General features: G+C 38.3%; 2 protein-coding genes across 8 annotated transcripts; both read left to right on the forward strand.

The window, feature by feature from the left end:
• Window positions 1-1286: 1286 nt before the first annotated feature.
• LOC111606221 (translation initiation factor IF-2-like) lies at window positions 1287-3390 on the forward strand. The gene is made up of 6 exons (XM_023326296.1): window positions 1287-1492; window positions 1598-1648; window positions 1728-1784; window positions 1865-1996; window positions 2087-2371; window positions 3146-3390. The coding sequence occupies exons 1-6, from the start codon at window positions 1429-1431 to the stop codon at window positions 3250-3252; spliced, it is 696 nt and encodes a 231-aa protein (XP_023182064.1). The 5' UTR covers window positions 1287-1428; the 3' UTR covers window positions 3253-3390.
• A 21214-nt stretch (window positions 3391-24604) lies between these two features.
• On the forward strand, window positions 24605-33419 carry zisupton (uncharacterized LOC102220758). 7 transcript variants are annotated; one of them, NM_001286305.1, is made up of 24 exons: window positions 24788-24814; window positions 25061-25214; window positions 26201-27496; window positions 27632-27771; window positions 27915-28119; window positions 28237-28341; window positions 28451-28641; window positions 28747-28888; window positions 29118-29765; window positions 29857-30011; window positions 30334-30453; window positions 30538-30585; window positions 30791-30874; window positions 30956-31021; window positions 31138-31226; window positions 31560-31620; window positions 31803-31853; window positions 31926-31970; window positions 32042-32103; window positions 32182-32245; window positions 32440-32493; window positions 32702-32728; window positions 32816-32969; window positions 33048-33241. In NM_001286305.1, exons 1-24 carry the CDS (start codon window positions 24788-24790, stop codon window positions 33239-33241), a joined length of 4182 nt encoding a protein of 1393 aa, NP_001273234.1. The 7 variants fall into 7 exon arrangements, 6 of the variants coding, with proteins under 6 accessions (XP_023181565.1, NP_001273234.1, XP_023181566.1 ...); XR_002751917.1 differs by lacking the exon at window positions 31138-31226 and having other exon boundaries at window positions 24605-24814; XM_023325797.1 differs by lacking the exons at window positions 31138-31226; window positions 32042-32103; window positions 32182-32245; ... (2 more) ...; window positions 32816-32969; window positions 33048-33241 and having other exon boundaries at window positions 24605-24814; window positions 31803-32031.
• Window positions 33420-62612: the final 29193 nt, after the last annotated feature.

Below are 62612 nucleotides of genomic sequence, written 5' to 3' on the forward strand. Positions count from 1 at the left end.
TTAATCCCCCCCTCCCCCACCCACCCATCCCCCACCCATCCCCCACTCCATCTGTTACGCCATCTGTTATTCCCGCTATGTGTTTTAAAAATAGTACAAGTATGAAAAAACATTGAGTTTTAAGAATAATACAATTAAAGTATGAAAAAACAATAAGTGTTAGATAATCTAGAATAATATAACATTATAGTATATTTAAATAGATTTGGGGTGTTGTAGTTACCTTTGGTTTTAAACAGAATATCTTCCTGATATGTGAAGCGGGAGATACGGTCCTACCATCTGTGTGAGGTGGGTTAAAAGCCCCTCAGGATGGTTCCCATGACCTCTGGTCACCACACGTGGCAAGCGTGATACTCTGTCTCCGGACAACTAATATCCAGTCAGGATATAGATCCGGTAGGTACAATTTAAAACATCACAGATTCGTTCTCTAGTTACCATGCTTATTGATTATCAGCTATCAGCGCCCAGATTCTACGCCCGAGAGGGGATCTTACCATCTGTGTGAGACGTTGTTGTAGTTACCTCTGGTTTTAAACAGAAGTGTGAGGTGGGTTAAAAGCCCCTCAGGATGATGACCTCCGATCACCATACTGGTTGACTATCAGCTATCAGCTCTCAGGATCTGCAGCACTCCATCTGTGTGCCAGTGGCACATGTGACCACTTGTGAGCAAATTAAAAAACACATCAGTGCTGACTATGAGTTTGTGATTTCCTTCATCGCTTAAATTTTAAACTCTTATAGATTTTCTTTTTCTGTAACACTTGCTAGTGTGAAACGTTTCAGTAAATGTTCCTCATTTGTACACGTACTTCTGAAGAATATGTGACAGACAGTAAACAGGCCTACTCAAATTTAACTTATATCTTTCCGCAGTTAAAGAATTTGTCCAGACTTTTCCAGAATTTGGTCCGGCATCATTGTGAATGATTTTGTTCAATCTTTTTCTTGCTGTTGAATCAGCGCTGATCTTCCTACTGCTTCATGTTTTCTCCAAAATAGTAAATCTTGGTTTAAATACATTTAAACTCATAGATTTTTTTTCTGTAACAGTTGCTAGTGTAATACATGTCAGGAAATGTTCCTCATCTGTAAATTTATTTATGAAGAATATCTGACAGGGGCTAAACAGGCCTAGGTGGCTCTAATGATGCAAGTCTCAGAATCTGATGATATGATATGAGCTGCGGGTCAGTAGTGACCCCTCCCACACAGAGGACCCCCCCCCCCCCCCCCCCTTGCTCTCTGCCTGCGTGTGTGACAAGACTTAAAGCTGGACATATACCTCACGCGTTCTTTTAAAAGCAGACGTCATCTCAGGGTAAGAATCACAGCTCTCCAGAATTTCGACTGACTTTTGTTACAAATCCAGCTGTATTTCCAAACTTGTTAATTTTCTTTAAAGAAGTATTATTTTGAATTATGTCTGACTTTACAGGAAGATCTGCAGCTATAAGTTCTCAGGTTCTATCCACGTTGTTCGATCGTAAGTAAATACAATTCTCAAATTGTCTTTCTCTAATCATATACTGAATATATATATGTATATACAGAAATGCATCATGCTTAATAATGATTTTCTTATTTTTAGGGGCAGTCTCAGAAGATCCAAACATTGTCTTAGAGTCGGAATTTATAAGCGGTAAGTTTGTTTTCAGCATACCTTTTTTTTCTTTTTTAGACAGAGTTGTAACATAATTTAAAATATTATTTGCTTACAGATCTTGCCAATACTCAGGAGACATACCAGAACCACACAGGATTAAACAATACAATTGGTAATTTAATATCTCTGTAACCAGAATTCTAAAAGCGAGAAAATAAAACATTTACTCTAATTTTACTGTAATATTTACAGATAACCGGGAGAATCCTAGGAAGAACCGCTTGTCATTGAATAAAAAAAGAACTGACTCTGAAGCTATCAGATCATCACAGCTGGTGAATACGGCTCTGACACCATCCGGTTCTGTTCAGATAGGAGTACACAGTAAGTTTTTTTTCTGTTTTTAAAACAACTATCTTAACCAATCAAGAAACTGTTTTTTTTTTTATTATTTATTTTTTCGTCATTTTACAGGCATAACCCGTGATGAAGACGTAATTCTCATCTCGTCTGAATCGGAAGACGAACCTGTGGCAGACCTGCCTTCAGGGCAGAGATTTGATTTCATCTCCGTCACGCCTCCTCCCACACCACGGCAGGCTGCCAGGGCAAGGCCAGACATCGAACAGAGAGCAGAACCTGAACCTGAACCAGAACCTGAAGCGGATCCGGAGCTAGAACCTGAAGCGGAACCGGAACCAGATCCTGAAGCGGAACCAGAAGCGCTACCTGAGAGGCCTACTAATTCTCTCCAGCCATGTAAGTTTAATTATTTGTTTTAGATAATAAAGATATATACCTTTAATGCTTCTCTTGTCTGATTCCAATGCAAGTCCCAATTTTCAAACTGTTATTTTAAGTTAAAAGAAAGATATATATCCGTAACGTAAACTCTAATAAAGTTTCTCTTTATAACACCTTAAAATACGAAACATGGGGAGGGGTGTGAATATTTTTCTACACTGGGAACATTTCACTGAAAACTTTACTCAACCCACCCCAACACACAGAGACAGCAGAGGGGAGGGGTGTGTGTGTGTGTGTGCATGCGCTTTTTTGTCTCCAGGACATAACAGCCGATGGCCAGGGGTGGGTGAGCGATCCCCCCACCCGCAGAAGATCCCTTGCTCTCTCTCTGCGTGCGTGTGTATGTCTTGTTGACATAAAGCCGGACATGAAAGCAGACGTAATAAAAAGGAGTTCGTGTGTATTTATTTCCACACATACCACTATAAAAATAAAAAAATAATAAAAATTTAAAAAAACCTTACAAGTCGCCAAGAGCTACGTTCTTGTCAAGTTGGAGACTCCAGTTTGTCTTATTGTAAAATTAAAGTGCAATGTTTGTTCACTACCCCCTCTAACATGCTACATGCTTTTTTTTTAAAAAAAATTATTTATTAATTTATTCTATGTTATTTTTTGTATTTACTTTATCCTAATCTACTTTATTTATTTTTTAAATACTTTTTCAGTAATGCTTTAATTCGGCCTTACCTAACTGATTGTAATCATATTAAATATATTCCACAGCTTCCGGACTCAGGGGCTGGGAGAGGAAGAGGAGAGCACATAATCTCCAATTCAGAACCGTTTTATTAGATGGAATGATTACAGGTATTTTATTTGAATTTATCTAGTAAAATCACATTTCATAGCTGCTAGAAGTTTATTCCTAATTATTTATTGCAGAATCTTTCATGCTGCTGGACAGACCTCCTACGGACAGAGGACGACGACGACGACAAGCTCTGGCTCGCAACCGAGAACAAGTTAAAATCCTGTTACAAGCCAGCAGAACAGTGTTGCATAATCTTTCCTCCGATGCAAAGGTGATTGTGAAATGAATCATGTATGATTTGTCTCTTATAACTCAGTAAAGAATGGAACATCAACAAGCTAGAGTTGAATCATCTCAATCAGATTATTCTCAACAAATAGCTGACAATATCCAAACTCTGCAAACACTTGCATTAGCATTGAATACAGGGGGAAATGACTTTTCACAGAGCCCTGCTCTTAGCCCTGCTAGATCATCAATCTCTGATATTTTAAACGCATCTGAAGTCTCAGACTATTTCAGACAAATTAATGATGCAGTCCGCGGTTTAAATGACTACATATCTCCGCAAAACTCACCCAATGGTTCACCGGCTACCTCATTTGCGTTGGATGAAACTTTTCAAAATACAGAATCTCAATCAGATTATTCCCAACAAATTATTAATTCCATCCAGATTCTACAAACAATCGCTTCAGCTTTGAATACCGGTGAAAATAACTTTTCACAGAGCCCTGCTCTTAGCCCTGCTAGATCACCAATCTCTGATATTTTAAACGCATCTGAAGTCTCAGACTATTTCAGACAAATTGACGATGCAGTCCGCGGTTTAAATAACTGTATATCTCCGCAAAACTCGCCCGTTGGTTCATCGGCTACTTCGTCTAGCATTTCATTAGATGAAGGTTTTCAAAATACTGAATCTATGTCACCATCTGAAACAGTTTCTGCAGCAGATGATCAAGCACAGCAGCAACAGCAGCGAGGAGGTAATCTAGATCAAAATCAGAGAATTGAACGTCAGCGTTTCAATAACATTGAAATAAGGAGATCGTTATCAATCGCGCCTCCAACCCAAACTGTACCTGACATCGCTGAATTCTACACCGCAGTTATGAATGTTTTAACTGATCTGGCTAATACTGCAAGATCAATAGCTGATCGTAATGACGTTGTACAGTTAGAATTAGTGTGGGGTAATATTTCTCATCACATAAATATCTCCGTTACTGATAACGACGCAATCCTGCCTGCATTTGAGGAATTTTTAGATGAGCTGGTTCAATCTAATGCAGAGCTGCCCTCAGAAAGTAATTTGGAGCTGATTCTCCAGATAGTCGGGAATCCTACAGGAGGTTCAAAACGTAAGGCTGAAAGAACATTGGAATGTGAATTGATTAATAAGAAGAGGCGTCACCTGTATATTGTAGAAAATACAGGAAATAAATTGTGTTTTGCTACCAGCCTTGCACATGTAGCTCACCCTGAATTTACAGATAAACAAGCTCTTGAACAGGGAAGAAAGTGGCAGCATCAGGCAGGTCTAACTGATCAGACAGCGGTTACATTCAGCGACGTCGCAAAGTTTGAAAACATTCTACAAAGAAAAATTGTAGTGTTTCATCGAACCTCAAAAGATAGGGCTTTATCTAAATTTGAAACAGATTTCCAAAATCGTTCAAATCCCTGCTTTCTCCTCCTCCATAATAATCACTTCTATGGCATTAGGAATCTTGCAGGTTTTACCGGGTCGAGATATATTTGCAAATTTTGTTACGGCGGTCATAATAATTCTAACACCCATCATTGCCAAGGTTACTGTGGTGTCTGCTGTGGCTACAGCTGCAGACAATTGCAGTACAACCCAGTACACTGCGATGACTGTAACAGAATATGTCGAAACTCTACATGCTTCGATAGGCACAAAGAACCTCGCAACAGACCTCATGCTGAAATGCGTGTAAGCGATTGCGAGACGATCAAATTTTGTTCTACGTGTAAAAGGTTGTATCGCGTTCCTATGAACAAAGAGAAAACTTTACACATTTGCGAATCAAAATGTGTCATTTGCGGTGAAAAAAATCTACCTCCTGGTACAGATGTAACTCTTAACGATCATCAATGCTACATTCAAACCAGTACTATTGATGACAAACTTCATGACAAACTAGTGTTTTACGATTTTGAAACATTTGTCGATCAGAGCGGCGTACATAAACCCTTTCTAGTCTGTTCAAAAACTGTTAAAGGTGTTGAATGGCACGCTTATGGCCTGGATTGTGCACAGCAATTCCTTCTTCATTTCCGAAGACCAATGTTTAAGGGACACACCTTCATCGCACATAATGCACGTGGGTTTGATAGTTATTTATTGCTTAACTCTATGGTGCAGTTAGGTATCAAGCCTTTTCTAATCATGCAAGGAGGAAAAGTTCTTTGTTTTACAGACCCCGATTACAAATTGAAATTTATTGATAGCCTGTCATTTCTGACTATGAAACTGAGTGCCATGCCGAAAGCACTGGGCTTCCATGACCGCTCGAAAGGATATTTTCCCCACGAATTTTCCGCTGAAGAGCATCTCAAGTATGTGGGTGTGTTTCCTCCTTTAGATTCGTACGGCGTCAAACTTATGAATCCTGATGAGAGGCAGAAAATTACTGACTGGTACGGTGAAGCATCCAAAGGCATTTTTGACTTTGAGAAAGAATCCCTGCATTATTGCAAAAATGATGTGGACATTCTTTTTCAAGGTTGTGTTAAATTCAGAGAGGAGTTTTTTAAGGAGACAAATGTGGATCCCTTTAAGAACATCACAATTGCTTCTGCATGCATGCAGGTTTTTGTGACCAATTTTCTTCCGGAGAAATCCTTGGCGATCCCATCCGCTGTAGATTACAGGCGTGGGTCCAAAACTTTCTCCAATGCTTCAATTCAGTGGCTAGAGTGGAAGATGGACAGTGAGAACTTACATATTGAGCACGCGCTAAACTCGGGCGAACGCAAAATCGGACCCTATTTTGTCGACGGATTCGCAGTAATCTCAGGTTTAGCCACCATATTCTCTTTCAACGGGTGTCTTTACCATGCCTGCCCTCGGTGTTTCAAGCAGACTGAAGTGTGTCCTTTGAGAAAAGTACCGTTTGAACAAATTTATGCAGCTACGGTTGAAAGATCTAAGATTCTGCAAGCCGTTTATGGTGTTCGAGTCGAGACTGTGTGGGAACATGAGTGGGATGAAATGAAAAAGTCTGATCCAGGGGTAATCAGATTCCTGGAAAAATTTGATGCGCCAGAACCTTTGGTCCCCCGGAACGCTCTGTACGGAGGTCGAACTTGTGCTCTAAAGCTCAGGTTCACAGCTGGACCGGGTGAGTCTGTGCATTATGTGGACTTCACATCTCTCTACCCTTATGTAAATGCTACGTGTGAATATCCGCTAGGTCACCCCACCCTCATTTACAAAGATTTCGATGATCCAGTCAACTATTTTGGTTTTATCAGAGCTACCGTTTATCCTCCACGAGGCCTGTTTTTTCCAGTTCTACCCTACAAGACATCTAGGGGTAAGCTAGTTTTCACTCTTTGCCGCACATGTGCAGATATTAACAATCAATCGGGGATCTGCACCCATGAGGACGAGGCTCGATCTCTGACAGGTGTTTGGGTGAGTGCGGAGTTTCAAAAAGCATTGCAATGCGGTTATCGTCTTGGAAAAATCACTGAGGTCTGGCATTTTGAGAGAAGCAGTAGCTCGATCTTTAAAGGCTACATTCACACCTTTTTGAAGGGGAAACAGGAAGCCAGCGGTTATCCCCCTGAAGCGATGGATCAGGAGAGCAGGTTGAAATATGTGAGAGATTATCAAATTAATCAAGGTATTCAACTAGATGCTGGGAAAATTGAGGTGAACCCTGCTAAAAGACAAGTAGCTAAACTGTGTCTCAATAGCTTCTGGGGAAAGTTTGCGCAAAGAAATGATCTCTCTCAGACCAGCTTTGTAAGTGATCCTGATGAATATTTCAATTTTTTTTTCTCAGGTAAATACGTGGTGAAGTACTTTCACTTTATCAACCCTGAAACCTGTCTGATCCAGTGGAATTACAGCAAACGTTGCATCATTCGTCCTAACAAATCAAATAATATTTTCATCGCAGCATTTACCACAGCTTATGCTCGTTTAAAACTTTTCAGCTGTCTGGAGCGAGTGCAGGATAAGATTCTCTACATAGACACAGACAGCCTGATCTATGTGGTAAAAGATGGTGAGAGTCCTCTAGAACTGGGAAATTATCTCGGTGATTTAACCGACGAATTAGGAGGTGACACCATTCAGGAATTTGTAGCAGCGGGGCCTAAAAGTTATGCTTACCAGACAAAAAATCAAAAGAAAGTGGTGATCCGGGTGAAAGGCATCACTCAAACTTATGAGTGCAGCGAGAGAGTCAATTTTGACAGCATCAGAGAGCTGGTGGGAGGGTACTTAGAGGGGTCCCGACACGGTGTTATCAAAACACCGCAACACACCATAAAACGCGATAAAAAAGGGTTCGTTTTAAGAAACGCGACATTTCTTAAAAGGTTTCAGGTTGTGTATGACAAACGCAGGCTTTTTCCTGATGGTTCAACTCTACCTTTTGGTTATTAGAGTTTAAGAGACAAGGAAAAAATAAAAATGTCTTATTCCAACGATGTTCAAGAGGTATACTTTGACCCTAGGTTCAATTCACCTTTCTCATGTATGATCGTGGGGGCAAGTGGCTGTGGAAAATCATACTTTGTAGGGAAAATGTTGCAAAATCTTGAGCATGTCATGAATGTTGTACCGGACAATATTGTTTGGATTTTTACTTCTTTTCAACCATTATATGCTGAATTGCAAAAACTGAATAAAAATATTAAATTTGTGGAAGGACTGCCTGATTCTTTTGACGACGAAGAATTATTCCCTGTGAATCAAAGTCACTTGGTCATTTTGGATGATGTCATTTTCCAGGCTTCTAACCACCCTGAAGTAGCCAAATTGTTCACCCAATATCGACATCATAGAAATATGTCTGTTCTATATCTCACCCAGAATGTATTTCAACAGGGAAAATACAGCCGCACCATTAGTCTCAACAGTAATTATATGGTGCTCTTTAAGAACCCTCGAGATAAATTACAGGTGGATATACTAGCGCGTCAAGTCTTCCCATCAGCTAAAGCAAGTTTCCTGGAGAGTTTTGAAGACGCAACCAAAGAAGCTCACGGATATTTAATCGTAGATCTTACTCCTAGCTGCCCAGAACGTTACAGGTTAAGGACGGGGATATTACCCGGCGAATCGCCAGTGGTGTATGTACCTAAATCAAAGTAAGTCAGAATGTCTGCACGCATAAAAAGGAATGCTCCGATGCTCAGGGCTCTTTACCAGGCCACCCCTCAGAAGCGTAAAGATATTTTAGCTCATTGCTCACCGGATTTTCTTAAAACTTTATGTGAGATTGCTCTGAACATTCTAAAAGGAAATATTAAACTAACACCTTCTCAACACCGGAAATTGAAAAAGCAGCGAAAAATTATCAGACTGTTGGCGGATAAAAGAACCGGATTAAAGCGTAAACAGCTGGCTCTTAAAAGTCAAGGAGGAGGATTTATTCTCCCCCTGCTAGCTGCTCTGACTCCGTTAATAGGAAACTTAGTGGGCGGAATCCTCAGCAGATAGAACAAAAGCAATGGCTCTTAAAACATCTCAAAAGATGTTTCTCATCTCACCTCATCAGTTTAAACATTTGAACTCCTCAAAGACTTCAATCAGAGATGCGGCGGAGGAGGATCTGGATTCTCAAATGAGAGCCATTTTGAATGAATCAGGGCTCACTGCATACGAGAAAATTAAGAAATATGATGCTTTGCTACAAAGATCTCTATCTTTAATCAAGCAAGGTCAACTAGAAGAGCCACAGTTTTCTGTGACTGTGCAGCGTACCAAGGATGATCTTGAACTTAGAAACCGTGAAGATGATTCTATTCAAAAAACTACCGAATTGGATGAAACTGCTAATGAAGTTGTGAAAGCTCTTCCTGAAAGAGATCGAAAAAATGCTGAATACATTTTGAAAAAGCTGTCCAAAAGTAACAGCGGTTGGACATCTAAAGCAGAATTTGTTTATAAAGGAAATGTCATGAAAGGTTCTCATTTGGTTGATTTACTCAAAAACCTTCTGCTCCCGTTTAAAAGAAAATCCCAAAGCCTCCTGCCTGCAGGGTGGACCGATTTCCTTTCCACACTGGATGAATTAAATTTCCCGGTATCGTCTGTTAATAATCCACAAGCTCGTGAACAATATTTGCGTGTCAAGACAGACGGTGTCAAAACCCCTTCCAGAAGAGAAAAAAAGAAGATTATCCTAACCCCTAAATTTGATTTTGGGGATGAGGTGACGGATGTAAAAAGTACTCGTAAAAAGAAATTTATCTTATCCCCTAAATTTGATCTACAGAATAAGATCAGAAACAGACAAAGTACGCGTAAAAGAACAAAACCATCACGTTGGATTGCTTTTACTCCATAAACTCTCTGACAACAATTCTTTTTTCCAATAAAATATTTTATTAAAGAATTTTTCAGGTGTACAGTCTCTTGTTTTAATACACTAATATTAGAAAATCATGTTAACAATTTGTGACAATCTTTAAACATTTGCATAGAACATGTTCCGTGGTGAAAAGAACAAAACTTTTGGTGTTTTACACAGCGCTGATATTTTTTCACAAAATCTGAAACCATGACATCGTTTTTTTTCACATCCCCGGGGTATGAATCAAGCACTTGTTGCATTGATAAACCACATGCTCTATTACATAAGTAATAAACACAATGATGACCGCAAACAACAGACAGAGTATCTTGAAGTTGATTATTATGATATATTATTTTTGAAGACCTGTCTTTCAGAAATTTTACGATGCTTGTTGGATAGAAATCAAAGTCTGGCCGAAAGCCGTAGGAGTCAAAAAACGTGGCAATACCGTTCCCTTCCAAAGTAAGAGCTAGCCAGTGTTCTCCGGGCATGTGAGCAGGATGCGTGTTCACAATAAAATATGCGGGTCCTGCGTACTCGTGTGAGAGCAAAGACAGTTCATCGCATGCCCAGACTCCACAAAATACTTTCCCCAACAGCTGGTGTAGCAGACTCTCAAGTTGATGATTATTCATGATTAATAATAATCCACCAAAACCTCTCTTTTAGAATTGATCTCCAGAATAGAATCGTAACACGTATAGACGATTAGCGTGGTCGTGTGTGGTAATGGGACTCTGAACCGGATCTCTAACCTCAAGTTTCCGTTAGAAACCGGTGATAATGCGTCTGCGTCCTCTCCAGGGTTGAGATTAAAGACAAACAGCGAGTATCCCTGGTTAAAATCAGTTCGGTCTATGCTCAGCGGAAGGTCTTTAAGATGACGGCCTGATGCAGAGAATATGTTGTAAAATTCTCTGACCGATATTCCTTGGTTGAATTGGGGCTGGAAAGCTTTGCCGGGGATCTGTTTGCCCTCCTGGCACAGAGCCGAGTACTCAACGTCCATATGTTTAAAATGAAAAGGTGACAAGTCCCTTCTTCCTGTGAAGGCCTCGTGATGAACCATTCCCAGAACTATATACTTTGGTATAGCCCCCAAAAATAGGTTCTCCTGAGTACATATTCTTGAGTTTTCAGGGATAGAATATGTTTTAACATTAACTCTGGAAAGTGGGTACAACGCATTTCCCCGCATTAAAGCAGAAGCGTGTCCTAAACGGACCGCGGGAGAAACCGATACTTTTTTCACAAAAAGAGAAGCCCCCAAAATTTTCAATCGAAAAGTTGAGTCACGGGCTCCCATCAGACAAAATGCATCGCTGGCTCTTGTTAATTTAATCCTTAAATCCACAGAATTAAGCAGCACCCTCTCACAGAAAAATATATCGGCATGCAGTGCCCCCAACAGGTGCACTTCTCTGGACTCAGCGGTGAAGGAGGCCCTTTTATTTAAACCCTGGTTTGGACCATTATTTACAACTATAGAGTCTATGGCTCCCGCCGTATCTTTGTAAAAAAGACCTGCGCTAAATTGGCTTCTCAGCGTATCTTGAGAGAAATTAAGTAAAGTTTCAATCACTGCCCTGTAAGGGTGGGTGGAACTCGACTGAGATATCAGACGGTCTCCCAACGTGACGTCGCATTGGGAAAATATTGTGTTAAGAGGATAATTAATTAATCCCACAGCAGCGTCATTAGCTAGGTTGCTACCATCGGCGTTGGTGATCTTGATGCGTAGATGAAGCAGGGTGTCGTTTAAGTCCAGATATTTCTCTCCTCCCGGGATCATAAATTCGATAGGACCGTTGTCCGTAAGAGCCGACAGCGGCAAAATTTCAGTGTAGACCTTATCTTCTATAGATAGCTGGTTCATAGGGGCTGAAAATAAGTCTAACTCGGCTAAAGTACATTCCGGTGATTTGTGATGCAAAAGAGCCATGTTTTATTGAAATATATCTTTGCTAGGAACAGAGTTCCTCGCTTTAGCCTTCCTTCTTCCGTTTGACTTCTTTCGCTTCAGTGCTCTACGTATTTGTAAGTTATGCGCACGCTCTCCCGGTGGGCGCGTCCTTGCTCTTCTTGACAGAACCATAATTCCTGACCCTTCTTGACCCTCTTTAGAACCAGATATTTTATTCATAGCTTTGCCTAGAACATCTGTGGCAATATTAGCGGCTGCTCTTTTTAAGTGAGGTTTAGCCAGGGCGAAACCTGATTTGACTAGGGGCGACACAAATCTGAATAATCTAGAGAATACCGCCCCTATACCTCTGCCGTACATCACCGGCGCCCCATAGAAACCAGGTAATGCGCCCCCTACCTGGTTATGGTAATAATGTACAAACCGGTGAGGATCATCTCTCAGATTTATTTGACTCATGTTACCCCTGATTTATACAGTTCTTCTCTTAAGGTAAATACTCTCTTTCACGCTGCGAGGGTGAGCCCGTATGAATGATCACCTTATCATCAGCCGTATTTTATACGAATGTTTCTCATCGAAGTTCATACAGTTATTATCTCAGGCTTCCTCGTGACCTCACAGGTCGAAAATGCAATTTCACGATTGCCTTTCCATAGGTAAAATCTATCGGAACGTTCTGGTCTGATTTCAGTTCTATTTGAATAGATTCGATATGTTTCCGCGCCACAGGAAGATAATCGGGGGGATTAAAGGTTTGAGTGATCATATCACCGAATTTACCGTCCACTTTAACCGTACGCAGCAAAGGAGCATAACTATCCCCCACTATTTGCTGTTCGACCACATCGCTGTAACAATAAATCATGTAAAATCCTGCTTGCATGTCCATTGGTTGAGAAGCTTTTCTATCAAAAGTTAACCATTTTCCAGGTTCCATGCCGAGCATGTAAGCAATCGGAGCATGAAAACGTATTTGATATTGTCCTCCTACTTGAAAGAATACTTTATTTACAAACGTATAAATCGGTTCAAAGTAAATGTCAGATTTTATTGCTCTAAGGACAGTTTCGATTTCTCCAACCAGATGTGTTGCGTTTTTGTAGTATCCGTGAGTAATACTTTCCCGAAACACCTTTTTCACTTTTCTATCCCTCCATTCAAAGTAAGCTAATTCTTCCGGGACATTATACCAGGTGTGGGGATAAGAAATCTCTGTCAAGGCAACTTGCCAGGAACCTTCTAAATTAATATGCTGTGCTAAATTCACACGAAAACTTGAAATGGTATTATCCTTAAAAACATTTAAACCCGCGTTTGAGGGTAAAGTAACGTAGAACCCTTCATCCTCTACCGAGCGCTCCATGATGTTGTGTCAGGTGTAAGATTTACTGCAGGTGTCTTTTATACATCTTGAAGGTCAGCCAGTCTGATCCAGCTGTTAAATTTCTGAGGCCAATTTTTCCACTGCACAAAAACCTGTTTAACCCCCCTTACGGTGCGTCGGTTTAATATCTTTTCCACTTGGTACATTTTATCTTTACACAGTTTCACTTTCTGAAGCTCCTCCTCATAAAAAGAACCTTGAATAGGTTCGTTATCAAGATCTTTCAGTTTATACACAGGAGGGGATCGGAGTATGGTATCAGCCACAGTAAACACTTCATCCGTAAAACTCTGCTCATATTTTTTATCAAAAACGCCGCGTAATTTAGATAATCGAACCAGATCCCCGGGTTTAAGCTTAGGTTTGGCATTCTTGCGACGTGTGCTCGAGGACGTACCATACAGGTTCTGAAAGATTTGAAAGGCATTTTTTGAATTCACTTCCATAGGGGTAGTTTTAATACTTGCATGGTAGCTGTGATTGTAGCTTTTCACCAAGTCTTGCACAACATCGACGTAACGACGGGTATTATTAGCGGTGAAATATCTCCACATTCTTGTTTTTAATGTACGATTAAACCTTTCAATCACCGAGGCTTTTGTTTCGCTTGCTGTGGCAAAATGCTCAATGCCGTGCTTTTTCATTAAAGCTTTAAATTTTTTGTTAAAAAATTCTTTACCCGCATCTGTTTGCAATTTTTTAGGAGTCTGACTATCTTTGAAAATGGATGCAAAGGCTTTTACCACTTCATCCGCAGTCTTCCTCTTTAAAATTCGTACGTATGCTCTTTTAGAAAATATGTCAATGACTGTTAATAAGTAATTATAACCATCATTTTCCTCAGCCAAAGCTTGCATGTCACAAAGGTCTGCTTGAAACTGTTTTAAAGGCCTCGTGACAAAAACTCTGTTTCTTGGGAAATTTATGCGTGCAGGTTTATGCAAAGTATAAGTGTCTTGTTCCGATAAAAAACCTTGTACTTTTTCCACCTTAACCTTCTTTCCCGTTTCATCCTCCAAACCTCTTCTCAATCTCTCTATTCCTCCTAAACTACCGGGATGTGACGGAGTGTAATATACCGTTTTCATTAACCTTTTCCCAGCCATCCTGGTGTCACCTGCTTTGATGGACGGATGATAAATAATGACAAAACCAGATCGTAGTACAAAGGATTTATTCTTGCTTTAATAGTAAGAAATCACAAACAGTACAATTATTTACTAGAAATTACAATTAAATGTTTTACCGATAATACGTGTATAAAGATATATTTAATGCTAGTCAATCAGTCATAAAACACAAGTAAAGGATAATGAGTAAAATACTTAAACATGCTAGATAAGATGAAGAAAAGGATAATACTTAAACTAAATCTATAGAACTAGAAAAATACAAGTCAGAACAGAAGAGAGATTACTTTTCATTCTGAGTGTAACACTCTGAAACAGAACGAAGCTGGTTGAGTTTTTCATCAGTGGACATGCTTTGATACATGTCGTTAATTGCAGTCTGGATTCCGAATGCCGATTTCAGTTCGTGTAAAACCGTTTCTGCAATCATCTTCACTTTTGCATCCTCAACCTGTATGTGGCGCTGCTTCAGCAATTTCTGGACAGCAGGAATGAATCGTGGAGTCAGGAGTCGCTGTGTGATGCGATGAAAGTGGAGTTGGTAATATTCTTCCTCCGGTATTTCCAGGCACTGATGCTGTCGCTGGCTTGGGTGATCTGTTTTGCAGCCGTAGCAGGTTTCCTTGACATACTTGGCACAGATTAAACTGAATAGATGCAGTAAGGCTGTTTTTACACCACCAATCAGCGTGCTCGGTATCCATCCATCAATTTCATCTTCTTGTTGAGTTGGAGAAGGTGGAGGTTCGGAGTAGCCGGTTGCAGGCTCTCCAGAATCCTCTGCTGCCAGTGCTGGAGGTTGGGTGTAGGTGGTAGAAGGTTCCTCAGAGTCCTCTGCTGCTGCTGCTGCTGCTGCTGTCGGAGGGATACCCTCTTCAGCTAGAGTACTCGGTATCAGAAATTTTGTAGGAGAGAGTGCTGGAGATGATGCTGATGAGGAAGAGTATAAAACAGGAGAAGGCGGGTAATATGGACCCATGTTGTAGCTTCCAGGAGACGGAGGAGTGAAGAGGCTCTCTGTAGAATAACTGGACTCGCCCCAGTTTGATCCCCATAGTCCATAGCTCCTTACTTCTCCCATTCTAAAGGTCTGCTGTCAGAAGTCCTCGCAGCGGTCTCGTTATATAAGGTAGAGGGGCGGGTCCTCAGAAGAGGGTCGGGCCAGAAGAGGATGGCAGGACAGGAAATGTCAGAGTTTTCTTCACTGCCAAAATATCGAGCCAGCAGCGAGATTTTCGGAACAGTTCTGAAATCCGATCCCCGACTTCCGTCATTTTCTCAGACCAGGCCTCAAATGGGAGAGCCAGCATGGTTCTGAATACACCACAGTCCACATTGAAAGCCTCCAACACAAACAGGTCTGGGGAATTCAGGCTCTCGCCCCTCCGTCTGCTCGCCCTTAAGGACCAGCGCCCAGATTCAGTAGTTTTCGATTCCCACACTGCGCTGAAAAGAATGTGTCCCTTTCCAATTTCAGTATCGGTTGGGAAACACTGTCTTCTGGTTTTCTTTGCAGATCGAGGGTCAGGTTCATCTTCTCTTGTATTTTGCTCTAAGGCCAATTCCATATCTTCATTGGCGCGAGGAATTGCGAGCCTTAGCACTGCCCAGTCATTATAGGTGAGGCTGCATGTATCCGATATCGGCGAAAGCTCCTCATCCTTGTCCAGCTGGTACAGGTAAAGCTCTCCGGTCTCATAACGGAAAACATAACCCCATGACCCCCATAGACCATGAGGTTTTAAAGACCAGTCTGCCTTGAGGGATCCAAGTACCGGGCTCTGCACGCGGCACAGATAAAATTTCGATTTCTTTGGGGCATCCGTTCTAGGCCTGGAGTTGTCATAGATGGATATCGGGGTCTCGCATAGAAGAGACGTTCCGCCTGTCACTATTTCTCTTTTATCCACAGTGTTTGAGGCAGATGCATCAGGCGATGAAGGTGAGCTTACAGGATTATCCAACACTGGGCCCAAATCCGGTTTCACTGCTATTGGGATCTCATATACAGCAGCACGCTCTTCTTCTTGTTCAGCAAGCAGGTATTTGTTTGTTAACGGTGTTGACTTCATCATCTTAGCGAATGTCTTAGGGCTAGGTAACTTCGAATCCGTATCAGCTGATGCAGAGGAGGTAGGTCCATTTTTCTCAGCAGCAGGACGAACTCGTTTAGTTCCATTCATTGTAAAGTTCTTGAACAACTCTTACAAGTAGAGTGCTTGATTTTTTCCGACATTACTTATAGCAGAAACACTAAAGGCCGAACCCCTTGTCTCTGTTTCTATTGGCTAATTCAAACCCCCTAGAGGTCAGAAGGTGAAGGAATATCAGGTGTCGTAACAGATGGAGTGGGGGAGGGGCGGATATTAATAGCAATTAATGATTAGGGTCATAAATCAAACTGAGTTCTTTAATTGTACTATTTTTAAAACACATAGCCGGAATAACAGATGGCGTAACAGATGGAGTGGGGGAGGGGCGGATATTAATAGCAATTAATGATTAGGGTCATAAATCAAACTCAGTTCTTTAATTGTACTATTTTTAAAACACATAGCGGGAATAACAGATGGCGTAACAGATGGAGTGGGGGATGGGTGGGAGGGGGGGGGGGGGGGGGGATTAATAGCAATCAATTAATTAGGGTCTTTAATTACTCATCCATCAAACTCCGATTAAATTTTGACAGAAGGGTGCCTATAGAGTCTCTCTGACCAGGTGAGTTCAGGTGGAGGGTAGATCCACTCTGAGCTGCAGGTGATCCTGTTTCCATCCTGATAGATTCTGATTGTAGAAACTGGAGCTGAAAACACAGAAAAATAATTTAAAAAGTTCTCAGAATAAAGGAAGAACTTTGGTTTCTCTGTTCGTACCGTTTACTGAAAGGCTCACGAAGGTTTCCCTGTTCTGATGGACGGTGCTGGTGTAGCACTTGTAGATTCCTTCATCCTGAACTTTGACCCCTGTCAGCAGCAGCGAGGCGTTTCCTCTGGAGATCTGATCCTGAAACAGAGAAGTCCTGCCTCTGAAGTTCTGGTCCTGGTGACCCAGCTGGTCCTGGTTGTCATAATAAGAGTGAACTCTGAGTTCTGCTCCGCTGCGGTGAAACCAGTGGATGACATCATCGCCGTGGCTCTGGAAGCTGCAGGGTAAGACGCAGCGCCGCAGGAAGACGCAGGAAACTTCTGGCAAGCAGAAACACATGTTGGTGTCAGTCCTGTTGGCCTCCTGCCCAGGGCGGCATGGCCTGGGGGCGCCACGATGCAAAATAAATCACTGAGAGAGTTTTCTATAGCTGTGGAAATCTTAAATCAGTTTTTTAGACACACAAAGAGAACATTTTAATATTTTACCGCCTTGTCTCTCCACATTAGAGTGAGACAAGAACAAATTATGAACTGGACCAATCGGGAAAAATGTTCTACAGAACTTCTTAATTCTTAATTTTTCTAATAAGTTGTGTCGTAATTTTTTGTAGAATGAGGTTTAAATTTTTTCTAAGAATATATGTAATATATATATATTTTTTTGCAGATTAAGGTCTGCAGGGGGGGTCCGCCCTGGGCCCCATTCATGCAGGAATCGGCCCTGTATACATCTTGATTTCCTTTATTTTTATGAAAATAATGAAAGAGGAATGTGAGCTGATATTAAATAATACATAAAAAAATAAGTTAAAATCCCCCAGAGTTTATTAAACTAAAGACTAAATAATAATCAGTGAAGGTAAAAGATGTTTGTTTTCCTTTATTCAAACACCTGAATGAGCTGCTGTCACCAGGGTTGCTAGGCAACAGGATTCACTTTATAGGAACGAACATGAAGCTCATCTGATGATGAGTTCAATGGAATCAGTTAATTCAGCATCTTTATTTCCTGTTTGGTACATTTTTATTATATCTATAAAAAATCTACAAATGTGTAACAAAATCTCTCGTTTTTCTTAATTCTTGTTGCTGTTCTCCAGCGCAGGGCCGCGCAGAGACCTATGGAGGGGCGGGGGCTCAAATTTAAAAAGGGGCACATTGAACAAAAACTCCGTACAACAACACAGCAACAACCCATAATAATCAATAATCTAACTGGATCCTACTGGATCATCGCCATCATGCAGGAAATGCAAACAAATCTAGTCTCTATTTTCCCCAACAGGTAAAAAGTTTCTGTTTCTGCTGCTGACAGTCCTGGAGGGCTGAGCTGATCTGAGACTGTAGCTGTTACACAGACCAGAGGAGAGAAGGTCAAAGGTCATGAAGTTATGAAATAAGCTAATTTGCTGCCAGTTTGATTGTTGTGTTACCATGGTTACAATATGGTGTAATCTTTGTGTTTGAATTGGGTTTGTTCACAAATACATCACAGCCAATAACCAATAATCAGTGATTGATTTTAAACCTGGTCTCCCTCTCACAGATTCACCTGATCGACATTTAAACATGTTAGTGATGCTGAGGTTCTTAGTAGGACGGGGGGTTCTGGCTAAGGCCCCATATTACCTTGGGCCGGCCCTGGAGGAACAGCTGCTGCGATGAGCATCTCTGGAATCTACCTGGAATCCACTTGGAATCCACCTGGAATCTACCTGGAATCTACCTTTAATCCCCCAGTGGCCCCTGTCAGTCCCCCCGATGCTTTGGAGACATTTTGGTTCATTTCATTGTGGCATGTTTGGCTTTTTGCTGCGGTTCTGATTATTGCTACAATATTTTCTCTGATGTTTATGTTCTGAACTCTAATTGGGCCGAATCTTCCTTTAACACTTGAGGTTCTGCAGTAACTTCTGTTTACAGCCCAGAACCTCCAGCAGCGGCTTTAACCCGCCTGGTAGAAACGTGAAGGAGAAGCAGAGCAGAAACAGTCAGCAGGTGGTACCGGGTGGTACCGGGTGGTACCAGGTGGTACCGGGGCTTTGATCTGCGTTGCGACTCGCGGTGACAGTCGGTACCGTGTCTTATATCAGGATGTCTGATATAAAGACAGACATTCTTTATCTGTCAGTGGTTCCGACTAGGGGTTGAACGACTACATATTTTTTAAGGTCGACTACATCATGATAATAGTCGAGTCGATGTCGACTAGTCGCCGTGACGTCATAGTGACGTAAGCGCAAAAACCCTTCACAACTACTTGGAGGCTTTATTAGCTATTTTCACGGCAAATATTGACCCCCCCCACACACACACACACACACACACTCTCCCCTTCTCCTGCTTTTACTAAGTCTATTATGGAGATTCTTCGTGAGCAGCGGGGAAAAGTTTGTTGCACAAAGTCGGGTCTGACTTTTTTTTTCTAAACACCGGCTGATGCTGATGATCTCTGGATAGTTACTATAGGAGTCAAATTATCACACTGACTACATGGAGCTTTTGGAACATCACAAGCCGAACTTGTTATGAACGGATCCCGTTTGGTTACAGCTGAATTCAACGAAACCACCTGCTTCTCCTCCGCCCGATGCGCGGCAGGAAGCTCTGCTGACTCAGCAGATTGAACGATTTAAGATATTTTCTAGTCAACGTCAACATGATAAAAGTCGAGTCGAAGTCGAGTTGACTAGTCGTTGTGACGTCATAGCAACGCAAGACGCAAAGCTTTGGAGTAACGTAGAGGCTTTATTACCCGTTTTCACGGAAAAATACGGCATTTACACAGAACAGCAACAAGTGAAACAACAAAACATCGGGATAGTTTATGATAAATAACAAGTTGCTGGGAAACCAACATTCAAAAGGAAACGCACATCTTTTAGATGGCATGTAAAAACAATAAAAAGAGGTGGCAGGGGGGCCGGGGGGTAAATAAAGTTCACTCGCTGTCAATATTCTCTTCGCTAAGAGTTCGCTAAGAGCACATTGTCATACAAGGACCCAGTAATTTCTACCTGTTTGACAAGATGCGGGTTTTGTCCTCGATCTGTTTTGAAGACGCCATTTTGTAGCCAGTGTTCTGTCAGATCAGCTGTCAGAGTGTCATACACTCTGACAGCTGATCCGATGACACTTCTAAGCACGAAGTGTCATTCTTAGCCCGAACTCACGGCTATATATATGTCAGACAAGTATACACTGTCATTACCAACTAGGCTTTTATTTAATCAGCAGCTATCATTACCACAGATCTTTATTTAATCAGCAACATAACATCATAATGTATTAGTTAGATCGTCGTGACAAAGACACTCGCGAGCCGGCTAAGTGACATCCTTAGCGGGAAGGGGGCGAGTTTTAGACGGCTCGTGTTTTGTAGTGGACTGCAGCTGCAACTCCATCTCCTTTTAAAAACACTGTAAAACCACAAATATGCATCCATCTACATATCATTTAAACTAATGTATTAACTTATTTTTCTTGTGTCTTGTGACGTATACTGTGCTGTCAGATCAGCACAGGCTGTCACCACCGGCAATCACATGACTGCGACTAGTCGACATGAAATGTAAAAACTCGCGAGACGTCCTAGAGTCGACTAGTCGACTAGTCGACTAATTGGTTCAACCCCTAGTTCCGACCCAGACTGCCTGTAGTGAACCGGGCCTTTAGCAGAATGATGAAGTTAAAGTCAGAAGTTTCTCTGCAGCATTTCTGAGTTTAGTGGTGAGGCGGGTTTTGTCCCACTATTGCAGGACGATTATAAAAATATAAATAGAAACAGTTTTTCTAACGTCAACATCAGACCTACGTTTTTATTCACAAACCAGTTAATGAAAATATTCTGGCCCATAATTAGATAGATAGAGGAACAGATCCTCCTCCTCCTCCTCCTCACCATGGAGTCTGAACAACATGGAGGCTCCGAGAGATCTGTGTTTTATTTCAGCTGATATTCTGGATTTTGGATCATTTTAATGTTTTTATCGTGGTTTGTTTCTGTTCTGGTCCAAACAGATCCACTGGATGTGAACTCACCCTGAACATCTGCAGCCACGGATCTCAGGAAAACCAGCAGAAAAGTCCAGAAGATTCTCATCTCCGGTTCCGGTTAATCCACCATCCTGGTTTCGGTTGTATTCCCGTTTCATCAGCCCGGTTCGGTCCAAGTACTCTCCAAGTACACCTCGCTGCAGCAAACAGAATGGGGCGGGGACGGACCACTGTCAGTCTCATATCTTATATGGAAATGGGACTATTTCATTCCGGAAATGAAGAGGGCGCTAGTGACACTATTTCCTGTACCGATCGTGTTATAATAATTATACTAATAATAACGTATTTTATTTGTCAACGCCTTTTAAAACACCCAAGAACACTTTCAACATTAAAAATACAAATTAAATAGTAAAGAAATGGCTACAAAACGTGATATGTCACGTGGTATGTCTGTCACGTGGTAAGTCACTTTTTTATTTCCAAATCTTTATTAAACCTTTATTTAAAATTATATTAGTAACAAACAATCTAGAATAAGCAACAATAAGGAAACATTATGGAGATGTATTTATCTATCCTTACACCCAATCTATCGCAAACAAAAGTAATAAAACATAAATCAAATCAATATTTTGGAGACAAATGTACATTACATTAAGAGCACATTTATCCATCCATTAATTATCATGATTGATCCCTATAGTCGGGTCATGAGGGCTGCTGACCCTGGACAGATCGCCAGTCCGTCGCAGATTAAGAAAACAGATATAAACAAATGAAGTTCAAATATATTTTGATGTTGTGAATGGTACTCTTAAAATAAATAAGTTACAATCTAAAATATAATAGCCTCTGGCTTATTAAATAAGAACTAGATGGAAAAGAGGTTTGGTCTGTAAAACATTTAGTCAACAATTTTGGCCAACTTAGTACGTCCATTCACAGAGCACTTTTGTTGTTTATTTGCCAAATATTTTTCTTATTATTCACATTGTGAATATAATTTACAAACAAACCAAAGGACTTCTGAACTTCTAACAATTGCCGTTCAGAAAACTAGAATATTTTTGGTTGCAGGTGACCTGGCTCAGCTGTTATCATTGTTTACCATAATGTCTCATTGGAAACTTTTGCTATAAGGACTCCAGTTCAACCGGTAAACTGACTGGTGTCCCACTATTCCATTTAGAAATTCCATATCAATTCTATCAATTGCAATCGATTCATAAAATAAAGACCTTAAATATCCAATTGTTGCAAAACCCAAAGAGATTAAATTAAAACTTTAAATGTAGCTTCAACCTGGAAAGACTCACAGAAAGAAAGTTTTAGAAAGTTTATTTGACAAGAAATAATCTTTGGGGCTCGGACCCCGGCAGTAGACACTGCGCTGGTAACTGCCAGAGAGAAAAATCTTTGTTCTATATGAAAACCTTTTTGAATAAAGTCACTGGTTACATAAATTAAACCAGTGTGTAATTTCTAACTATAACTGTCTTCATCTCACCTGCTCAGCCAATCACCTGATCAGGTGTCTCCATCCCAGCCTAACGGCGCCGGGCTCATCTCCTCCACCCTTCATAAAGTCCGGCTTGATGTGTGCAACTGCTCCTCATTTGAGCTTCCATCACCTCCACCCCGACTACACCTTCGCTCTGCTCGTTTAATCTTGTTTGTATCTGAACAATATGTTTCTGTATGTGCTTACTTTATTACAAAAAAAACCCAACAGTTGATTCTGTTAAAACATAAACTTAGCTGTATGTCAGGTTTGTAAAAAAAATTTGTATTGATTCCAGTCATTGTTCAAAAAGTATAGAAAACATTGTATTTACACATATAAAATATTGCAAGTTATTAGCTTTGCTTGCATTTAAAATTTTAAAACAAGGTTATCCTATTGTTAAACAACGCTGTTAAAATATATTTACAACTACTTTATTGGTTCTACTCTCTCCAACAAATTACAGCCACAATGTAACTTTGTGTGGAAACGGCACCATTTCTATGAAAACTAAATAATGTAAATCAACTGAGCTACAACAAAAGGAACATTCAAAAATGTAAATAATATTGAAAGAACACATTATTAAAAAGGATGACTGCACAAGTCAAAAGGCAAATATTCTTTAGCAGAAATGATTTAAAATGGCATGTCACAAAAAAAACGAACAATGTGTGACAACTGAAATGTGTGAAAGACTGAGGAAAGCAACTAATATTCTCCTTGCATTCAGTATTGACAGTCAGTGCAGTGTCCAGGTCGGCCATCACAGTAGTAACCAGGGTACTCTCCTAGTCTTCCATTGCCGGTGAAGCCCACAGTCTTTATATTACCGGTTGCAGGAGGAACATGTTACAACCGCAAAAGGAATCCGGTTTTCTGCCTTGAATGACTCTGAAAGTTTGCCCCAGTTGATCTCACCTGTTAATGAAAAATCGATTTCATGTAGTTAAAATCTAATTTCACATGTTTTAGATGAAAAAAGTCAAAGGTCCTTACCATCCAGCCAAGCAAAGTGAGTCTTCTTCCTGAAAACTGGCTCAGACACAACGGCTTCAAAGCACTTGCAGGTCAATGCCAAGGTGAGGTAAGCTGAGTCTCCCTGTGCTAGCGCCACCTCCTGGAGAACAGCTTCAGCAACATTCAGAGGCATCTGAAAAAAACAAAATAAAAAATCACATTGCACATTATGATCAGTAAAACAGTAGTTAATAATAGCCATTTCACCAAATACTTTGTTACTCTTACTAGTGTAGTTTATTGCAGTTACTTACTAAAACTATATTGAAGTTGTGCTACTCGTCATTAGAGTATCACATCTGGGTACTACACCCAACTATAATGGCTGCTGTTAGTTTATGAAATATATTAGACTTTCCAGAAATTTAACATTGGTGTACAAAACATATTTAAAAAAGATTAACCTTTACAAATAAAAGAGAAACACTAGAAAACTGGTATGTAAAAAATATTTTATATTTTTCAAGTGTAGTTATACAGTAGCTTGTATTAGCAAAGGGAACAGCAATATTTATGTTCATGTTGCAAATAGATACGTGGATCTGTATAATGAAAATAAAAAATAAAGTTTGAGAATAAAATACATTTCTCAATTATACATGTTATCTACTTTTCTATTTTTATTTAATGGTGCCCTGCGGGATAATAATTAGCTATGCTACATGCTAAAATTAGCCTTCCCCTGCATGAATTACGAATTTCACTAGTTTACAGCTGTTTATTGTATTTTCAACCTAATCTAGAAAAGCGTATTGATTTACTATGTGAAAAAATTTAAGAAGGTAAAAATACCTTTTGTTGACTTTGTGAGTTTTGCATTGTTGATCGTGCGCCGAACACCAGTGGAAGAACCTCAAACGTCTTTCTTTCTTCTTCCTTTCCTCTTAACTCCGCGTCTTAAGGTAGTTATACTAGTGATTATGAAAATAGCGCCCCCTTCATTTCCGGAATGCAATAGTCCCATTTCCAAATAAGGTATGGGACTGACGGAAAGGTCCGTCCCCGCCCCTTTCTGTTGAGAGGGTCTTCGCTGCAGCCTGCGGAAAGGGGCGGTGACGGACCACTGTCAGTCTCATACCTTATATGGAAATTGGACTATTACATTCCGGAAATGAAGGGGGCGCTATTTTCACAGTCACTAGTATAAATACCTTAAAGAAGCGGGGTAAGAAGTTTGAGAGGTTTCACCACTGACATTTGCCACGCGATCCACAATGCAAAAACCAGGAAGTCAGCAAAAGGTACTTTCTACCGTATTAAATCCTTTTTTTACAGAGTAAATCAATACGCTTTTCTAGATTAGTTAGAAAATATAATTGACAGCTGTAAACGAGTGAAATTCGTAGTTCGGGAAGGCTAATTTTAGCATGTAGCATAGCTAATTATTTCGTGCAGGCCACCGTTAGATAAAAATCTAAAAGTAGAAAATGTATAATTGAAAAATGTATTTTATGCTCAAAATTTGTTTTTTTATTTAAATTTCACAGATGCACGTATCAATTTGTAACACTGGGATCGGAGCTAAAATTGTTCCGTACTGCATGAACAACAAGTACTACTGTCCCCTTTGCTCATACAGTGCGGATGAGTCTTACAAGGTTAAGAACCACATTGCAAGAACTGCTGTGGTTCAACATAACGGTATGGAAAAATACACTAATGAATGTTTTTTTTTACACACTTATCAGTTCTCTCGTGTTTTTATTTTATTTTATTTTTTAAGGTTAATATTTTTTAAAATATGTTTTTGTACACCAATGTTCAATTTCTGGAAAGTCTAATATTTTTTATAAACTAACAGCTTTCTTTATAAGCTATCAGCTGCCATCATAGTACCCAGAGATGAGTACATCTCTGGGTATTTTCAATGTATTTCAATGTATTTTTAGTAACTGTGCAGCAAACTACACATTTAAAAGTAACAAAGTATTTTGTGAAATGGCTATTATTAAGTACTGTTTTACTGATTATAACGTGCAATGTAATATTACCCATTTATTTAAGCAGACATTAATAAAAATGAAGTTATGTGCACTGTTAGGTATTTTAAAACCAAAAAGGAAACATTTTAATACAAGACAACAAATTAAGGTTAGAGGAAACCTAACATAAACAACTTTTATCTGTGTATCGTGTTTAAATTTTTTGTGTATTAAAATGTGTTCTTCATTCAGTGAAGTTACTCACATTATGTTGCATGTAAGAGTATAACATTTTGAAAAATGGTCCTAATTATTTATTTTTTTGTCAAAATTACAGAGTAATTGAGTTAATCTGATTAGTTAATCTCTGCCCATGGCTGTTTGAGCAATATCACTTCTAAAATTTAAATTCATTTTTTGCAGAATATATATTTGTTATCTGGAAGCCATTAATTGTTAAATCCTACAAAACAGTAACAATGTTAAGGAATGTACAGTGATTAATTCAAACATGGCTTTTTTTCTACCAATCAATTGTGTATTTAATAGCTACTACTTTTATTGTAGTAGCTATGAGGCTACTAAGAAAAACAGGGATTCATTCTCCCTGTTCTGAGGGATAATGAATCACATCTTGTTTAAACATATCTGCAATGTATATAAATGCTTTTTTAAAATTTTACTCATTTCTTTTTGTTACTGCAGAATTCCATATCTTCAGATGTGGCCTACCATGTAGAGACACCACTCACTTCCATTGTCCTTACTGTTTTTCCACCATTGACAGAAGGGACAGGTTTGTTAATCATTTGGTTAATCACAGAATGACTTTTCACATGGTGTCCAGCTGTGCAGCAGCCCAGCCACCTGTCCACCTACCAGCTACAGACATCCAGGCTACACAGGCGCCTGTCCGTCCAGCAGCTACAGACATCCAGGCTACACAGGCGCCTGTCCGTCCAGCAGCTACAGACATCCAGGCTACACAGGCGCCTGTCCGCTCAGAAGATATGATTACATGTGAAATGTGCAATCTGCGCCTGAGAAAAAAGAATCTTCGTATTCATTTGAAAAGAAAACACCATGAAAAAGTGGAGCTGATTTCACAAAATCATCATTTAAGGAGTCAGTGTGTGGATGCAAAAAAAGGTGTTTTTGCTGTTCAGAAATCCTTTTGTGGTCCATCAAAACCTATACATGTAATCAAAAACACCTGGTCACAATTTCACAGATCAGAGTGTGAGCTTGACAGGTGTAATGTGAATGCACAATTTGCCAAGCGAAGTGGGATTTTGCCTTTTGAGTGTGAACACATTCAATCATTACGCTTTTGTCCACGCGCCACAGACTCAGAAGGACCTCTGTCTGAAACTACCCTCAACATCCTGGTTGACAACTTATGGTTCAGTGTTAAAAGAAAAGAAGAACTTTTAAAAAATCAGCAAGAGGCGCTATCAAGTAATACGCCGTTTTCAGTTCTTCTTTTTGGCAGTGGGACAGACACAACTTTTCACGTGTCTATCTTTGAACCAAAAATGGCATTTTTCAGCAGACTTGGAAGGGTGATTGTCACTTACGACAAAGGAAAAAATACCTGGCATTGTGCATGTACAGAGGGCAAAAGGTCCTGTACGCACAAGGCTACGGCAAAGTGGCATCTTTTTGAAAAAATGCCAGACATGTTCAAAGCAGCAGTACATTCAGAGGAGGATGTTATGTGTGGGACAACAGTATCAGAATGTCAGGAGGAAAGTGGTTCCATTACTGATGATGCAGCAGAGAGGATAATCAAGTATTTGATTTACCACAAGAAAATACCTGCTGATCTTCCTGACAGTCTTATCACCAGAAGTAGAGACGCCAAGTCTCTCAATGGGTTCCCCAAACATCTGATCCCATCAGAGACTGAATGCACAGAATGTGGACAGCACGCCAGTCTTGGTGACCCTCAGTTGTTGTCTTCCACTGCTAAAATAGTGACTCTGACAGGAGTAGTTAAAGGTTAGTAATTTAATGTACTCCGCTGTAAGTACAAGTGCACAGATTTATTTTTATTTCCATAAGAATAATATTAATATTTTAATTCTATCATGTCAGCATAAGATCTTAATAGTAACCTTTTTAATATTCTCGTAGGTATATCAACATACAGGAAGACTTGCCCCAACTGTTCGATGGTTTACCGATATCAAGACTGGGAAGATGGTATTCACAACTTCAACGATCACTTGCTGCTGTCCATACATTTTTGTCTGGTACTGAGGAATGCATTGCAGGTTAGTTGCATTTTTTAATTATTTGTGTAGAATGTGGATATTATTTTTAACACAATACAATAAATGGTTAAACATGCATTAATGAGCTTTTCATCTAAAGGCATCACTGTGACTTTGTAAATGTGCCTTACTTATTTCTGTAGACTCACACTGCTGTAAGTCGCATAATCGAAACTATCGAATACACAGAAGGAGAGAACTTTCCTTTCAAGGATCGAATCCTGCAGGCATATCTGTCGTTTGAAGGTCTAAGTGACCATGATTACCAATACTCATGTGATTCATGTGGGTATCATCCTGCAATTGTTGTCATGGATCTACATAAGAAAGGTGTTTTCAGCATGCCAGGTAGGTCTTTATGTTTGAAACCTGCATGGATCAAAATACTGTTATTTGAAATTTTTGACTCATCTGAAATTAACATTAAAAAAATAAAATCCTGTGTTTTTTGTTTTATTTTAATAGTTAGTGAAATACCAAACCCACCTCAGCAATATAATGGCGAAGTTAATGCGCGCTCATTTTGGGAAGCGGTTACTATGGAAGTGATTAGCCGTGGACTTTATCCACGTAAGTCTGGTGTCTACTCAACAGATAAATGGGAAACATTTTGTGTACCAAGTAATTCATGTATTAATGTGACTCAAATGTTTTTCCTTGTCTCCATTGTATTTCTCAGCTGGCTGCAAGAATCCTTTTGTTGTAAAGCCTACTTATCACAACTGGTCCCCCTGGATTGGACCACAGACAAGACGATCTGACATTTTGATCAACACAGAGAGTGAAAAAGTCCACTTGCCTGATTCCGACAGTGATGTAGACCAGTTTCTCACAGAAGAGCGGCTTGCAGATGAGGTTCTCAATCTCAAGGTAGTCTCTTTTTTTTTATTTATTTTCAGAATTTTCCGATTGTGTTTGTCTTTCAGGACAGTTAAATAATATTAAAAATAACTAACTTTTGGTTTTATTTTAAAGCTACCTGAGATCAGGAGACTCTGCAGTCAATGTGGAATTGACAGCAGAGGTTCTAAGATGGATCTTGTGCTCCATCTGCGGGACAAAATGGCTTCTAGAGCCACATATAACAAGGTTTTTGAGAAAGTGTGGGGTGCCTCTGGTAAGTGTGTGACAACTCCTAACAGAAAATGTGTTAACCCATAAGAAAGTATGACCTTGAGAAAAATAGAAATTACCAAAAAAACATGCCTTGTGTATCTGCTATTTTGAACATATAACACGTTGTCATAGTAATGTCAATGCTATTGTTAAGCTTAATTTAGTACACAACAACAAGGACCTAGATAAGTTGTATGCTGTACTAATAAGAATATGATTTGTTGTTTCAGGTGGATGGGCTGTAATCACTTGTCCCTGTGGCATTATTTATTCTGTAAAGTTTAACCTGAGAGCGGAGAGCCCTAGAGACTTTGCAGACCTTCTTTTATCCTGGAAGTTTTTTCCCAATATTACAGTGTATGACTACCCCAGGGGATTGGTAAGTCATCTAAAGAAGAGGTGTGCTAAGGATACCCCATTTACCATCCACGATGGTAGATTGGTTGAGGCCACCCCTGAAAACATAAGACAAGCTACTGAAAAAAAACTTGCTGTAAACTTACCCTGGTTGAAGCACAGGAAAGAACCAGAAGACAAGGGAGGGCATCCTGTCACTGGCTCATTAGAGCATTATTGTCTGAGTGACGTTTTCCACCAAGGCAATAGTAAGGATGAGAAGGATGTCTTGCGGAAGATTGAGATGGTTCCGGAACTGGCAGGAAGATTAAACAGCCAGTGTGCAGAGCAACTATTTGCAGGCATGAGGAAAAATAACTACTTCCTGAATATGCTCAACCCATCCACGCACATCTTTCTGCAAAGAAACATCCTCCACCATTTCAATCTTAGGAAGAACACAAAAACCAAACAAAACATTCTAAAAGTTGCGGGGCCGCATGCAAATTTGGTCCTAGACAAAAATGGATGCATCATAATGGGTAATGCTCAACTTTTGTGTTATCGTTGTGGTAGTCTCTGAAATTAAAGCACAACACATATATTAATGTAGGACTGTTTCTGTTGATAAAGGCTGTGAGAAAAACCAGCAACATGCTTGCAGTTTGGAAGCCAGCGTTATTCAAACTCACCAATGTTCTCTTGATGACTCTTTGACAAGCTTACAAACAACTGGAGCAAATAAATTCACCTGGACTCAAAAGCCTAATAACACAGAAATTACTTTGGTAAATATTTATATCAATTTTGCTTGGTGTTTGTTTTTTTAATATTTCTTTCTGTGTTTTTTTTTTTTTCAAATAATTTTTAGTACTTATAGTTGTGACATGATCAGGTGTTTGAATTTTAGTTTAAAACAAAAGACACTGCACAACAGTGTTCCCAATATTTTTCTGTTAGAGACATCTGTTATGATGTGAAATTTCTAACAAACAAGCAGTATAAGCACATTGTAAGTTGTGGATATCAGTAAACATACTTGAGGAATGCATGATATTGTGCAAAATTAAGTTAATAAAATGTATTTGTCTTCCATTTTTCTTTCCTAAGCTTGCTCAAGTATTGGACCAAACCAGAGATCCAGCTGAATATGTTGCTTGTGTTGATGGGCAGGTCCTCACCAGAGGAGACATGTTCACTCTTGGTTTATCGCAAGACATGAATGGGCAGGTGAGTTTAAATATTTTTCAAGCCATATCAGTGTTAAAGTTGTTTTTTATGTTGTTAAAATATGACTGCTACAATTCTTCAAAGATTCTGAACTCCTGTCTGAAAGTTGTTGAAAGAATGTGCATCAACAAGGTATGTCAATTTATGTAACCTACATTTGTTTCATGATATTTGAGAGGTTGGAATCGTATAAAAACTAAAAGAGTAAATCTCATAAACGTGGAAATGAAAAACAATGTCAGGCATGGTTTCGGATGTGAATTTAACATAGATGACAAAAAAGTGTCTCTTTACTTTGAACTTCTTGATTGTCCCTTTTTTATTATTATTTCTCTAGGGCATCAAAGTTTTTGCAGGAAACAGTCATGTAGTCCACACCTGGTTTCCACCTCTTTCCCTTGACCCAGCACAACACCTACCAGTACATCCTGTTGATAAATTTATGTTCACCTTTGGAGGTCAGATTCACCACAATATATTAATTATTTGATTTAATTGGAAGCCGCAGGCACAAGATCTGGACTGGGTTCTGATTCCTGTGTGGCATCCTGGACATTGGACACTATGCGTTAGTACAATACTTATTTGATATTCACCTTCATATTTACTGCCTTTCTTGAAAGTAGTCAAATTCATTCATTAATGTGCAGTAGTGTTCACCATCAGTGCGACATATTATTTCAGATTCTGAAGCCTAAACATAGGGAGATTTTCTTCCTTGATTCTATCAATGGCACTGGCTTCACTGATGAAAACCGCATCAGAACATTAAGGTTTTATAGGAATAAGTTTGAGTGTGGCATGTGTTCAATATGTTGTTCCGTTGTTCCACGGAGGCAAAGGTTCAGCATTAATCTTCATTTTTATGTAACAGTAAATATACAAATTGAATTTGTGAATAACATTTTAATGTCTGAAATTTGATAAGACACACATTTTGTAAGCAGTTTCTTGTTTCTTTTTAACAAAGACATGGGTTAAAGCTGGACCATCAAGAGACCGTTCTGTCTCACATCTGTCTTGCATTTTCATACATCTTTATAATTTTTATGTTGTGAAATATACCCTTGCTAATTTTTAACTTCTCTTATGATTTGCATCATCAGAGAAGTCTGTCTTCAGATGTCATCTGGTCCATGGACAGAATTTGTTGGCAACGATGTTGAGGTGAGATGTTATGATGGGACACTTGTGGTTCTTAAGAGCTGCTTATTTCAAACCGTTCCTGCTTTAAATGTTTATAAGCAATACTGTGGGTAAGGCTGTTGTCCTTTACCTCAATTTTATAGTTAAAGTAATGACGCATTACTTTTCTCTACCCTGTTTGAATTTTCTCTTAAACACCACAGGGATTGCCGAAACAAGGACTGTCCAACAACTGTGGAATGTTTGTAGTGATGGTAACATCCGCTTTCACCCACCATATTGTTGTATGGTTTGTGTAGATGTAATAATCAAAATTTTCTCAACAGTATGCACTGTACTTTGTGATGGGAGCATCATTTGATTTCAGCGAGGTAAAGAAAAAGATGAGAGTCTATTATTTCTGTTTGATATTTCATTAAATTTCAACCTGTGATGTACACAGAATGATATGATGACAATACGAAGATGGTGGTCTCTCACTCTCTTGACAAACTTCCCTGTGAAGTAAGAACAATAATGTACCACATCATGTTACAAATATGACAGTTTTTTTAAGAAAACATCCCTTTGTCCTTTTTAAAGGTCCAGAGAAGAACTGCAAAAGGAGAGAAAGCGGAAAAAAGTTGAGGAAAGGGAAAAATGTGAGGTGAGTTGTAGCTAAAATTCATGACTTTGTATTTTCAAATCATGTAATTTCTATTCACAGTACACTTTTGGTGTATGCTTATTTTTTTAAGTCTGAAATAAAATCAGGATAGAACAATTAAAAGGGTTGAATGACTTTTTATGTTATTTGGGCTTGCATTAATCTTCCACTTAAAAAAATCTATATTTTTACAGACTCTGTTTGCTGATGACCACAACTATGCCAAAGCAACCGAGGCACAAATTGAGGTTAGTTTTTAAAAATATGCATAACTAGTAATTTTGATTTGTGTATCTTTATGTGCAAATGAAACTACAACTCTAAATGATTTAGGCAAAAAAAAAAAAAGTAAAATGTATTATTTGGACAGCGTTTTTTATACCATTACAGATGGATAGGATAAGGTACTGACAGATACTAAGTCTTAATTATTGTTTCATGCTCGTCACCATTCAGGTACAAAGTATACCGCCAATCTTACAGGTAAGATTCATTCATAATCATGTCATAGCCATTCTTCCAGGATAAGTCTTGCAATGCACCTGTTTTTTTTACTATCATTATTTTCAGATGCCTTTGATTGTCCTGGAAGCTATTCTCCAGGAGGTAATACTGGCACAGGGAGACACAGCTTACCTCACGTTGGCATTGACATGCAAGTCCTTTGAAGCCATTGTGTCTGACCCAGTGTTCAGGAAGAAGACTCACTTTGCTTGGTTGGATGGTAAGGACCTTTCACTTTTTTCACCTAAAACATGTGAAATTAGATTTCCACTACATAAAATAAGTTTTTCATTAACAGGTGAGATCAACTGGGAAAATTTTTCTGAATCATTCAAGGCAGAAAACAGGATTCCTTTTGCGGTTATCCAATGTTCTTCCTGTAACCGGCAGTATAAAGACTCTGTGGGCTTCACCGGGCATGGAAGACGAGGAGAGTTCCCTCGTTACTATTGTGATGGCATACCTGGACACTGCCCTGAATGCCAGTACTAAATGCAAGGAAGATATTAGTTTTTTTTCTTTTTTTTTTATGATGAAGCACATTTGCCTTTTTTCTTGTTCAGTCATTTGTTTTTGAAATATGTTAATAAAATATTATGTACATTTTTGAATGTTACTTTTGTTGTAACTCATTTGATTGACATTATTTAGTTTTTATAGAAATGGTGTCATTTCCACACAGTTACATTGTGGCTGTATTTTGTTGTAGAGTAGAGCCAATAAAATGGTTGTAAATATATTGTAACAGTGTTGTTTAGTATTTGGATAACCTTGATTTAACAATTTAAAATACATGCTAAGTTCATAATTTTCAATATTTTATATGTGTAAATACAATGTTTCCTATACTTTTTCAACAATGACTGGAATCAATACAAATTTCATTTACAAACCTGACATACGGCACAAACAGAAACACAAATGTTTCTGCTTGTTTTAACAGTCAGAATGAACTGTTTTATAATAAAGCAAGCACATACAGAAACATTGTTTAGTTACAAAGTTATAATCCAAACATAAGATTAAAGGTAAGCTGAGCAAAAGTAGAGATCAGGTGGAAGTGATGGAAGCTCAGGTGAGGAGCAGTTGCACATCAAGCCGGAGTTTCTGAAGGGTGGAGGAGATAAGACCGGCGCCGTGATCAGGTGAGATGAAGACAGTTATAGTTACAATTTACACAGGTTTAATTTATGTATCCAGTGAATTTATTAAAAAAAGGTTTTCATATAGAAAAAAATAACTCCTGAACAGCAGATCATTCTCTCTGGCGGTGACCAGCGCAGCGTCTACGGCCGGGTCCGAAGATTATTTCTTATCAAATAAAATTTCTAAAACCTACTTTCTGTGTGAGTCTTTCCAGGTTGAAGCTGAATTTAAAGTTTTAAATGAATCACTGGGTTCTGCAACAATTGCATATTTAAGGTCTTTGGAGCGCAGTTTATAAATTGATTGCAATTAGAATAGATTTGTAATTTCTAAATGGAATAGTAGGACACCAACCAGTTTACTGGTTAAGACATTATGGTAAACAATAACAGTTGAGCTTGTTAGAAGTTCAAAAGTCATTTAATTTGTTAGTGAATTATATTCAAGATATGAATAATAAGAAAAATATTTGGCAAATAAACAGAATTGTGAATGAACGGACCAGGTTGGCCAAAATTGTTGACCAAACCTCTTTTCCATCTAGTCCTTATGAAATAATGAAAAGGACATTGTATATTAGATTTTAACTTATTTATTTAAGAATACCATTCACAACATCTAAAACTATTATTTGAATTTCAACACCAGCAAGTATTTGTTTATGGATGGACTGGCGATGTGTCCAGGGTCCATCAGCAGCTCTCACCACCCCGCTATATGTGTATAATAATTAATGGAATGGATAGATGTGTTCTTAATGTAATGTACATTTGTCTCTAAAATATTAATTTAATTTGTTTTATGACTTTTGTTTGGGATAGTTAGGGTGTAAAGATAGATAAATACATCTCCATGATTCCTTCTTTTAGATTGTTTGTTAATATAATTTTAACATCCGAAAAGAAAGATTTAATAAACGTAATATATAACGTATCTCATTTCCTTAACGTTTAATTTGTAATTAATTTTAAATGTTAAAAGTGTTATTGGGTGTTTTGAAAAGTTTTGAAAGTGTAAGTTTTGAAAGGGGTAGTCAAATAAAATGCGTTATTATTATAATTATGAAAACACGGCGCACCCTTCATTTCCTTATTATTGTTTATTGTAGATTGTTTGTTACTAATGTAATTTTAACATCCGAAAAAAAGATTTAATAAAGATAAAAAAGCGGACATACCACGTGACTGACATACCACGTGACTGACATACCACGTCACTAACATAACGTAACACGTGGTATGTCATTTCCTAATTAGTAATTAATTTTAAATGTTAAAAGTGTTTTTGGGTGTTTTGAAAGGCGTTGTGAAATAAAATGCGTTATTATTATTATAATTATTAAAACACGGCTGGTACAGGAAATGGTGTCACTGGCGCCCCCTTCATTTCCGGAATGTAATAGTCCAATTTCCATATAAGGTATGAGACTGACAGTGGTCCGTCACCGCCCCTTTCCGCAGGCTGCAGCGAAGTGTACTTGTTTCTGTTTGCTGCAGCGAGGTCCTTCTCGTTCGGTCCATGCAAAACCGAACCGGAAGTAAAGAGAAAAGGGGTGTGTGTGGGTCATAACGGAACGGAACCGACTGGATCTTTTTGTTTTAAATGTTGAAATGACGCAGCGGTGAGAAAAAAATCCCATTTATTTCACCCAACATGAACGATATAGTTATTAAAATTACCTTCAGAAAGAAATTCAGTTTTAGGTTTTTAATATTTTTCCATATGAAAAGAAAAGATTCATGGATTGTACAGTGAAATCCGTCCACTAGAGGGCAGCAGCCTCCATCTATTATTGTTTAGAAATCAGTAATACAGATACAGACAAAACAAATAAAATGGTGAAAAGTAAAAGTTTTTTGTCTCTCATTTCAGAAAGTGAAACTCACATTTTATGGTAGCAGATTCAGTATCTTTGTAATTCTTGAAGGACTCTCAGAAAAGTGAAAAACGATTTAAAAACCGAGAATTTAACTAAGAAATCAGAAAAAACGCAAATACAGAAAAATAAAGATCCAAAATCTCTCATTGCGATCTCTTGTCCTTCTTTTCAGCAAAACAAAACGGCTCAGAGAAACACAGAAACCCTGCAGAGGGTTTTTCTACGATGCTAATTTATTATTTGCTAATAAGAAAATGTCCTAAATGACCCCCTAGTGCCTCAGGGCTCAGTCCTGGGCCCCAGGTTGTTCCTCTCATACATCAGCCCCTGGCTGAGGTTATCAATATGTTTAATAAAAGGTTCTTATTATTTGTCAACTATTCAGAAGAACAGAAGTTATCTGATCTAGTAAACTCTGTAGAAACATAGAGAACAGTAAAGTCTGGGCAACTGATGCAGAAAATGAACAATGTTGAAAAAATAGAAAAAGATCAAACCAAAGTTGTTACAATTTTTTTATTGGAACAGGATAGAGCAAAAAAAAACAAACAAACAAAAAAACAAAAAAAAGCTTTAACCATTTGGATTATCATGGCCAATATTTATTTAATATTTATTTAGGTAAAAATTAAATATAATGTCACTGTTATATTTTGTGGTTCAGTAAATATGCAGATAATAAAGTGTTAATTCAAAAAGTGGGAAAAACAAATTAAATACAGTTAAACTGTATTATTTCATCATCATCATCATCATCATCATCATCATCATCATCATCATCATCATCATCATCATCATCATCATCATCATCATCATCTTCTTCTCTTTATTCCAAACACATAAGAAGATCAAAAGTACAATAATTAAATATACAAGATAATATTGCTTATTGAATCACATATAAATGTTGAGGTAAAGATGGTTGTACTCAGTGCAGAATTTACTAAAACTGCAACTATATTAATGCATGACACAGATAATCTATAGGCAAGGCAAGGCAAGTTTATTTATATAGCACTTTAAAACAGTACCACTGACCAAAGTGCTGTACAATCACAAGATTAAACAAATAAAAATCAAAATTAAAACACATAAAAACCAACAATGCAGTGACGTAAAACACTCTATATAACACATAAACATACCCAGATAAATACAGAAAAGCAGCATCTCAGACTGAATCAAAGGCCAACCGAAAAAGGTAAGTCTTCAGAGCAGATTTAAAAATTGCTAAGGAGGGGGCCTGTTTTACCAACATAGGTAAAGAATTCCAAAGTTTGGGAGCTGCAACAGCAAACGCCCTGTCTCCTCTCTGCCTCCTGGAAGTCCTCGGCACCCAGTGTTGTATAGTAACGAAGTAAAAATACTTCACTACTTTACTTAAGTATATTTTGGAGTACTTCATACTTTCCTGGGGTATGAAAATTTTTGATGACTTTCACTTTTACTTCACTATATTTCCGAACTTAATCGCGTACTTTTACTCCGATACATTTTCAATGTGTGGTTTAGTTACTCCTTACAAAAAAGCGAGAGAGAGAAACAAAGTGTTTTGACCCCACCTACTGATTAGCAAGTAGCAAGTAGGCTACCGAACAAAGTCCGTAGCCTACTTGCCTGGGCTGGTTCATCACCACCAATAGGATACACCTGTTTCGCATCTTTTCTATTATGGCGGATCACAAGCAACTTTAAGGTGCATACCGCCACCTGCTGTACATGAGTGTGTAGAAGCATTACTTCACATCTATTAAATTCTATTTTTTAATTTTGTATTCTTAAGATAAATAAACAATGCTTTCCTTAATTTGTGAATATCTGTTATGTTTCCTTCATTTCCTAATATACCTTTAAGATTCCATTCATGCCCTATATTTCTAACTATTCTCTTTAATTCTTCCCTTTCGAGTTCATTTGACTTACAGTTCATCAATATGTGTTCTACATTTTCTTTCTCTCCACATCTCTCACATTTATCATTATTTTTCCTCCCTATTTTATAAAGCATGTCATTTAAGTAGGTATGACCTACTCTTAATCTACTAATTATTATTTCTTCTCTTCTGTTTCTTTCATTAATGCTTCGAATTCAAACTGACTTTTGTACTTCATATAATCTTCTTCCTTTCTTATCTTCATTCCACATTTTTTGCCATTTCTTGATTTCTTTACTTTTAATTAGGATACACCTGTTTCGCTTCTCCCATTAAACACAAAGCAAGTCTCGCAATCAGTAGCAGTCACATGGAAATTCTATCTTACAAAAACTCCCCGTCCAACTTGAAGAAACACATCGAGGTAACTTCTTATGAAATGGTTATAATCCTCCTGTTTCAGTAACTATAGCTTGGTCACTAGACACTACTGTATTGTGAAACGTTGACCATAAATGAACTTTGTTTGGCATTGTTTCAGTTCCATACGTGGCGTATTTAGCTTAGGCCTAATGTTGACTGTAGCAGGCTACCTAGACTCCTCTGTTCAAGGGGGGACAGAAGCCATAGCGATAGCAATTTAGACTAAATTTAACGAATATAGGAAAGGCATGCAAGTTCAAAACCAGGTTTACAGATGCCAATAAGCTGCATTTCCCTCCCAATTCTTTTTTTGTTTTGCATAATGACCAGTTGTGTGCACCACCTACTGACTGATTCACTGATTTGTGAAGTAGAGTAATCGTAACAGATCTTTTTCTTCAGGTTGGCCGCATTTTCTGTACTATTTATTTTTCTCATTTTCAGCACTGACCTTACTTGAAGGGAAAACTTAAGGCTTACAAAAACTTTGTATTTTCTGTCCTGGAGGGTTTACTAAGAAGCTGGTTCAGTTGTAAAGCAGGTTAAGTTAACCTTGTGCTATAGGTAAAGCACCTAACTTTCTTAACTAAATGATGCCTGCAGGTTTATCTATTAGCAGGTTTAATTTTGCCTGCACTTGGTTGTGTACATTATTTTAAGTGTATTTGACAAGTTTACCAAAATATAAAAAATGTCATTCAAACTGCATTTGCTTTGTTTTACTTTTTACTTGTACTTTTCATTACATTACTTGAGTACATCCATTTTTACAGTAATTTCCATACTTAAGTACAAGAAGTTTCAGATACTTTAAGACTTTAACTCAAGTAACATTTCAGTCAGTGACTTCGACTTTTACCAAAGTCATATTTTGGAGAGGTACTTATACTTTTACTTGACTCTGAGATTTCAGTACTTTATACAACACTGCTCAGGAACACATTTCTCTGGAGCTCCTAATGTGGCAAAAACTCACCACCAGGTGGCGCCCTTACTCTCCTCAAGTGCAAACAGCACCATGCAGCATCATGACATGTTGATGCGCAGCAGCAAACCTGAGCCTTTATAACTGAGTCAGATACTTTCATCCTGTTTGTACTGAACAAACAATTCATTCATTTCATGACTATTAAAACTTTGGACATAAATTTTGGTTTCTGGGTCACTTTGGGAGGCAGCTGTGTTGATCTGGTCTCATACCTGTTGTTGATGTTTGGAGGTGAAGTTTCCATTTTAGGCTGGTCTAAGATTTAAAGTTAATGATAATTATAACATTATGATTCCCTTAACAGTGATGAAGAAAACTGTTAAGAAATATTTTCCATTTTATTCCCAGTGGACTAAAGTGATGCAGTTAACCCTCAACAGCTGAAACCAAATTTATATTTGAAATCATCAATGATCCAACCCTAAATACTCATTTATAGTGAATGTTTGGAGTTTGCAATCATTGATGATTTCAAACTCATCAATTGATGATTGATGATTTAGCATATGTGTATACACATACACATAGTATGCATATGGCTGGCATGGAACTATGCCAGCCATAGTTCTGTTAGGATTGTTTTCTTAAAGTTAAAATAAAACTGTAGATCTAAATCAAACAGATTTGACTGGATCTGGAAGATAATCTCTGTTTGGTTTTATGGTTTTATACCAAACTGAGCTGCACTGAAGAAAGTCAGGAAAATTAAATTATTTCATTTTGTGAACCAAATATTAATTTCAGTCAAATTAATATTTGGCAGGTTGAGAATCATTTCACAGCTAAACTCAATCTGACAAAAAAATTAATTTAGTAGTTAAAAATAGTTAAAATTTTTTAACTATTCCATATTTATGATGTGATCTGTTATTGTTCCATCACTTTTAAATTAAATGTTTCTCCTCTGAGTTTGCTGATGTTGTTGAATCTAAAGTTTCCCTCATTTATTCATAACAGGAGAAAGATTTATATTTTTGTTTCAATAAAAATATATAAAATAATTTTTGAAGCAAAATAATGAACAATGTCACGTTTTATAATTTTATTCTAAGAAACAAAAGTCAACCTCATGTCTTTTTATGATTGATGTTACATTGTTAGAAAAATGAGACATTTTAATATTTAGTTGGTTTATTGAAGAACAAAGTTTATGTAACAAAAGAAATAATAATAAAAAATCTTCAGAGATAAACATTTTATTGATACATTTATGAGAAACTGGTAGAATATAAAGAATATATTTAGCTGCGCCCCCTGCTGGGCAGGAGATGAAACTATAAAATCATCACATTTAGGAAAAAAACAACAAATATTTACAAATGTGAGAAACAACAAAAGAACATGAAGAACTAATTGTTTTGTTAAACTACATCAAAGCTCATATATCAGCTATTTTTGTAATAAAATTAATTTTCTACAGAAATAAACATTTTATTGATAAAGTTCTGAGAAAGTTTAGCTGGTAGAATATAAAGAATATATTTAGCTGCGCCCCCTGCTGGGCAGGAGATGAAATCATCATAAAAATAAAAACAGAAATGTCTCCAAACATGAGAATCACCTGAAGAACATGAAGAGCTGATCATTTTGTGAAACTACATCAAAGCTCATGAATCATCTTGACGGGTAAAATGTGAGAATGGCATTAAAACAAAACCACTCTCTGAATGTGAATGAAAGGGTTAAAGCTGCAGAGCTTCACTTTCCTCCATTTTCTTCTTGTAGAACATTATGAATCCAGCTGCTGCTGCTGCAATCACAACACAAACCACCGTCCGTCTGATGAGTTCAGGAACCACCAGATTCTCTGGAACCAAACAAGTTCAGGAGTTTAGCTTAAAGACTCATTTGTAGTTTAGAATATGAGATTTTTACCATCTAATGAACCGTAACTATTATACATGTGGATTTATTGAAACATCAACTCTTTACTCAAATCTTCAGTTAAGTTCATGTAAGTTTCTCTTAAACCAGTGCAACCTCATCATTATGTAAGGTAGGTTAGCTCAGTTGGTAGCGGTGTGCTAATAAAGCAGAGGTCATGGGTTCAATCCCCACACCGGCCAATTGAGAACAAACGTCTTTCAGACAATCAACACTTCAAAACAGGAAAAGACTGCAAAGTATACCTTTATGCACGTTGAGTTTGAATATTAGCACTTTTGTCAAGATTATCTAAGTTTTTCTTAAATCTATGAAAGCTTAACAATGTCTATGGCTGGATAACTCAGCTGGTCAGCGTGTTCTGCTAATAAAGCAGAGGTCATGGGTTCAATCCCCATACAGGCCAGTAGAAATCTAAAGTTGTAAGAAAATTAACACTTCATAATTGTTCATTTTATTAGTTTGATTATATATAGTTTTTAATAGCAGTAGTTTTAGTTTAACACAAAAACAAAGAATCTATAATCTTTATATGTTGTACTGTTGTATCGGCAGAAGGCACAGATCTGGGAAGTGTGGGAGGCCCTTCTGTATCAAATAGAGAAAGAAATAATAGAAAGTTGGCCACTCTGAGGTAAAAACCAGAAAAGCTACCAGTCCAGGGTGGGTGTGCCGACGTCTGAGTTTGCAACAAAATGGATTTAAGCTGAATCCAACTTATTGGATTCAGTCATTCTGGGCTTTATTTTATAAAACATTTGTAGAGTAATAAACATGTTTTTTTCCTGGAAATCCAGGATAAAACACAATAAAACAAGTTTTGTTTTTTTGTGAAAACAAAACATATTTTACTGTCAACATGCAAAACCAAGTCAGTGAGAGATTCAGGAAATCTGACTCCTGAGTGGTACGTGAACCACAGACTGTTTTCATTCCTTTCAGGTCTCAACATGTTTCATTAAAGGAAGAACAGAAACTAGAACAGATGATGAAGTTTTAGAAATCGTCTGCTTCACACGAAATGCAGCGGAAACATTCTGGAGTGAAAATCTTTGTGATTCTTGTGATCACAAAGTTTTTTTGCTCGACTTTCTCCTCAGCAGGTGAGTGTTTTCAGTTCTGCTTCCAGTTTTAGATGAGTTTGATCCTCAGTGAAGGATTAAGGTGTTTCAGCTGCACGGCGCCATGTGGCTGCAGTGGTAAACAGAACGTATCTGGACCTTCCCTACATGTGTTCGTTACATTTAATTTAAATGCAAACATCGTTCGTTCATGCTGAGATATTCTATATATTTGGTGAAGTTATTTTAGCTGAGATTCTTTCTTTGTTTTTAGAGATTTAAGAGGGCAAATAAACTCACACATTTAGCACCAACAGCAGTTTTTATTCATGATCTGATTCACTTCAGTCAAACTGAATAAATCATGATTTCATTCTGATGTTGATCTTTACTGTCTTACAGATACAGACGTGTCCTGTCTCTACATGCAGAGCTGCATCCTCCCCTGTACTTTAACGAATGGAGATGAATTAGTTCTCCACTGGTTTTATACAGGAGGAAACCTAAATGTTCACTCCTTCTACCAAAACCAAGACCAGCTGGGGGACCAGAACCTGCTCTATAGAAACAGAACCTTCCTATTCAAAGACCAGTTTCCCAGAAATAATTTCTCACTTCTAATAACGGGAGTGAAGCCTCAGGATGAAGGTATTTATAAATGTTTCAAGAGCTCCACCGAAGGATTCAAGGAGACAAATATTAACCTCAACATTGATGGTAGGTTAAACTGAATTTCACTAGCATTAAATTCTGCTTCTCTGTTTCTAATGAATTGAATGTTATTTTCCTTTTTGACCTGAATGACTGAAATAAATGAACCTTTTGGTCAGATTCAGATTTACTGAGATGAAATGCTGATGCTAAGATGGAGATCCAAATGTTAAACACTGCAAAAATACTAAATTGTACCAAGTGTTTTTGTCTAATCTTAGTAGAGCTGAAATAAAACTAAACAAAATGACAAGTAACTTTCCATCAAGATGGGAGCTTTTTTAAGTCAATAAAAGCTTCATAATAAAATCAAACCAAAAAAACTTGGATAGATTTTGTGTTTTTGCAGTGCAGCTGCATTATTTACTGAAAGTATCTTCATCCATTGAGATGCAAAGAAAAAGGCTGATGAGGTTGAATCAAATGTTTCTCCTGCAGCTCCAGGCTCTGACATCAGAATCCATCAGGATGGAAACAGGATCACCTGCAGCTCAGAGGGGATCTACCCTCCACCTGAACTCACCTGGTCCACTGAGCCTCCATCCAACACGACTCTGCAGACCAGAACCACAGTCCATCAGACTGAGGAGAAGCTTTATGACATCAGCAGCTCTCTGACGGGTCCAGATGAAGATCCAGTTTTGTCCTACAGCTGCACCATCAGAACCAGGAGCAACAGGAAGAAATTTACTGTGAAGCAACTATGTGAGTATTTACTTTCTTTGGTCATGAAGCTTCTTGTTAACTTTAATTTTAGATGAAGATTACTTTATAAAACTTTACCAGAATCCTTCCATGGTATCAAAACATGCAGCGATGAGCTGGATTAAAACCTTTCACTCTAAACTTTCTTCTACAACCTGTTTGCTTCCCAGCAGTGACCAGCGCCCCCTACAGGACAACAACCATCCACTGCTCTGACTCCAACTGGTCTGCAGCCAGCCTGGTCTGGAGGTTCAACAATCAGAGCATCCTGAGTCAGACGGAGCCCAGCGTCTCCCCCAGAGTCTCAGAGGCCTGGAGGAAACATGTGAAGGACGTGTCAAGGTCAGGAAGCCTCACCTTACAGGATATGACATCACAGCAGGAGGGGGTCTACACCTGCCAACTCAGCAACCAAGACGAGACGATTATTACAAAGACCTCTGTGAGGATAAACCAAGGTGAGGTCAAAGGTCATGATGTTCTGAATGACAGAAAACTACAAACATTAACTTTTTAATAAAAAATATTAATTCAGTAAAACTTTCTTTTGCATTTCAGTTGATCGAGTTGTTCATAACGGCATCATCATCATCATCATCGCTGTGGTTGTTGTTTTGATCATTTTGATTATTTTGATTGTTGCAGTAATATTCTTACGGATGAAATACTGGAAAAACGGTAAAATAACAAATGGCCTGAAGATTGATTTCCTGTATTTCAATAATCTTATTATTAACATCATTTTTTCATCTCCACAGCAGGAGGAGCTCAAGCCAACCAGTGAGTAAAGATTTTACACATTTATGACGAGATTCTCATCCTAAAATGTTTTAATGCAATGATAATCTGTACAATTATAAACATAATTAAAGCTGCGAGCAGCCTCGTACGGCCCTCGCAGCTCAGTGCCACTCCTCCCTAATGGCCACCGCGGGGGTTCCAGCACGGCCGCCCGCTCGCCACCTCAGAAGCTGTCACGCATTTTCCCCGCCCGTCCACCAGGCGATACATATGAATGCGTTCGGCAACGCTCCCCAACGACTCACAAAAAATCTGGTGCATATCGGTCGATGTAGTGAGGAGATATAGCTGATGTATTAACCTAGGCGGCGCAGTGGAGTCAAATTACATTTCAATACTGTTGGGCTCTTTAGAGGTGAACAAAGGTCTTACATATCGAGTTTATTGCCAATCGGATGATCTATGTGTGATTTAAAGACAATCGTATAAATATGGCGAGGGACTGGTAGTCGCCATTTGGCCACGCCCACACAGTTCAGAAAGCATTGACGGAGTTCATCATTTTATCATTTTAAGTGAGTTTGCACAGGATTAAATCCACTTAAATAATACAGTAATAGTAAGACATATAGCAGAAAATACAGGTGACTTCCTGTTGGAAGTGGGCGGGGCTAAGGTGATGTCATCATTTGAACATAACATTGTGATCAGGACTTGTTTGTAGTGAGACATATGAAGTCTTATGCAGCTGTGACCTTCAATGTGGAAGTTATTGAGCCTTGATGTTTCATAGTGAAAAGTCAAAGTTTGACACTTAGCCACGCCCACATGCTTTGATGTAGGAGAAATCCTTTGATAACTTTTGACCTTTGCTCCCTCAAGACTCTGGTAAGTGATTGTGAAGTCTGTATGTGAAAAACTGTAGGAGGAGTTCGATCAGATATGACATCTATAAAAAAGAGAAAATGACGGCTTTGATCCAAAATGGCCGACTTCCTGTTGGGTTTAGACCATGGCTCCCAGAGACTTTTTTGAACATCCTGACACAATACATATGTGTACCAAGTTTCGTAATTCTAGGTTAAAGCTTGGCTCTGGGCTGATCATTTAAAATATTCTAGGGGGCGCAAAATGGCCGACTTCCTGTGATACTTGCACTATGACACTAATTGTAAATTCTGAGCGGCTTGGTGAGTTCTACAAGCGTACAAAATTTCATGTCTCTAGGATGAAGTAAGGGAATAGCAGAGGCTCTTTTGAGAGTTGCTAGGTGGCGCCGTTGAGCCGTTTCTTTTGCAATTATTGCAACGACCTTAAAATACATAAATTTTAGACAGGCTGTATGCGTCCGCCAAGTTTGGTGAGTTTTTGAATATGATAAAGCCCCCAAAAAGCCCCTGCTTTCGGAGGGAGAATTGTAATAATAAGAAACAGTATGAAAACAATAAATATAATAAATAATTGAGAGGAATAAATATATTCCTCTCAATTAACATGAACAAACGTCAGCTCTAAAATAAGAAAAGCTGATATTGATCAGATAATAATCTTTATATTTTATTGTTAAATTTACAGAGGACTTGAACTTCAGACTCCTGAAAGGTCCAATGAAGCTGCAGCTGAATGAAAACTCTGCAGTCCTGGATTTCAATAAGTGACGTTTTAAAACCACGATTTATTTTAAATCATATCAGTATTAAACCACTTTGGTTAAAAAAGAAAAGAAAAAACTTACAAAAGTGGAAATCAAATGTTTTTTTTGTTTTGATACCAGTTTGCTATGAAGTGAACTCAAACATCAGAAACATTTTCTACATACATAATGCACTTTACATTAGACTTTGTACTAATCTGTCTAAATCTGGGACATTAATTTTTCTGCTTTGCTGAGATAATTTATATCTCCTCACAGGTTGTGGGACAAAAAGATGCTGATTTGAAGGAATTATTGATACACATCTCTGCTTTAGGTTGGTTGTTGTAAAAAGTGAAGACGGTGTGTTTAAAAGATGGTGGAGCTGCTAAAAATCTATAAAGATTAGAATAAAACTACAATATTTACTGGAGTAAAAGTCAAAAATAGTTCTTGAATCTAAAGATATTTGGTGAAAAGTCTGGAATGATGAGAAACTGATCACAACATTTGCTTTTAATTTGAGAATAAATATGAATAAATTCTGGTATTTTAAAAGATATAGTGAAAAAAATAAATTCACAGTAAAGAAAAATACATTTTAAAATATAACTGTGTTATATAAGGCATAAGGCTTTTGATGATGCTTTCAGTAGATAATAGGAAATGATAGCAGAACTCGTTTCCAGATAATTTAACTTAAACTTTTAGTGATTTTATGATTTTGTTGAACCTGTAAAAAACCAGCAGGCAGGACAGAGAAAATCAGCACCACTGAGTCCATTTGGTCTTCATCAGGTTTGGTTTTAGTTGAACTCTTTCTTCACACGTTACACTAAAAGCTCTGAGCCATTAAACTTTATATTTACTGCCTAGTTACTGACCATCTCTTTAAAAACAGCAGCCAGTTGAAATGATGTAAATATGATTGAAATGATGATGCAGCTCGTTGTCCAGAGTGGATTCCGCACTAAAATCCCTTAAATCAACTAAATGTGTGGAGGACACACAAGGAAAAACACACTTAAATAACTGAATGTTTTATATTTTGTAACCCACATTATAAACTCTCATATAGATTTATTATGGCACAGAAAAGTCACAGTTTTTCCTTCATGTGTTCAGTTTCAGCTGAGTCAGCAGCAGGATGCAGTCTGCAGGTTTCATCATGTTCAGATTATTTCAAGCTCATTCATGTTCTCATATTCAGAGGATCAGGAAGAATAATCAGAACATTTTTGGCCTTAAATGGCTTCATGTTTAACAGATTCTGCTGCTGCAAACATAACAGGAAATTATTAAACTTTTATTCACTGATTTCTGTTTTTCTTTTTATGATCATGTTTTTATACCTTAATCTCTAATAGACACTAATTACATGTTTTATATGTATAATTTACAACAATGAGTTTGTTTTTTTCTCATGTAAATGAAGCTGCTCACTGATCAACATTTTTGATTTGATCAAACTTTGATTTTTTTTAATCTATTTGTTGGTTCATCCAGGGTGTTAAAGGAAAAACAGCGGATCAGTTTAACTGTCTGAGTTTTCAGACTAATAATGTTTAAGTATAAATATTTAATATGTTTTGTTTTCCTGCATGTGAAATCTGATCTGTATCTGATTTTCTCATCTGATTTGTGTTTTCTTGTCTGATTAAGGAACAAAAATATCTTTTGTTGTCCTGAAGGTGATGCTCATGTGTCAAAGCAGCAAAGGAACAAGAAAATGAAGCAGGTAGCTTCACAAAAAAAATAAAGTGTTAAAATATAAAAATAAAGCATGAAGAATAACATGCTGTACAGCAAGGGCAAAATTGTAACAAAATACAGATTTTCATGTAATTTCCATACTGGACTCTTTTTGTCTTTTTGCTTTCATTAAACCTTTAGATAATTTGCATTTATGATTCAGTTCTGGACTTTAAGAGAAGAACTGAAGCTCAGAACCAAAGTGTCTGAATCACAGGATGCAATTCTGCGTTTTAAACTACAGTTTCTAATGTAAATGATGAAAATGTTTGTTTTATTATGTAGATTTAAATAAAGTTTCTCTTCCATCATCTCTCCTGTTTTATTACAATGATCTATAAAAATTGCCCTTATTTAAATACAGAGTAACATTTGATTTTTTTTACAAAGTAAAGCCTTAATGCCTTCTGGTTTTTATTGGGTTGGACTTGATCCTAACAGGTTTGAATCCATTCAAGTCTCAACATGCTGAAGGAAGAGCAGAGATTTCAGGAAGAGCTGCACATTTCTTCTCTACCAGTTCACGAAATGCAGCGGAAACATTCTGGAGTGAAAATCTTTGTGATTCTTGTGATCACAAAGTTTTTTTGCTCGACTTTCTCCTCAGCAGGTGAGTGTTTTTAGTTCTGCTTCCAGTTTTAGATGAGTTTGATCCTCAGTGAAGGATTAAGGTGTTTCAGCTGCACGGCGCCATGTGGCTGCAGTGGTAAACAGAACGTATCTGGACCTTCCCTACATGTGTTCGTTACATTTAATTTAAATGCAAACATCGTTCGTTCATGCTGAGATATTCTATTTACTTGGTGAAGTTATTTTAGCTGAGATTCTTTCTTTGTTTTTAGAGATTTAAGAGGGCAAATAAACTCACACATTTAGCACCAACAGCAGTTTTTATTCATGATCTGATTCACTTCAGTCAAACTGAATAAATCATGATTTCATTCTGATGTTGATCTTTACTGTCTTACAGATACAGACGTGTCCTGTCTCTACATGCAGAGCTGCATCCTCCCCTGTACTTTAACGAATGGAGATGAATTAGTTCTCCACTGGTTTTATACAGGAGGAAACCTAAATGTTCACTCCTTCTACCAAAACCAAGACCAGCTGGGGGACCAGAACCTGCTCTATAGAAACAGAACCTTCCTATTCAAAGACCAGTTTCCCAGAAATAATTTCTCACTTCTAATAACGGGAGTGAAGCCTCAGGATGAAGGTATTTATAAATGTTTCAAGAGCTCCACCGAAGGATTCAAGGAGACAAATATTAACCTCAACATTGATGGTAGGTTAAACTGAATTTCACTAGCATTAAATTCTGCTTCTCTGTTTCTAATGAATTGAATGTTATTTTCCTTTTTGACCTGAATGACTGAAATAAATGAACCTTTTGGTCAGATTCAGATTTACTGAGATGAAATGCTGATGCTAAGATGGAGATCCAAATGTTAAACACTGCAAAAATACTAAATTGTACCAAGTGTTTTTGTCTAATCTTAGTAGAGCTGAAATAAAACTAAACAAAATGACAAGTAACTTTCCATCAAGATGGGAGCTTTTTTAAGTCAATAAAAACTTCATAATAAAATCAAACCAAAAATACTTGGATAGATTTTGTGTTTTTGCAGTGCAGCTGCATTATTTACTGAAAGTATCTTCATCCATTGAGATGCAAAGAAAAAGGCTGATGAGGTTGAATCAAATGTTTCTCCTGCAGCTCCAGGCTCTGACATCAGAATCCATCAGGATGGAAACAGGATCACCTGCAGCTCAGAGGGGATCTACCCTCCACCTGAACTCACCTGGTCCACTGAGCCTCCATCCAACACGACTCTGCAGACCAGAACCACAGTCCATCAGACTGAGGAGAAGCTTTATGACATCAGCAGCTCTCTGACGGGTCCAGATGAAGATCCAGGTTTGTCCTACAGCTGCACCATCAGAACCAGGAGCAACAGGAAGAAATTTACTGTGAAGCAACTATGTGAGTATTTACTTTCTTTGGTCATGAAGCTTCTTGTTAACTTTAATTTTAGATGAAGATTACTTTATAAAACTTTAACAGAATCCTTCCATGGTATCAAAACATGCAGCGATGAGCTGGATTAAAACTTTTCACTCTAAACTTTCTTCTACAACCTGTTTGCTTCCTTCCAGCAGTGACCAGCGCCCCCTACAGGACAACAACCATCCACTGCTCTGACTCCAACTGGTCTGCAGCCAGCCTGGTCTGGAGGTTCAACAATCAGAGCATCCTGAGTCAGACGGAGCCCAGCGTCTCCCCCAGAGTCTCAGAGGCCTGGAGGAAACATGTGAAGGACGTGTCAAGGTCAGGAAGCCTCACCTTACAGGATATGACATCACAGCAGGAGGGGGTCTACACCTGCCAACTCAGCAACCAAGACGAGACGATTATTACAAAGACCTCTGTGAAGATAAACCAAGGTGAGGTCAAAGGTCATGACGTTCTGAATGACAGAAAACTACAAACATTAACTTTTTAATAAAAAATATTAATTCAGTAAAACTTTCCTGTTTTGTATTTCAGAGAGTCATAACAGCATCATCATCATCGCTGTGGTTCTTGTTGTTTTGATCATTTTGATCATCATTGCAGCAATAATATTTTATAAGAAATACTGGAAAAACGGTAAAATAACAAATTGATTGATTTCTGTATTTTAATAATTTTATTATTAACATTATTTTTTCATCTCCACAGCAGGAGGAGCTCAAGCTGCACAGTGAGTAAAGATTTTACACATTTATGACCAGATGATGGACAGATCTTGTCCTAAAAATGTTTTCAGGTTAAAACTCATAAAGTAAATAAAATTAAGATGAATTTTTGGAAACCTGATATTGATCAGAGAATAATTTTAATATTTTGATCTTGAATTTCACAGAGACGTTGAACTTCAGAATCATGAAAGTTCACATGAAGCTGCAGCTGAATGAAAACTCTGCAGTCCTGGATTTCAATAAGTGACGTTTTGGTAAAAATAATAAAATTATTTTTGACAATTTAATTGTCTCTTTTTTGTGATGAATCTAATAAGGAGCAATGAGAGAAGCTACATGGCTCACAATAAAAATACAGATTTAGTATTTTGGACAGAACAATCCTGACGTTTCCTGTCAAAGGAACGAGCTGCACAGTGGAGCAGTGGGTAGAACTGCTGCCTCACAGCAGGAAGGTTCTGGGATTGAGTCCTGAGTCTTTATGCATGAAGTCAGTATGGTTTAATAACTGCTCTGTGTGTGTGTGTGTGTGCGTGTGTGTGTGTGTGTGTGCATGTGTGTGCGTGTGTGCATGGGGTGGTGTGTGTGCGTGTGTGCGTGGGGTGGTGTGTGTGCGTGTGTGAGGAGGTGTGTGTGTGGGGGTGTGTGTGTGCGCCGGTGTGTGTGTGTGTGGGGGGGTGTGTGTGTGGGGTGGTGTGTGAGGGGGTGTGTGTGTGGGTGTGTGTGAGGAGGTGTGCGTGTGCGCCGGGGTGTGTGTGTGTGGGTGTGTGTGTGTGGGGTGTGTGTGTGTGTGTGTGTGTGTGTGTGTGTGTATGTGCAAATAGAATACCTTGTAAAGAGCTTTTGCTCTTTACATTTAGATTCCTGATATTTCAGGACTTCTGACCTTTTTCGAATGCAAACCGTTGCCACGGCAACCCGCCGAGCTGAAAGGTTCAGCTGCACTGGCCACCGTCACGAGTAAATAAAGCTTTAAACCGTCATAGTAAAACAGTCACAATATCTGACATTGCAGGAGACTAAAGAAAGGAAATAAAATGTTAAAAATTTCTCAATCTTTTCCTGCTTTGGGCTGCAAACTACAGGCTCTTATTCATATTCCATAAAGATGGAAATTGTCACATAAAATGCATGTTTATGTTTATTGAAATCAAGTTATTGTTTTAGACTAATAGAGCAAAAACATTGTTCCACTCAGACCTTGAATTAAAGTGAACATAAAAGCAAAATTTATTAAGAGCAAAGTCTTTATTTCAGTTGAACATTTTAACAACTTAGTTTGGTAAAACTACTTAAAAAAAAAAGTTGCCTTTTTATTGTTTTAAACGATGCATCCTTGATGAAGTGGGCGGAGCAAGAACACATCCTGGTACTTTGAGCATCCTTGCCTGGATGCGTACTCAGAGTTGGATCAGTACTTGGGCTGCTGTCGCTGACCTTCCACAAGAACACAAGTACAGACAAGAAGGCATATTGAGAAACGGCCCAGATTGTCCCCTCTGGACGTCCTTGTGGAAATAACAATGGAATTCTATGCAAAGAAAGTTGTTTTTTAAATTCAGAGTACATATAAATCTGTATAAAAAGGTAACAAACGTGAAGCTGAGTCATCTTGTGTTCTTATTTCTCTGCATCGTTGCCAAACGAGGTCAGGTCTTATTAAGGAATATTACCAGTTAATGGCATCCATAGAGTCCAGGATGGAGAAATTATCATTGCAGACACATTTTTCTCATCCAACAAATTACCAACTTATATGATGGGGAAGGTTCTAATGAGAGACCAGCATGGAGGCAAAGACGCGTTCAGTTAATAGCCGGTGAATGTTTCCGTGTTATTTGGTCACTTTGTCCCTCAAATACCAGTTTACCCTGAGCACAAAAATTCAAAAATAATTTATTTGTTCTCAGATGTTGTTGCCTTTAGTTTGTTTTCTGAAGAATATGACCTGATAGGCTGACCAGCAACAAAATATCAGATTGATTTTTAATAATGGACAAAGTAATATAATACCAGAAAACGCAGAAATGGACAAAAGCAATATTAACACCATGCAACAAAGTAAAAAACTGCTAGAAGAATTCAGTTTTCCTGTATCCTGAAGTGGCATAGAAAGATCTACAGCGGCCTATCAGGGTTATTGTAGTTCTGTGTTTCTAACATAACGTGTGCAGTTATTTTTATTTTATTCCCTAGTAAAACCAGGAGGCTGAATGTGGAGGCGTTCCCAGTCCAGCCAGGAGACCTCCAGCGTGTCCTGGGCCTCCTCCCAGTGGGACGTGCCCAGAACACCTCACTAAGAACTGAAATTTTCTTGTTTTTTCTTTTTAATTTCTGAGATTCATTTAAAAATTCCTGAGTTTTCTTGGCAGAAATGTTCTTTTCTTTTTTCTACCTACTACAGCTGCTCCACTTCCTGCTTTTGGAGCGGTCTCAGGTCCGCTTGGCGTTCACATATGCATTTGAAGCGCCCCAAAGTTCACTACAACCGAACCGAGACCGAGGTTTGTTCATCTTTACCTCCTCAACTGAACTGAACTGAACTTTCTACTATTTCTGAGTTTGAAAAGTGAAAGATTTTTAAGAAAAGAAACTCAGAAATGTTTAGATTACTTTTCTAACAAAAAGGAAAGAAAAAGAAAATTAAAACATGGAAATTTCAGAGTTTGAAAAGTAAAAAATCCAGCCTAGAAAACAATTTAGCATAAGATGAGAGAAGGCCATTCCTTCAGTTTGTGTTACTGATGTTTCTTGAGTTTGTATTTTTTTTTGCAAATTTCTTTGAGGCGGACTGTTGCTAACGGTGGGAATCAAAGCAACAATGGCACAGAATAACCTCTGAAAAATAAAAGAAATTGGCCTCTATTAAAGCTAATTATGGAGCTGAAGCAGCGTTGACGTCTGCCTGTGCCATTTGCAGCTTTTATCTCTAGATGAGATGCCATTAACTTTGCAGAAGCTGCACGGAAAGCAGGACATGTTTGGAGTTTGTTTGTGAGCTGAAAGTCAGTAAGTTCTCCCTCGTCAGAGTGCCGACTGTTTGTGTTTGATGTTACTCAGATGTGTTGATTATCATTTTGTTCCAATAGTTTTAAGCAGCAGCAGCCCTCAGAGTTGGTCATGTCACATTTATAACACTCCAAAAAAGTAATGGCATCAATCAACCAAAAATATAAACGTGGATCAATTTTCACTGAAAAGTCTCCAATAATTATAATTTGAGCTCATTTTGGACCATTTTCTTTCCCCGTACGTGGTCCTGCGGTGAATAATTTGGGTGATTTTATGAAATTTAAGGCAGCAGCAAAGATGGTGGGATGATTTTTTGAAAGTAGAACCAGAACAAAAGAACAGACCCATCCATTTACCCTTCAACCTTCCACCTGAATTACTTTTTAAAGTGCTTTTAATGCAAAATGTCAGAGGCCATCAGTTTTATCCTCTGACCACAGAATATTTTAATCAGACACATTCAGACTTTAAAAGTGGAGACATTTCTTCAGCTAGATTCTTCTGAACCTCAAACTGTACTCACATAAAAGTAGTATTACTTCAACCTTTGTTTACTCTAGTGAAAGTAAAAAGTATTTAATCTGATTAAATGTTTTAATTGAATTATAGATGAAGTTGTTTTGTGTTACCACACTTGGATTTTGTGCTTAAACTCTTAGTTGTAGTGCGTCTTTACTTTTTATTTTGTGTTTTTAACGGAAATGCAATCAAAACTGTGTCTGTGTTTTGAAATTAATAATAAATTAATGATAAAAATGGATATTAATGAAGGCAGTTCATTATTTCTGGTCTGTTGAAAAAAAATATACCAAAAAGTACTAAAACTTTTTCTCTTTAGAGTTTGAACAGCTTTGCAAGTGTAGTTTAATGTGAGACAATTTAAAAAAATAATGTTTCTCCAGTAATTTAAAACTCCATCAGTCTGTTAAAGTCATAAAACATTAGCAAACCTATCGGTGTATTTACATGTTAAACATCAGGAGATGCAGCAGAGACTAGAACCTGTAAATGAAATTTCTGAGCTGATTGTTTCCATCCACGTCCTTCAGTGGATCAGCGCAGCAGATTAAGGAGTGCAGCTCCAGGGATAATGGAGATCTCTGCAGCCTGTAAGCGTCCATGAACAGCTGCTTGGTTCATTCTCAAATAATCAATTCAGAGTTATTCTCTGGCGGCTCACAAGATGCAGCATCGCCTCCTCGTTTACAGGCTGCTGGAGGAAATGAGTTTCCTGCTCAACGGGAGACGGAATAACGTCCAGCAGCAGGAACAAATAATACAGAATATTTACATGAATATTTATTTAGCGTCTAAAACGACTAAAACTGCTGGATCATTAATGAAAATATTCATCATGATGTCTGGAAAATATGGACTTCTGGTTATTTTTAAGATCTGATATGGGAAAATATTTTAGTTACTGGAGTTGGTCGTCTTTTCTGTTGTATAAAAATTATATCTATTCAATTAAACATGACCTATTTATCAATTAGTTCATCCATCCATTTATCAGTTCATCCATCCATCCATTCATCCATCCATCTGTTCAGTTAGTTAAAAGTTTTCACATAATTCAGCAGATTTTAAAGCTTCTGTTCAATAATGTGAACAAAAGTCAAACACCAGAATTATTTTTATGTGACCAAAATCCAAAATTGTATCATCATAATTGGGTTAAACTGAAAACAATAGTCATAACATCAACACAAATTAGGTTTTTCCCTAATTGAAATAAAAAAGCACAATATTGACTTAGAGACACGGTGCAGCAGACTGTTTGTGTTGCTGCAGTGGGGAATCCTTCCTGCCTTTCGCCTGATTTCAGGATGAATTTCTGCTCCTCATCCTCACTCATCTCTGCCAAACGGGAAAACCGGCAAACTCCTGAGTCACTCAGCTCCAAATGAGGAGTCACAAACTAAACTGATAACAAGTCCAAGGTAATAACTTAGAAATGTAATTATTGATGCTTTGTCTCGGCACTAATTGTGTTTTAGCCTTGTTAGAATACTAATGATGCTGCAGCTACACACAAATAATGACAGTCTATCAATCAGGAACACCTGCATGTTGGAAATCCATCCATCCATCCATCCATCCATCCATCCATCCATCCATCCATCCATCCATCCATCCATCCATCTTCTTCCGCTTATCCGAGGTCGGGTCGCGGGGGTAGCAACTTCAGAAGGGAGGCCCAGACTTCCCTCTCCCCAGCCACTTCTTCTAGCTCTTCCGGGGGAATCCCGAGGCGTTCCCAGGCCAGCCGAGAGACATAGTCCCTCCAGCGTGTCCTGGGTCTTCCCCGGGGCCTCCTCCCGGTGGGACGTGCCCGGAACACCTCACCAGGGAGGCGTCCAGGAGGCATCCTGACCAGATGCCCGAGCCTCAACTGGCTCCTCTCGATGTGAAGGAGCAGCGGCTCTACTCTGAGTCCCTCCCGGATGACTGAGCTTCTCACCCTATCTCTAAGGGAGAGCCCAGACACCCTACGGAGAAAACCCATTTCGGCCGCTTGTATCCGCGATCTCGTTCTTTCGGTCATGACCCAAAGCTCATGACCATAGATGAGGGTGGGAACGTAGATCGACCGGTAAATCGAGAGCTTCGCTTTTTGGCTCAGCTCTCTTCACCACGACGGACCGGTAGGCGGAGGGAGACTGGTTCCAGACGCTGCGCCAATCCACCTGTCGATCTCCAGCTCCCTTCTTCCCCCATTCGTGAACAAGATCCCGAGATACTTGAACTCCTCCACTTGGGGCAGGACACCCCCCCTGACCCGGAGAAGGCACTCTACCCTTTTCCGGCTCAAGACTATGGCCTCGGATTTGGAGGCACTGATCCTCATCCCGGCCGCTTCGCACTCGGCTGCGAACCGCTCCAGCGAGAGCTGCAGATCATGACCTGATGAAGCCAAAAGGACCACATCGTCTGCAAAAAGCAGAGATGAGATCCTAAGGCCACCAAATCGGATCCCCTCAACACCTTGGCTGCTCCTAGAAATTCTGTCCATGAAAGTGATGAACAGAATCGGTGACAAAGGGCAGCCCTGGCGGAGTTTTTCCATGTTATAAGGGAAATAATCTGCCAGTTGAACTAGATCTTTTTCATCAATATTAAGGAATTATTGACTTAAACACACTCTAATATATTGCTGAAAAGTTAGTTTTGTCTTATTTTAAGTGTACTAAGATATTTACTCATTTTGAATTGTTGTTTTTGCTGGATAGCCCAAGTATTTGTGAGCTTTTGGTTACCAATTCATGCATTCATGTTCTCCACTCAGGAATTTGTGTTAGAGAGCTGAATTACATCAGATATAACTTTCCACCCACTAAATTTAAAACGTTTAACTTCTGTGACATCAATCCACAGAATATTTTTCCAAAATTCTCGAGCAACATCAAGATGCTGCAACATTAACACAAAGGACAACACAGTTATTTCTTCTGTTCCCCAAAGTATATTCAGTCTACAATTTAGTAAATAAAAAATAAATATAGCCTAAAAATACTATGCAGTTATTAGAAATGGGAATATTGGATTCATAAAACTGAGTAGAAAGACGTTTTAAATCCTTTCCAGACTATTAGTTTAACTTTGTTTCTCTCCTTAGGTCAGGTGTTGTTTTTTAGATCTGTTGGTCTAATTCATGACATCTCACTGGTTCTGTTTAAGTAATTTATTGATTATAAAGATTAGGCAGTAAATAGGCAGAAATGTGTCTAATCACAGTGAATTCATGAATTCACAGGGTGAGTGATGTTTTTATATCGGCCTACGTCCGTTTGGATAAAAACAAACAACTTTTTATGTTTACTCAGGTCATCTTTAGCTGAAATGAAAAAAAGAATATTGGATGATCTGAAATGTTAAAGGGTGACAGAAGTTAAAAAAAAACCCTGCATGATCTTTCATTCTGCTGTAAACTGGTCAAAAACCAACATTTTTCTCTGGGAAAAATCTTTTTACCATAACCATACAGTCATCACAGGTATGTGGGTTTGTATAAACATTCAAAAATAAGTAATATATATACAATTTACTGAAAACTGGAAGCACTTCTTGCCTCTTTTGAATCCACTTTGTAGGAAGCCATAATAAACATCAGTATGATTTGTCTGCAGGCTGTAACACCTGACTGTTGCAGGTAGCGTGTCAGCCGGAGACGCAGGCTTTATTTCACACAGCGTCTTGCTTTACTGCATGTGGATCTGGAGTTGTTGTGGGCGGTTGATGCTGTTTCTCTTTGTCCTGGAGCAAAAGGAAAGCATTTTTCCCCCACAGTGACACTCAACAAAGTGGAAAAACTGCATTTTAAACCCGGGTTGTTATGATGTGGAGCATTGTGGAACCATATTTTTTATTTTTTATTTCTTACATCTTGATGAAAGCTTCCAAATTCTGGAGGAAAATACAAAAACAAACCCAATTTTGGTCATAAATTCTGAGAAACTGCAGAGGCGATAAAATGTTTTGCATAAATCACCATTTTGCAGAGAATAATAGTTATAAAAAAAAACGTTTTACAACCTTTCTCATACAGCACCTTTCTAAAGTATTGACATATATTCATTTTTTAACGATTTGTCACATAATAAACAACAAATTTCATTTTATTAGGATTGTATGTTTTAGATTAACACAGAACAATAATAGTAATAATAATAATTTATGTGCAGCATGTTTCTAAGCACTTTGCAATATTCTAAAATTAATGTAGCATAATAGACAAAAATAGTTAAATTCCAAATTGTTAACATCCACCAAGCACAAGGAGATGATTCCCATAAAGTTTTTATTATCAGTCTGACAACATTTAGACTGATAATTATTACCTCAATATTTTGAGTTGATAACTGTTAGCATTTGGGGCTAGCATGCTAGTTTCCCGCTAGCTAGCAGCTAACTACTAATGTATTTTGGGCTGGTACACAACACATCACCTTATGGCACTTTACAAAATAATGACACATTTTGTCTAATCAAACATACATTTAATTGATCCTAGTTATTAATTTAGTCATTTTTTAATGGCAGTAGTAGCTCGTTTAGAAAAACGGCTAAAACAATTCAACTTTATTTCAACAGCGTTCCTCTTACTGCTTACCTCAATAAAACAATGTTTGATTGTATCTTAGTAACTTATGAAGTATATGAACATTAATCTTCTTACTTTGTAAAAAGCCAGTCTTCATGGTTGACGGCTGCTATCTGTTGCCATCTGCTTTCCTCAGTAAAATGTTTATAATAAAATTATAAGTTTGGTTTGCATCTTTGTCTGTTTTTGCAGCTGACCCTGTGATCATTTTGACAGTGAAATTAACCAAATAAAAGCAAAATAAAGCTACCAACTGTCTGTTTTTTGCTAGCTTTACTAGAGTTTTCACGTCCACCAGGATGGAGTGCGACACTTTCTGAAGAGTGTGACGTCACCTGCAGAGGGTCAGTCTGTTGTTTAAGATTAAAATATAATTCAGCGGTTACACACTGCCATGTTTTTGAGTTTTTCTACTTCAGTACACCTGAATCAGATAAATAACTCATTACCAGCTCCCCGTAGAACCTGCTAACATGTTGAGGAGTTAATGAAGCCATTTGGTTCAGGTGTTGGATCTGATCGGGGAACCCCTCAGTTTTAACTGTAGTACTGAAGATTACTTTCACCCAGGCGTTGTTGGGAAAACAAGCTGTGATGGAGAAAATCCAGAGAAAAGAAATGACTCCTGGGGACACATTTTCACCCGGCTAACAGCCCCTCCTGAGCCAATAACGGGATAATAGGTTGTGTCTGGTTGAGCGCGGTTCTTAGTTAAAAGAAATGGCGCCTCAGTGGGATGTGTTGATTTAGAACAACGTTTCGTGCAGAAGCTGCAGGATGATGAAGTTTGAGTTGATTGTTGCATGGCTGTAATCTTTATTTGATTTCTGCACCGTTTAGTCCAACAAGGTCTGCTCCAAAGAGACCATATCATGAAACAGAGGTGTCCAAACTGAGGTCTGGGGGCCGTTTGTGGCCCCTGAACGGACGTTGTGTAATGATACATAAAAAGATGGAGACTTTTTTTCCAATTAGAACAAAACTATATCCCACAAATTAAAATATCCTCACAGAAATGTCAGACACAACACAAAGTATTTATCTTTTAATAATTACGTTTTTGAGATCGGAAACGATTTGGACACTAAGGCAGACTTTGATCCACCCAAATCCGCTTCTAATTACATTATTAAAACTTTTTCAAATCATGTATTTATCCTTGAGAATGGACAATTTTTTTTTGTTTTCTTTAATCAACACCAAACTAAATTAGTTAAGTTATTGCCTTTCTTTCAAATCAGAAAAATGCAAAACTATTCTAAAATTTTGGATCTACAATGCTTAACACATTCCTTTACTACAAAAGAAATGATTAAAATATTTCATGCTTAAGTTTGTTGTTGAACAGGAAAAACTAATTTCTGTAAATCTTTTTGTGAATTTAGTATTCAAAATGGGTTTTTTTTCAGACAGTGAATATTCTTCAGTGAACAATTTTACAAAATGTTTGGACAACTTAATGTCTGTAAACATTTAGTAATGAAGCCTAGGCGCAAATTCAAACTGGAAGACTCTTTTATCCCCACCGGGACCCGTTAATTGAAGCGACCTGCCCACAATCGTCGACCTATCAACGCCGGACCAAGCCACGTCACGTCCAATCATCGACCAAGTCCCAGCTGATAAGGACCTTCATTCATGGTGTCCTTCGCTCTCCAGCCGAGCTCAACCTGTTCAGCTGCACGCCTCAGCTCTCAGTCAGCTATCTCACCAGATCCTTTTCGTCGTTATTGCTCGTCCTTCCACCTCTAATGTCCGCCATAAAAGCCGCTTAGATGCGGGCTCGGCTCCTTCTTTTCCTTCAGACGCTCCTCAGATGGAAGAAGAGTTCCTCCCGGTCCAGGCCTCATTCAGCTTCTCCCGCCGCTCTCTCGCCGATCTGGGATCTACCGGCCCTCGCTCCTATGCCACCCACTTCACGATCCGTCTCTGGCAAGTGGACACATAATCCCACCGTCTTCATCGCATACATCCCCTGGCAGCCCTTCTCTGCCCCGGCCGAGCCGCCAAGGTCTCGCTGCTTCGATCTACGCTGCTGTTCCCTCCCAGCTCATCGTCCACCATCTTCCATTCCACCGCCAGCGTTCATCGCACCGCCTTCCCACTGGTTCCCCGCTCTGGCTCAAATCCGCATGGCCGCTGTCAGCCCGCTCATCAGCACCTCCCATCGGACTTCCCACGCCACGCCCGCCTCGGGCTTCGGGGGTAAGATGTAGCCTTCACGTGCCTCATTCACTCTTTACAACGCGACAAAACGTAGGAACTTTATTAGTTTATCCCCTTCCTGAACTCGCAGGCCCTACTCCCATGCGCCTTTCAGGTCGCGTTCCAAACTTCATCATTCTTACATCAATTTGTTACATTGGGGGCTTCCGCACTTCCCATGCATGTGTTCCCGCTCTTTTTCGCAATTAAAACTGCTTATCTGATGTTTTCATGTCGTGGCCTTTTTCTCCGAGCCGCCTTTAAACGCATCATGAACGCTGAGACGCTCGCATAAAGAAATGGAGAAATGGCAAAAAATGTGGAATGAAGATAAGAAAGGAAGAAGATTATATGAAGTACAAAAGTCAGTTCGAATTCGAAGCATTAATGAAAGAAACAGAAGAGAAGAAATAATAATTAGTAGATTAAGAGTAGGTCATACCTACTTAAATGACATGCTTTATACAATAGGGAGGAAAAATAATGATAAATGTGAGAGATGTGGAGAGAAAGAAAATGTAGAACACATATTGATGAACTGTAAGTCATATGAACTCGAAAGGGAAGAATTAAAGAAAATAGTTAGAAATATAGGGCATGAATGGAATCTTAAAGGTATATTAGGAAATGAAGGAAACATAACAGATATTCACAAATTAAGGAAAGCATTGTTTATTTATCTTAAGAATACAAAATTAAAAAATGGAATTTAATAGATGTGAAGTAATGCTTCTACACACTCATGTACAGTAGGTGGCGGTATGCACTGTCAAGAAAATCCGAGCTCATCCCACTTCCCCATGCTGGAGATTTTAGTTTAACAGTAATAATAAATAAAGTTATCTTTAAAATGAATCACTCAAGTGATATCTAGGCCCAACAGTAGACTTAAGTGTCAATAAAGTTAGTTTAACAGTAATAATAAATAAAGTTATCTTTAAAATGAATCACTCAAGTGATATCTAGGCCCAACAGTAGACTTAAGTGTCAATAAAATAAATCTGGTTGTGTGTGTTGTTTTTGTCTCATGCAAACTTTGCTTTAATTCTACTTTTCTCTATTTAATCATAAGAAATCATAGTCAGTCAGAGAGAGTCATGAAGCAAGAAAAGCAGGTTTCCTGGAAAAAGAGGAAGTAAGTTCCAGCCTGCAGATTTATAAAAAATAGCTGAGACTATTTCTTATTTTAAATCATGAAAGTTTTAAAGAATGAAATCTAAAACATTTTGGGTAATTTGATAAGATTCAAAGTAAAATACTTATATTAATATTGGTTTACTTGTAATAATATTTACACGAACATTTGTGGGAACACTTACAAGAAAAACAAGTAACTGTAACTTTAGTATTAAATAATTAGAATCATGGATTATTTCTGGTTTCTTTTCAGAAAAACATCTGTAATAACTCACATTAGGATTATAATAAGTATAATTAATAAGTTATGGTTATAAAATCATAAATTAATGATAAATCAGAGAAGCTGAAGAAAATAAATGTGATATAAGTTATGGTTATAAAATTATAAATGAATGCTAAATCAGAGAAGCTAAAGAAAATAAATGTGATATAAATGTGATTTTGACATTGAACTTGAAATGGTGTAAAAGGTGTAACTGCAATTAAACATCACTGATATGTTGGAGGTAGAGAGTAGGTGAAAGGTGAAAGGCAAGGAACTAACAGGAGAGCAGAGATGATCAACGCCTTATTTAGAGAGTAGGTGAAAGGTTGTGCAGGCAATGGACAGGAGGTTGAGCAACTCTGAGACATTAGCACAGACATCAGGACATAATGTCTGAAGGACAGTGATGGATATGAGATCATCTGTCTGAGCAGTCAGCCAATGAAACAAGCCCAGCAACAGTGCTAGCCAAAGAAACCCTATAAAAGGTGAGTGCAAAAGAGGAACCGTTCGTTGGATCCTCCGGGCAGCTTCGAGCCAAGAGATGGACAAAGAACTCTGCAGCTGAAGAAGAGCCGGGGCCACGGAGCCGAAGACTGTC

Source organism: Xiphophorus maculatus, chromosome 21, assembly GCF_002775205.1.
Source record: "Xiphophorus maculatus strain JP 163 A chromosome 21, X_maculatus-5.0-male, whole genome shotgun sequence".
NCBI lineage: Eukaryota > Metazoa > Chordata > Actinopteri > Cyprinodontiformes > Poeciliidae > Xiphophorus > Xiphophorus maculatus.

Excerpts from the sequence above, each read along its gene's own strand:
- LOC111606221 (XM_023326296.1), top strand. The coding sequence starts at position 1,429 with ATGTCTGACTTTACAGGAAGATCTGCAGCTATAAGTTCTCAGGTTCTA. Across the intron at positions 1,785-1,864 it reads AGGATTAAACAATACAATTG|ATAACCGGGAGAATCCTAGG; the intron begins GTAATTTAATAT and ends TAATATTTACAG. Across the intron at positions 2,372-3,145 it reads TACTAATTCTCTCCAGCCAT|CTTCCGGACTCAGGGGCTGG; the intron begins GTAAGTTTAATT and ends TATATTCCACAG.
- zisupton (NM_001286305.1), top strand. The coding sequence starts at position 24,788 with ATGCAAAAACCAGGAAGTCAGCAAAAG. Across the intron at positions 24,815-25,060 it reads AACCAGGAAGTCAGCAAAAG|ATGCACGTATCAATTTGTAA; the intron begins GTACTTTCTACC and ends TAAATTTCACAG. Across the intron at positions 31,621-31,802 it reads TTGTTGGCAACGATGTTGAG|GGATTGCCGAAACAAGGACT; the intron begins GTGAGATGTTAT and ends TAAACACCACAG.